Raw genomic sequence first — 72,089 nt, 5'->3', positions numbered from 1 at the left:
TTTAAGCCATTGTGTAGGTAAGGAAACTGTGTATCTCACACAGCAAAAGTATCAGAAAAGAACCAGGAACCAGATGAACTTTTTGTTATCCTGGACTGTGGAATGTGATATTTGTGGAAAAATGCTTACAGATAAACTCGTTTTTTATTTCCTTATTTTCTTTACTTCTTAAAAACCATGGACATTAGAAAAATTATTCCATTGATATTTCAAATGTAAATTGTAGCAGTTTCAAACACGAGGTTATAAAAACTGCTTTTGTCCACTATTGATGATGTAATGTGTTGTAAAACTCCAATCGACACTTTAACATTTATTCTTGCCCCCAGGTCAAATTTGATATATTGTCATTTCAAATTTGTCACAAAATTAATGTTTTTCATTATCAAATTTAATAGAATTTTTTTAGATGAATGTACTATTTATAAATGAGAAATGATTTTAACATTATCTGTTTCGTATGATTTGTACAGAAACAAACTATGATATAATCTTCATAAGTAAGTTTTGAAAGCATTAAGAACATATTTTATAATCAATCGACCAAATAAGATCAATGAAATGCTGAAAAAGCTTAAGTACTGTAGTCATAATACAGTATAAATCATCTGAAATTATTGCTTTTATAAGTCCAAATGGTTGATATCAGCAATTTCATATGGTTCATCTTATTGTCATTAAAGTAATATTTAATATTACACATAAAAATACTATTAAAAGGAGTCTTGAGTCTGGAAAATTTGCAAAATGCTCAAATAGACAAGTCTGTTCTTTGAAAAAGAAGAGGGATGCAAATTCTGATGCTGCTGGAATAAACTTGTATCTTTAAATATTCAACAAAATATGCATAAGGCCTTAATTTATTAGCAGAGAACCCAAGACTTCACGCTCTTAGACTGTGTAATTTTCAGATTTCATTCCCCATCACTTCCCACCCAAACGTCTTATAATAAATCCAAAGCATAGATATTAAGCTCTGGAATCTTTTAAATTCTCCTTACTTAGAGTAATCTCCCTGTCCCTTTACCTACTGAACTCTTACTCATTCTTTAAAAGACATTTCATTTTTTTTTAAAGATTTTATTTATTTATTTGACAGAGAGAGACAGCCAGTGAGAAAGGGAACACAAGCAGGGGGAGCGGGAGAGGAAGAAGCAGGCTCCCAGCAGAGGAGCCCGATGTGGGGCTCGATCCCAGAACGCCGGGATCACGCCCTGAGCCGAAGGCAGACACTTAACGACTGCGCTACCCAGGCGCCCCTAAAAGACATTTCAACTATCACTTCCTCTTTCGAATGTACCCTAGATGATGTAATTACCTTCTCTTCAGTGGTTCAACAACACTTTTTCTCAAGAAAACTGAAATCTCATCTCTTCATCCCCCTTTGTCAGCAGAGTCAAAGATGAATTTAAAAGTCCAGATGTCAAGCAGAGAAGTAGCTTATTGACAATACGGGGAAACATGAGAAGGAAAACCATGGATAACCAATGGAGGCAGTCAATGAGTTTGTTTTAAAATTGTGAAGCTTCAGGCCTCGTGTGTTGTATAGTTATACTTAATCTGTGTACCAAGGCAGGTCAGCGAGTCAACAATTTGCTAAGCACCTTCTCAGTAAAAGTTGTTCAGGTGCAGTTAATGATCTTCTGTGCATTTTTAATTCTCATGAGTCTGAGATTAAATTGATCATTCTCAAATAATTGGCCAATATTTGTGAAACGATTTGCACAAATGGATGGAGAAAATTCAATAAAGAGAAAAAGAAAAGAACTGTGGTTTTGTAACATCGACTATATGCCAGGCATTAGGCTAGGGTGGTTCCATAGATTCGCGGGTTTGGTGCTGTGAGGACTGAGACCACAGATGCTGAATGGTTGGAGCCAGAATATAAACAGAGGACTCTCACTCTGAAGGATTTGCTCTTTCTCCCACATACCCTGCCTTGTAATTCCCACCTGTTAGGCTTTGATAACATACCGTGACATAATAGAAAATATATATTGGTCTCTGTCCCCAGTTCTGGCACAGATTTCCTGAAGCCCTTGTAATTCCCTAAACGATAAGAGCATTAGGAACATTTTTGGTTCTAGTATTTGGTCTTTGACCCTAGTTTCTGATGCAACTCCTGAAATCTTTACAATTTCCTGGGTGAGATGAGAGTTTTTTGTCCTATCGGGGCCAATCCGGGTGAGCTTCTCGGTGGTTCCTGAACGAGGGATGGTTGCCAGAAAGAACAAGGTATGATTAGAAGCCTGGAATTTTTTACCCCACCCCCCATTCTCTTGAGAAGGGAAAAGGGCTGAAAATGGAGTTAATGATCGATCATGCCTGTGTGATAAAGTCTCCATAAAAATTCTAGTAGTGTGAGGTTAAGAGAGGTTCCAGGTTGGTGACGTAGTGGTGGTGTGGGGAGAGTGACACACTCAGAGAGGGCATAGAAGCTTTGCACTCTTCCCCAAATATCTTGCCTCATGTACCTTTTCATCTGCGGGCTCGTCTGTGTCCTTTATCATGTCCTTTAATAAACTAGTCAACCTTAATAAATAATTCCCTTACTTCTTTGAGCCACTCTAGTAAATTAATTGAACCTGAGGAGGGGATCATGGGAACCTCCTATTTGGAGCCAAACTGGACAGAAGTTGTGGGTAACCTGGGGACCTACCACTTGTGACTGGCACTGAAGTGGGGTCAAGGCAGTTTTGTGGGACTGAGCCCCTAAACTAACCCTAACAAGGGTCTGACTCTATCTCCAGGTAGATAGTGTTGAATTGAGTCACATTTTAGGAGAGCCAGCTGGTGTCCAGCTTTCTTTTTCCTTCCTTTTAAATGCCGTTTCTTCTTGTCTCTCTCATGTTTTTAGTTGGGAGCTCAGGGTGGCCTCTGTGCCCTGTTACTGTGAGGCAGAGACGCTGCCTGTGAGGGCCACTTCTCTTTCCTGTAGCTGTTGTCTGGTGGACACATAAGTGGCCACAGGCTCACCGTCCTCCCGTGTGCTTGATCTGCAGTTTAATTTGCTGCCCACCTCTTGTCCTGCTCTCACCTGATGGCCAAGTGGAATTTTAAAGTCTTCACTGGTTGTAATATCTAGGGGCAGAGAGAGAGAGATTTGCTTGGAGGGAGAAAAACCTCCACACATTTGGTGACCAAAAGTAAAGTGTTCTGTGTAAAAGTAAAGGATACACAACTGCTAGAAGACTGAGTTTTTCCTTTTTATATACTTTACTGATTCTCCTCTTTATCAAGGATCAAGCCCCATGTTTTGCATTGCTATAAAATCTAGGAATACCTTTGATTATCTTACACAATAGGGAAACCATTTTTTTACGGTTATGATTTGTTAATTTGACTTTGATTTAGACTTTTGTGTAATGATGTAACAAAATTGCAATATCCAGAATCTGACCTATGTGACAAGTTTACTAGTTTCTCCAGGAAGTAAGGCATTTACAAAAGAATAAGTCTCACTAGTTCCGAAATGGCTTCAGGGTTTGGGTTTATTTAAACAGCCAAATTGGAAGAAACATATCCAAAGTTAATAAAATAAAACATCAATAGGATACCCAGAGACTTTTATCTCTGATATAGAAACAAGTACTGAGTATTTTCTATGTAATATTTTGTTTTATTTCATAATGTCCTAGGTATTTTATTTTATTTTTTTATTTGGCGCCTGGGTGGCACAGTCCTTAAGCGTCTGCCTTCGGCTCAGGGCGTGATCCTGGCGTTCTGGGATCGAGCCCCACATCAGGCTCCTCCTCTGGGAGCCTGCTTCTTCCTCTCCCACTCCTCCTGCTTGTGTTCCCTCTCTCGCTGGCTATCTCCCTCTCTGTCAAATAAATAGATAACATCTTTTTTAAAAAAAGATTTATTTATTTATTTTAAAGAGAGAGAGAGTGAGCTTGGGGAGAGGCAGAGGGAAAGGGAGAGAATCCTCAAGCAGACTCCCCTCTGAGCGTGGAGCCTGACACAGGGCTTGATCCCATGACCCTGAGTTCATGACCTGAGCCCAAACCAAGAGTTGGCCACAGTGTGACTGTTTACCCTTGTTTTGCTGCAGGTCTGAGTTCTGCTTGCCGACAATGACAGGGGCACGTGACACTTAATTCTGCCAGTACTTTTGTCTATTCATACAATTGTGAAATATCTGTTCCAGCAGAACATGGTGATCACATCCAGGTTTTGCTTAGTGTGAAAAAGTCAGATACCTATTAAAATCACCTGCATTCTTATCTTATTTGCTCAGACAGTTACAAACATACTGGGTAATGGGTGATGGCTTGAATATAAAAATAAATGCACAGCTCCTCTTCTTATAGGGGAAGTATAACCAGAGTTTTCCCCTGCCTACATAGAAAGCATCCTCAAGGCTGGGAGGGTGAAGACAGACTTCTCATTAGCCCTGACCTATTGCTCCTGAATATTCTTGCCATGAGCATGGGCAAGAGTGTCAGCTAAAATTCTGAAACTAAATAATGCAAAACTATTCTGTTTAATGGGAATGAGTGACTGATTTTCAATATATAAAACCTCAACCTTTGATATGCTATTTTCAGAAGAATTTAAAAGATAAAAGAATAGCAAAGATGTCATTCGTTGAAGTTTTTTTCCAATGATCCATTCCACTCCAGACATTGGAGGTAAATTATCGTGTGAATCTGTTTTTAAAAACAATTGTTCTTCCCTGCTCCCACCAAACAAATGAACAACAAGTGAAAACAAAACTTGGTAGTTGGTAAAATGTAGTTATGTATTTGTTTGTACCCCTCTTGTTCCAAAAGGAAAAAAAAAAACAAACATTTAAGGCAATTTATAATATACATTCGAGGAACATGAAAAAAAGAGAAAAAAAAAAACGCAGCTAAGACTAGGCAGATAGAGAAAACAGATCAAAAGGAAAACAAAGGTAAGAAGATATGATTAAGCCAGGAATGAGATTATTATAATGCAAGCTGTAAGAATTTAGACGGATTTCAGAGATGGGCCAAAATTTGGCTTCAAGTTTTCTAGCGGCCAATAAGAAGGAAGTTATGTAAGTCTTGACTTAACAGTCTTATTAAAATAAAGATAAATTAATTATTCAGGGAATCCAGAAACAGTCCTAGTAATGAGACAAAGAGAAATTTCTTTTGTTCTATTATAAGGAGAGTACCTGCACTATGAATGAAAGCATTGGATGGGTGTCACTAATCTCAATGACAGATAGTCTGCTGAGGATTGTGATGTAACTGAATTGCCTAAGAAGGTTTATTAGTACACTGCAGGGTTAGCTCATCAACTTCTCTCATTGATTTCATAGGAATAATAGAAACAAAGTTTTCTGTCATCAAACGCGGTTGTGCATAAGCAGGTTCATGTCCTGCAATTCTTCTTAAAACCTTTAAAATTGCCAAAATACATGATAAATCACAAATTTAGGTGATTCCGCTTTAAAAATCCCCAGAAATTTATCAAAGATCTAGTATTCTAATGGAACAAAATTTGGAAAATCCGGTACTGAAAAATCCTAAATATTTTGTTCTTCTCATCGAAATCTTGACATGTCAACTAGTGAACTTACCTTGTTCTGTATCAAAAGGGGTAAAATAAATGAAATACCAGGCGAAGCACTGGGATTTTACAAGTGATTGGTGACTGGTGTGGTAAGTGTTATCCAGGAGACAGGAGTAAAAAGTGGAGCTGGAGTTTTCACTGGAGAAGTAGGAGTCTCTCATGATAGCGGAGAGGGAACTCGAGTTCATTGTGTGCCGTGTCCTTTGCTACAGCACGTAATAAACACAACTTTTTAAGATGCTCCCTTGGGGTGCAAAAAAAAAAAAAAAGTGGATAATCTCCCAAGGCTTTCTTTAATTCTTGAAGATCCAGTTAAAATCCTTCCTTTACTGTGATGCCTTCTCATAGCACCATCTACCCATAGTGAAATGGAAATCCTATGATTTCAGAAAGTCTATTATTTATAAAGCTCATCTGACAAATGTGTGCTTTGTCTCTGCATCTAAAGAGCAGGCGTTATGGGGCACCTAGGCGGCTCAGTTGGTTGGTTGATCATCCGACTTGAGCTGAGGTCCTGATCTCCGGATCCTGGAATGGAGCCCCGCCCCCCACCCCTGCATGCTCAGGGGAGAGTCTACTTGTCCCTCTGCCTCTGCTCTTCCTCCCCCCACCCCTAACCCCCCCTCATGCCTTCTCTCTCAAACGAATAAATAAAACCTTAAAAAAAAAAAAAAAAAAAAAAACAGGCTTTATATCTTCCAGAGAGCACAATAACTTTTCTTACTCATGGCAGACACTATGAAGTTTTGTGCTTTTGATTTAATGATATTACATGATTGATTCGATTATAGAAGGTTTTTTTAATGATACTAAAAGACAAATAAAAATCTATAGACTGAAAATGACTTTGAGGACTGAAATAGGTGTAATATCTCTCTGTGTAAAAATTAGGAATATACTTGTAATTATAATTATTGTCAATCTTTTAAGAACAACAACAAAAAACTTGTGCAAGTCGTTCCTAATTGACAATATGGACTAATTCAGAACAATAATTGCTAACACGCATTGAGTTTACCACATAGCAGACACATTATATCATTTAATTCTTGTGACAACTTTATGAGACATCACTGTACTGATTATACAGACCCTGAAAAGTTACCTTAGAAAATTTGAGTGACCTCTCATGGTTACACAGTCAGAAAATGGTAGAGTCTGCATTCAAATATCAAGCCTGGTTTCAAAAACCGATTCAGTCCACTCAGGCTGCTATAACAAAAATACTATAAATGGGTAGCTTATACACAATAAACATTTATTTCTCGTAAGTCTGGAGCCTAAGAATTCCGAGAGCATTGAGTTGGCAGATAGTGTCTGGTGAGAGCCCGCTTCCTCATTGATCCTCACATGGCAAAAGGGACGTGGGAGCTTTGTTGGATCTCCTTAATAGAGGACTAATCCCATTCTGGAAGCTCTGCCCTTTGACCTGATAGCCTCCTGAAGGCCCAAGTCCTAATATCATCACTTTGGAGGTTAGGATTTCAACATATGAATTTGGGGGAGACACAGTCAATTCCAGACACTATGGCTCTTTCTATTCTGTTATGTTGCCTTCCAATAATAAAGTAACTTTGTCACCTAAATGACTTTGTTATCTTGATATTTATCCAAGTTCATTGACAAAGTATAACCAGCCTAATGAACTATAATAATAACAAGTAGGAGAATCACAAAATATAAGAGGAAGGAATTCTCAAAAACAAACGGAAAAATAATGGCAACTCTAAACTTGTTTTTTTTTTTTTTAAGTAAATTATCGTTCCGACTTGAAAGAATTGTGGCTTATTTCAAGCAAAAGTGTTCAGTCACCACAATCTAAAAAGGCTATCGTAAAAGAGCCATGGGTTCTGAAAACCACAGCTGCTGCTACCAACCAAGGGGCAGATGTTATTATTTTTATAATATTTATTTATTTATTTATTTGAGAGAGAGAGAGCAAGTGAAGGGAGGTGGGGAGAGAAAGAATCTTAAGCAGACTCCATACTAAGCATGGAGCTCGTTGTGGGGCTCAATGCAGGGCTCGATCTCACCACCCTGAGATCATCACCCTGAGATCATGACCTGTGGCAAAACAAAGGTCAGACGCTTAACCGACTGAGCCATCCAGGTGCCCCAGGGGCAGATGTTATTTTACAGAAGAAAAAGAACCATTGTTCTCTTATTGTTTTGGGGGGGGGTGGGCTATTTTGTTGATTATTAAATCCATTTCACACATCTATAGCAATTTCTCCGCAGCTCTGTAAATACACTTGTGCCAATAGATTCCAGTTCCGTTTAGCCACCTGCCTTGGTGTTTAGTTTGAGAAACATGTTGTCCTGGGGAAGGTTGATGTTTGCTTTGTCTACAGTCAACACTTAGAATTGTCATAGTAAAGGAGGGAAAAGTTTTCCTCAACCTTCTTAGGGTCCCTGGCTGGGTCTGAAAATTAAACTGACAGGCAGATTAACGAGAAGAAAGGATATGAATTTTATTGAATTTGTACTTGTAAACAGGAGCCTTCATAAGAGGATGAAGGCCCAAACTGAGCAAAGCAGGAAGCTTTTATACCTTTTAGACATAAAAATAAGTAAATAAGTGAAGCTTGACAAGACAAAGGAGTTTGGACAAAAGGGTATAATGAAATAACTAGAAAGATAGTTTAACAATTTGTTTGCAGATTACTCTGGTGCCTTCTCCAAGGTGATAAGAGTCTATTTTCAGTAAAATGAGAATTTATTTCTTGCCTTTAAGCAGAAAAGGGGGAGCCTTTTCTGCATTTACTGCTTTTTTTTTTTTTTAAGGTTTTATTTATTTATTCGACAGAGATAGAGACAGCCAGCGAGAGAGGGAACACAAGCAGGGGGAGTGGGAGAGGAAGAAGCAGGCTGCCAGCAGAGGAGCCTGATGTGGGGCTCGATCCCAGAACGCCAGGATCATGCCCTGACTGAAGGTAGACGCTTAACGACTGAGCCACCCAGGCGCCCCTGCATTTACTGCTTCTTAATTGCCTTCAACTTAAAATAACTTTTAGTCAAAGAAGTATATTTTGGGGTGACATATTCTGGTTTCCTTCATTAATGACTGCTTGATCACTTTGGTTGTTCTTTGTATTTTTATCTAACTAGGTATTTCACACACACACACACACCCCAATCTTATTCACTTAGCAATTCTTTTGAAAACCCTGTTTTTTCTTCAGGAGAGAGGTTATATCAAATTAAAAGACCTCACAGAGAGAATAGGTCTTTGAATTTTTTTATTCAAACAAAAATATACATATTGTAACAACACATTGATACAAAAATGCACCAAGTCAAAAATGAAAGTCACTGGAGGTCCGCCCCCCAGAAATAACCAATCATTAACTTGAATTGTACACTTCCTTAATTTTCCCCGTCCAGAAAAACAATTGTTTTTATTTACTTTTTTTAAAGATTTTATTTATTTATTTGAGAGAGAGAGAGAGTGAGCATGAGCACGGGGGAAGAGCAGAGGGAGAGGGAGAAGCCGACTCCACTGAGCAGGGAGCCAGTAGAGGGGCTCGATCCCAGGACCTTGGGATCATGACCTGAGCCGAAGGCAGACACTTTGACTGAGCCACCCAGGCTGAACCCCAATTGTTCTTAGTATTATAATTTTAGGCAAAGCTTTCTTTACTTCTGTTGAAAAATAAAAGTATATCTACAAAAATGTCTATTACACAATTCTTCATCCTCAGCCAAGACACGTTCCTATCCTAAGCAAACCGGTATTCCTTGCTTAATGGGTTATTTGCATCCTACTGAAAACCCCTGAAGACACTGATTCCCAAAGAAGATCTCTCCAGTGATGGCTGTTTCTTCTCCCTCCAGTCCTTGTACCATGAGGAGGGACAGAAATTCTACTCACTTGTTTTCAGACTATTCTACTTTTCTCCCTAAAAATTCCATTACTCCTCACTGTCGCTACTACCTGCTGATTCTTGCATCCTCCTCCTTGTTTCTCACTGATTTTACCTACCTGCTTATTGTCGGTCATTCTCTTCAGAAGTTCTCCTTTGTTAGTTCTTGGAATTTTCAATATATATAAAGATGATCCTACCAACAGCCCGGTCATTTAGTTCCCTGAACTCTTTTCCTCCCCTGAGGACCTTGAACTCCAGTGTCTCTCAGCCAGTCACTCCTGCACTGATCACTCAGACCCATACTGCCAGTGCAGGAGCCATCAGACACCTGTGGCCACTGAACCCTTGAAATGTGGTTGGTCCAAACAGAGATGGGAATGCAAAGTGTACATCAGATTGCAAAGACTGAGCACTAAAAGAACGGAAAATGTCTCCTGAATAATTTTTTTTTTTTTTAGATAGAGCAGGGGACAGGGGTGGGGGGGGAAGGGAGAGAGAGAGAGAGAGAGAGAGAGAGCATAAGCAAGGGCAGAGGGAAAGGGAAGCAGACTCACTGTTGAGCAGGGAGCCCAAGGCAGGACTCAATCCCAGGACCCAGAGACCATGACCAAGCCAAAGGCAGATGCTTAACCAACTGAGCCACCCAGGTGCCCCGCCTAATACTTTTTAAGTTGATTACAAGTCAAAATAATACTTTATTTTGTTGAATAAGATCTATTATTAAAATTAATTTCACCTGTTTCTACCTTTTTTACAGCCACAGGAAATTTTGTATTTGCCTGGTACTACTACCACATTACCGGGTTCGCTTTCAATCCTCACCATGAACCTCAAGTGGGCTCTCTTCATTGCCGGAAGTCATAGGATACAATCCCAGACCATTCATTCTATTCATTTTCACACCTTCTCCTCTACCCCCACTCCTATATCTATTCTCAGTTGACGATTCTGATTTCATTTTCAATAAAACGTTGAAATAATCAGAGGACAATTTCCATTTTGACTGTGTCATCACCTCCTAGCATCAACCACCAAATACTCTGTGTTCCAGCCTCTTTACCATAAATGAACTCTCCATACAAAACTCTCTGCTCCTATATTACATTGTGGTCCACCCTGATGCAAGAGCTTTGCTCCAACAATTATGCTCACCTTCTCCCACATATTTGTACTTTCACTCTTAAGTGCATTGTATCTGGGACCCTGGGTGGCTCAGTCAGTTAAGTGACTGCTTTCAGCTCAGGTCATGATCCCAGGATCCTGGAATTGAGTCCTGCATCAGGGGCTCCCTGCTCAGCGGGAAGTCTGGTTCTCCCTCTCCCTTTGCCTGCTGCTCTCCCTGCTTATGCTCTCTCTGTCAAATAAATAAATAAAATCTTTTAAAAAAAAAATAGTGCATCGTATCCATAAGCATGTGAACATACCATTATATTTGAAACTTGTGAAAATTTTTATTGACCACATTTTGCATGTCAGCGCTATTTTATTTTCCCATTTAGTAGTAAAAATCCTCAGGAGAATTGTTTATATGCACTGTCTCGAACTTCTCTTCTTGAATTTTCCTTTCATCCCCTGGAATATTCACCCATCACTTCTCTAACATGGCCACAGTGCCTAGAGCAATGTCAAATTGCAGGCCTCATCTTGCTTGAACAATCAGCAGCATTTAACACCACTGTTTACTCTTCCCCTATGATTCACCTTCTTCATTTGGAGACAAGAATATCTCACTGTCTTCGTTTTTCTCCTGTCTCATTCTCACTGGTCATTTCATATGGTCTTCCCTTTCCCATAGCTTTTAAAATTGGAGATCAGGGGTCAGTCCTTGGTCATCACCTCTTCTCTAGCTATACTTCCTGGCTTGGTGACTCACTCATTCTAATGCCCTTAAATACAATCCATTTGCCACAGTTTCTCAAATGTCTATCTCCAGTCCGACCTCCTTTCTGAACTCCAGACTCATATCTCCAAATGCCTATTGAGCATCTCTACCTGGATGGCTTATAGACATCACAAACTCAACAGGTCTGGAACTGAGCTAATCTTTACCCATCTACAAAATCAGCTCTACAAAGCGTCTTCTTTATCTCATTTGATAGTAATTCTATTCTTCTGATTGCTCAGGTCAAAACTTCTGGAGTCATCCTTAACTCCTGTATCTTTCTCACAACCCACATGTAATCCACAACAAAATCCTCTTGGCTCTACCTTTAAAAATGTAAGAATCCAACAGCTTCCTGCAAACTTCTCCAGCACCCACTTACTCGCCACACCCGCCGACCACACACACGTTATTCCCAATACCTTAAGCAAGAATAAATGTAAATTGGATCGTGTCGTTCTTTAGACAAACCTGCAAAAATTCTGTTTTATTAAAATAAAAGATAAAACCTTCATAGTGGTCTACAAGCCCAGCATTATATGTCCTCCCATTACCCTTCTGACCTTCTCTCCTCTCTTTCTCTTACAATAGTCCACCTACTCTGGCTACTTTGCTCCTCATAAACAAGTAACTTCCAGGACCTTGGCTCTCGCTATGCAGAATGCCTGGAATGTTCTTCTCTTGAGTAATCCCTTTATTGCTTTCAAGTCTCTTCAAATTTGACCTTTCCAAGTATGTCTACCCTGTCTACCCCACTTATTGCAATAATTGACACCATCCCCTCAAACTGAGAACTTTTGATCCCTCCTGCCATGTTTTATTTCTTTTTTTCCATAGCACATTTCATCGTCCATCTCATTAAGTAACTGACTAGTGATTAGGTTTATTGTCATCTCCTGCTAAACCAGAAGATCCACAAAAAGAGGGGTATTTGTTCTGCTCATTGGTGTGTCCTCCACAGTAGGAAGCAGTATCTGGGCCTTACTAGCTATTTTATCTTTGTTGAATGAAGACGACTATCCCTGGGAATTTAATGCTAAACCCAAGTACAGTGTAAAAATATTTTTCATTACTCTTGACTTACTGAAAATGTTACAAAGAATTTGGCCTTATGCTGTGACATAGATGTTCATGAATTTTTTTGCCATTGTAATAACATTTATTTAGAAAAATCTTCTATCTCTATCCTGGCATTCATTCGGGTTTTCACATTTGTTTTGCCATAGAGCTGCACAAGAGTTTCATCCCACATACGAACTCAGCGGTCACCTTTGAAAGATGTAGCTGAACTGGGCTATGTCATCAGGCTTAAAATTCTTTTATTTGCCAAGGAGCCTCACAACTTTTTATATGTCCTCGCTTAAAATTCATCTGATTTCTCTTCAGCCTGTGTACTAGGGCAGCTATGGCAAATTACCACAAATGCGGTGGCTTGAAACAATAGGAATGTATTATCTCCCACTTCTCTAGAAGTTTTAAATTAAAGTGCTGTGAGGACCATACTCCCATCGAAGCCTCCAGGGGAGAATCCTTCCTTGCCTCCTCCAGCTTCTGGTGGCTCCTGGAGTCCCTTGGCTTGTGGCCGTGTCACTCCAGTCTCTGCCTCTGTCTTCACATGCTCTTCCTATGTGTATCTGTGTCCATCTCTTCTTCCCTTTTCTCTATAAGGACAACAAATATCGGCTAAGTGTAGAATGATTTCATCTCGAGATCCTTAACAAATCACATCTACAAAGATTTTATTTCCAAATCAAGGCCCATTGACGTTCCAGGTGGACATGAATTTGGGGGGATACTATCCCACCACAGTGTATAAAATCCACCTGGTGAAATTTTTTAATCATTTATATTATATTATCCATCATGATTCGTGCTTCTTGAATGTTCAATTTTTAAATTTTGCCATCTTTGAGTTGTGTTTTTGCTTTGCTTTGCTTTCTTTTTTGTAAGATACACTAAGCACACAACTCACACCCTTCTTTTAGAATAGTCCTCAAAGGTAGGGAAATAATGACAAATACTTTTGTTCGAAGTAGTTGGAAGGCAAATCATTTCTCTCAAACGTTCCACTGCACAAAAAGATCAGAGATTAGAGTCAAGAAAATAGAAGAAAACATAAAATTGCAGCTAGAATGTTTGTATCTTTGGACCTTCTCCAGGTTACCTTGACCCAGAGTGTCAAGTACAACAGGGACACATAATTTTGCAACTTCCTGGCCCCACAAGTTAAGCATTAGTGAAATCCTTCCCCCTACCTCGACCAATAACAGGAACATTTTCAATACTGTGAAGAAAACCACAGACATGTATAAACAGAGGCTGTTTCACTGATGGCGTGGCTGCCACGGAGTGACAAACAGAAACCTCCCACAGACTGAGCCAATAGCAGCCCATGGCAGAGGAGTGGAGTCAGAAACTCATTAGCAGATTCTCAAAAGCCTTTCATTTTCAGGAAGTTGAGCACACCAGCTGGGGATGGGCTTTTTAAATACACAAATAATGAGACTAGATCCGTGGTACAATTAATATATGTTTGTTAGTGATGATGTCACAGACATGTAACATTTTCTTGTGTATACTACTCCTATCTATAAAGCAGTTGCTTCCTATAGTTAAAGATCTGGGAATGAACATTTCATTCAATCAATACGTGAAAACATACATCAGAAGAATTCTGTTTGGATAACAAGTTCAACATCTTATTAGATACACTCAGGTAACAACAGGAAACAGAATAAAGAGATATATAATATGTTCTTCACTGTTGTTTGGATCCAAGAAGTTTGGTTTCCAGTACATCTGCTAGAAAAGTATAAAATAAATATAGCATAAGCAAATTGTTGAGTTATTTAAAAGGAACATCCAGAAGTGAGCATGTCTATATGTTGCCTTACCCACACTTTTCATAACCACCCAAATAATTGAGAGCTGAGACGACCATGAACCCTATCTCTTCTTCTAAAACTATTTATTTTAGTGCTTTAAATTGATTTATCTGAGCCTAATGCATCACAAGGTTGTCTTCTCAAATTGACAGTGTTTTTCTTCTAAAACATATTTGAGTTACTAGCTTTTAATTGAAAGTTACAGAAAATGAGACAGCAGTAGGCACAGTAAAGCTATTTTAGTTAGTCCTTCCAGAAAAAGTGCCAATTTAAAGAATCCCTTCAATGAGTAACCACAGGACTATGTTTTCATATATAGAACAATAAAATAATTCATTGGTTAAAAAAGAAGCAGAGAAATCAGAAATTAATGTTCTTGTTTCCAGAAGAATACCAACAAAAATACAGAAATAATGATAGAAGAAGAATATCATCATTTTGGAAACATCATAGCAATAATTAATTCAGATGAGATTTGTTGATTTATGTTAAATCTCACTGCACGAAAAGCTGGGAGCAAGACATTCTAATCCCAGAGAATCGCTCCCGGGATTACGTATTAATTACAAAAGGGAACAAGTACATTTACAAAGGACAAATCTGACCAGTACCTTAACCAAGAAATCAACCGTGCTGCCACCAATAATAGGAGAAACTGAGACTGTGTGCTGCTTTTTGTGATGCTTTGTGAAGAACATACATCAACTTTGTGGTTCTCTAGTAACCTTAAATATTTGACTTGAACCTGATCATGAAGAAGAAACTATACAACCAAGAATTGAGAGGCGTTCTGCAAAACATCTGACATCGATTCTTCAAAAACAGCAATGTAACAAGAAGACAAAATAAATTGATGGCTAGGAAACTGTTCTGGATTACAGGCGACTAAATAGACATGACAACTGAAGGCAAACCATGATCCTTGAGAGGATTCTGGATTGGGGGACTAAAACATTATAAATTAAATAGCTTCTGTTTGGGGAAGAAGTTGGAAATTCTGAGAATGGAATGTCTAATGAGTAATGGTGCTGTGTTGGAGTAAAGCTCCCTGAGCGAGATTTTTATATTGTATTTCTGCAGGAGGGTGTCCTTTTTTTTTTTTTTAAGAGATAAGAGGATGATCCATTTAGAAGTGAAGATGAAGCAAATGTGGGAAAATATTAATAATTAGTGAATTATAGTAAAGAGTATTTAGGTATTCATCACACAATTCTTGCAACTTTACTGTAAGTTTGTGCTTCTATTTTTTATTCTTTTAAAGATTTATTTACTTATTTAAGAGAGAGAGAGGAGGAGGAGGGACAGAGGAAGAGCGAGAAAGAATCCAAGGAGACTCTATGCTGAGCGAGGAGTCCAACCGGCGACCTGACATGGGGCTCGATCTCTCGAGCATGGGATCACGACCTGAGCCGAAACTAAGAGTGGGACACTTAACCAACTGACCTACCCAGGCACCCCAGTTTGCATGTTTAAAAATAAAATGTCAGAAAAAATTACACTAATTTTCTCAGGTTAATGTGTGTCACAAGAAAAATACAAGGTTGGGACAAACTTTCTATTCATTCACAATTATTTATTTATTTATTTATTTATTTATTAATAATAATTTTTTATTATGTTATGTTAGTCACCATACAGTACATCTTTAGTTTTTGATGTAAAGTTCCATGATTCATTACTTGCATATAACACCCAGTGCTCCATGCAATACGTGCCCTCCTTAACACCCATCACCAGCCTATCCCATTCCCCCACCCCCTACCCTCCAAAGCCCTCAGCTTGTATTCACGAATATTTACTGACTGCATCCTACCTGCCAGACATTTTTCCAGAGTTGGTTAGATCGCAAACCAAACAGGCAAAGAGCCCTGCTATCGTGGAACTCTTAATCTCCTACCTCATGTCTGAGCTTCCTCCTGTTATATGGGTGAGGATGGAGATGACAATAGGATTAGATTTGGTGATGTCTACCATAAGGTCCCTTTCTACACTAAATGCTGTCATTTTAGATGCATGAATTTATTTGTGTTTAGTAAATGTGATACGGTGGCTAATTTTTTCCACTTAGTGTTTTAGAAAAAGATTATAGTGCGTTGAGTATAAAAACAGTAACCGACAATGCTTACACACAAGGTATAACAGAAAATAGCAGTATCACTTCTGCTCTTTGTATTATTACAAACCAAAGCAAGGCACCATCAAAGTATTTATTGAAAACATGCTAAGTTGTGGGTTCGCTTTGGCTTTTCTTTCCAAAATAATTAAGAAAAAAATATCAATTTTCAATAAAAGAAAAAATATTTTTTACCTTCTCTTCTTTTGCAGATCCCGTACTCTTTTTCAAATTTGTCTAAATATAAAAAGAAAAAAATGCATCACTATTAATGGTTATGCCCTGTCGTAAACAAAATGTAAGATACAGAGTTTTAATTCAAAGCTAAATTTTAAAGTAGTGGCCAAAGATGACCTTTTAAAATACCTTTAGATATTTGCCAGTTCATTAGGATCAACATTTTTATGAAAAACACATGAAAATATTTGAAAAACAGAAAAAATAGGAAATATTTGAAAAAGACACATTTGTGTGTCTATAATAAATATTACTGGGCCAGAATATACTTCTCTAGACACTGCATAAAATTCTCAGTGTGGTTTATGTTCTGGGTTCAGATTTGGAGCCAGATGAGAGGTTTTTCCCCCTCCTCTCCATTCTCTTTTAGTTCACCTTTTGCATTTATCAGTAACGATGAGTGACTTTTCTGCAGTTGACGCTACTTCTGCTATGACAGTTCAGAACTCTCTAGATCCTCACTGCATTTGGTTTGCCATTTAATGACCCACCTTTGTGTATGTGTGCCTGCTGTGGGGGGGGGGGAGGTGGTGTTGGAAGGGATCTGAAACCTATCTTTTACCAAATGCACTTGTTATGAAAATCAACTGCAGGAAGCCCAGAAAGTAGGAGGAAGGAAAGTGGGAGCTTCTGTATTTTTAATGAGATCCCTCAGAGAGTTAAGGAAGTTCAGGTGAGGAAGAAGAAATAAGGAATAACTGTGGAAAGGATCCTCGGCTTCGATTTCAATCAAACAGGGAAGAACAGGGCAAATGAGTGGGAGATTTTCTCACGAGACAGAGACGATGGAATTTGTTTACTGAAAGTTGCTAATAGAGGTGGGGAGACAGTGACATAATTATAAGCTGAAGCGAGAAGGAGAAAAGAAAGCAGCAGTGAAAAGTTCATCTTAAACTGGAGGAGAGATGAGGGTCAGCGCACTGATGATGCGTGCAAGGAGCAAATACTTTCATCATTTTTAAATGTCCCGGAAGAGAGGGACGAGTTTGAGCAAATACAAAAGAAGATGCTTTATTTTCTTTTCTTCTTTTATTAAGTAAAAGATTGGCCAAAAAAAGAAAAAAGGAGGGATCTTGCCTGCTCACCTTCTTTTCTGTTTCTCTCTCTCTAACGCACAAAGGCATTGTGGGGGAAGTTAACTAAAGGTGTGGGCACCAAGAAAGAGGAAATGAAGTGGAAGTTAGAACGTGAAGAAACCTGAAGAAAATTGCTAGTTATTTCCGAGCCTTGGTTAAATCATGAAGCAGATGAAATATAGCTTTGAAAGACTGTCTTCTCTTGATTTTTCTTCCCTCACCACCCCCCCATACCCTCCCACTGGAAGCCCTCTCCCTTCCGTCTTTATTATTGTTCTCCACCTGGCCTCTTCTTTCTGGACTGGCCAGCCTTCCTACCAGTCTGCTCCCTCCTTGAATCAGTTAATGACTCTGCCCTTAGAAATTCAAACAGTGGGTAACTGATAATTAGGGCTACTTAGCAGTCTAATCTGTTACCTGGTTCATCCGAGGGTTCCCCAGCTACTCTGGAAAGATGGTAAGATGAAGAAACGAGGCAGAACGGGAAGGGAAGAAACGGTAAATAGGTAAGTCAGCTGTTATTCCTAAAATACTCTAGCTGAGGTGGTAATGTAACCCCAAAGAAGAGCTCTTCCATGGAGAAATCCATCTATACATCATGAGATTGACCCTCTTCCTGAAATCTTTAATTTGGGGGGAAGTCATCCCAGGACTTTCATTTACATCCCTTGAAATTTCTTAGTTTGCTTCCGTATAACCGTAGTTTTAACTTACAGTACTGAGTTTCCAAGGAAATATATGTAAAATATATCTAACCTTGTGAATGGTTAGTGTTCTAAAACACTGCAATGGCAACTCCGAAAGACTTCAAGGAGAGACACATGCAGTTCCTCAGTTGTGTCAACAGGTGGTGCCATTTATACAGAATCACGCGTATTTTCCAGTTTAATATACTAAATGCGAATAATTTCTCAAAAATGTTAATATGAACAAATAATTGGCCTTTGTGTTTATATTGAATTTGTATGCTTCTGGCAATCATTACTTCTCGAGGAGAGATTTTCTAATGTTTTATTTTGTCATTTTCGTTGATTACTATTTCGTTGATTACTATTTAAAACAGCTTCATTTGTTACTAAAAAAGTCACTTCAACCAGAAAAAGACATCATTAGCCCCCAAATTTCATTGCAACTTCATTTTGATTCACAGCAGTAAAAAGAGAGAGATAGGCATAAAAGTGAAGGTGACTCTCGTCCATGTGCGTCACTAGGCTGCTCCGGGGTAATTCTAAAACCACAGATTTGTGTCGGGACTCTCTCTTTAATTCTGAGAAGAAGATTTCCTAATTATATTTTTTGGTTTCACTCTAAAATGGCTTCTCAACAGCCCATAAATACCCATAGCTGGTTCTGCCAGCATTTTTGGTTTGCAGATTATGGGTTTTATGAGGCAAAACATAGCAACACAAACATTTAAATTGCCCCCATGTTTTACAACCTCAACTGCTGTATTTTATATAAAGGCCACAAAATGACTATGGTTATTGATGAAAATTGAACATACCCCAAGGACTCTGCATGCTGAACTTGAGAATGGAACAGATTGAGAAACCAAAAGCATCCCCTGAGAAAGGTAGGAAAGGAGTCAACTCCTCAGAGCAGTTATGGTGTTCATTCCTACAAGCTAGACATTAGCCAAGGGAAAGGGGGATTATTTTTTTCATTTGGGAAGTCTGATTTCCAATATTACTTGGATATGAGTAATGAAGTTTTTGTAACATAGGAAAGAAGCAATCTGTATGAGGGAGTCAAACAAAAGTAGTTTTAAAATATTACTATATGCTAGAATCTATTTTTTGGTTTTATTTTGTTTGTTTTTTTTTGTTTTTTGGGGGTTTTTTTGCTTTTTTGTGCTTTTGGGTTTTGTTTTGTTTGGTTGGTTTTGGTTTTGGTTCTTATTTATCATGTGCCTACAAGTTTTATTTTTAAAATACAGCAAAACGTGTTTGATGTTCCTCAAAACGTTTCTATAAAGATCAGTGTTCAATGCAAGGGCCACTTGCCATAATTATGTAGTGTTTACCTCAGCCAGGAAAGTAAGACGTTTCCTTGGCTTTGCAGGCAGGCTGGTGTGCCATTTATTAATCCAATTTTAACCTTCTTCATGGTAATATTTCACCTTGTTTCTTCACTATCCTTGTACAATAATAATTATTTACAAAACTTTTTTAAAACCTTAGCATATGATTAAGAATGCTCCAGTAAAACCAAAGCGATTGTCAAGGAGTAGATCTATATTAAACAAGCTGATTTTCAACAGATAAGCCTGAAACATATTTTTCAGGGTAATGCTTGCAAACAGCAATACTTTGGGTGGTCAATTACCGATTACTAGAATACTCTTCCCCTTCTAACAGCACTGGGCTCTATACTAGGAAGGGTGCCAGATGCCCAGAGACTTAGCTGTCCTTCTGTAAGAATCAATTCTTCGTGTTTGTAACTCATGGCTAAGTAATACATGAAAAAACATTGTTAAATTTATTTTGCTAGGGAATAATAATAATAGCTTTTCTTATATTTCTGCTTTTGCCCTGGGACAGTACTAGTTACTTTATATATACGTATTACCTAATTCAATATTAAAAACAATAGTATGTGGGACTATTATTTTTGTTTAAACTTGAGATAATCAGATGAATACAAAATTTCCTGCTTAGTGTATAGTCTGTAAAATAATTATAATTTGTACTTCTGTCCTAACATTGCAAGTGAAAAAGAGTCCCTTAGAAAATGTTTATAGGTACCTTTTATATATCATGACATAAGCTCAGCTAATTGACTGGGACCTCTGAAATATTAAATCACGATTTAATGGTAAGTCACACTTGAAACATTTGTGAAATAAATTAATGCTTCTTGAAGCAAAAAATATAGAAGTCAATTCATTTAATTATGAGCATTTGTGAGACCATTAAGAACTCATTTCTTAAATGAGAATTATAGACAATGTTTAAAAATCCCTGAATATTTTACCACTGGCCATGTCACTACTAAATTAGTAGAATAACAAAAATAGCCAAGATGAATTGAGTACTTACCATGGTTCAGATGACGTGCCAAGCCATCCCGATATTATCCTGTTTAAGACTCACAACAAACTCACGAGGCAAAGGCTGTTCTCCCGTCGGATGGAAAAGGAACCAAGTATTAGAAAGATTAAGGAACTTGGCACAGTCTCTGAACAGTAGTACAGGTTATAAGAGGCAAAGCCTAGACCAGGAACCTGATATTTCTGTTTCAAAGACCATCTCATCCTCTGAGCTGTTTGTAGCCTACCATCAACAAAGAAATTTTCCATGTCTTCTACAGAAAAATAAAAACAAATTAAACCAACAGAAAATTTGGAATATGGTACATATTGCCAGAAAAAAATTTAGGACCAACTTTACCGGTCCTTATCAATCAATAGAAATAACCATGACTTAATTGATTACTGATACTATTGAAAGAATTAATTCACTTTCTTGAGAGGCTGAAGATAGACTACTTAACTGATAATGCAGCTTTAAATATTCCAGACTAAATTAGCCAACCGAAGTAAAATATTTGTGTTTCGAAGCCTCTGGAACTACAGAAGTTCAGCCACACAATACATTACTCTCCGACCAAAATTAATTGAAGATCAGATTGCTTTTTAGCCCCACATCCTACCTTCAGAAGAATCAGCCTGGTTTTGCTCATGACTTCTAAGGGACCTCGTGATGCTTCAGCAAGAACTTGTATTTTATCTAAATATTTATTTTTAAGGTTTTATTTATTTATTTGAGAGAGAGTGCATGCTCATGGGCACAAGTGGGGGAGGGGCAGATAGAGAGGGAGAAGCAGACTCCCCGCTGAGCAGGGAGTCCAACCAGATCCCAGGACCCTGGGATCTTGACCTGAGCTGAAGGCAGGCACTTAACCGACTGAGCCACCCAGGCACCTCTAGAATCGCATTTCAAAAATGAGAGTTAATTTTTTGAAGATTAGGAGTTGCAAGCCATCCATTCGATCGGACCCAGGCCATCAACACTTCTACTTCTTGATTCCTAAAGAAACCATGTAACCCAAGATGGATTTTGAATATCTGTGTATTACACATAAAAAGGGTAACCTGTTTGAACTTCTTTGAGTTGTGTTTCCAACAGATGGCATTAAGGATTTCTGACGCATTACTTTTGTTTGTTTCATTGTTTGGTTAAACGTAAGGACTCTTGGAAAAGCTAAAGCTATGCCTTTCAAAGAAACCGCTGCCATCTCCCACGGATTGGAAGAAGTTTGACCATGACTTTGCCATGTCCACTTCCTTTCATGGCGTGCACAATATTGTTCGCAACCAGAGCAGAATTCGCAAGCTGATCTGGTTGGCGGTGGTCTTGGGCTCAGTGTCGCTCGTCGTGTGGCAGATCTACAGTCGCTTGGTCAACTACTTCACGTGGCCCACCACGACGTCTATAGAGGTTCAGTACGTGGAAAAGATCGACTTCCCGGCTGTGACGTTTTGTAATTTAAACAGGTAAAAGTTCCTCTTCTAGTAGTAATAAGTCTCTATAATTTTGCTTTCTTATATCACTGAAATAGAGTTTTATCATTATGTGGTATTTAATGTATCTAAACCCATCAGGTTCTTAAATTATACTTAAAAGCCCAAATTTAGGAAGGCGAAGAAGCTTATTTGATTTCTTCTTTCTTTTCTTTCTTTTCTTCTTTCTCTCTACAATTATTTACGAGGCATCACACCAAATCCTGTGGTTAGAACAATGTAAAAGTCTGGATCCTTGCGCTTAAAGAGCTTGTTAATTGGCAAAAAAGAAACATAAACAATCCCAGTGCAACATGTATGGCCATTGCACAGTACAATAAAGTATGGGCAAGGGCTTTGAAAGCACAGCAGACGGGTGACTGGCATGTCTAGAGGGTCACGGAAGTCTGATTATCAAGGATGCCCCAGACATCTGCTAAACAGCAGTTTCTAGGTGGAGCCGAAGAGAACCTGAAGAGGGAACCACTGAGCAAAAGGAGTTTAGAGACAGGGAATGTTCCGATGCATTCACGATGAGACCTCTAACGTAACAGAGGCGGGCCAGCTTCATGGACGTGTGACCTGTGCAGTCACCCAAGCCCTGAGCTCAGAAGACTTGGTGTAATGCTCTGCAGTTCTTGAGTCCTTAGCTAGACCTCCCTCCAGAAAACAGCAATTCAACAACTACGCTAAGTCTCCTGTAGGAGGGCAGCTGTCTGTCCCCAATGAGGCCTTCCAGAGAAAGCCCTGTATTTGCCTATGAATGAGCCTGAAATGTCACTTGTAGGATTTATCTGGAAGGTGGGGGGGGGGGTGATTTCCTTAAGAACCACCTCTGATCCACTACTCAATCACGAACAAGTCACTTAATCTTCTGAGCTTCAATTTTTGTATGTATAAATTATAACGATATAATATTATCTACACATGTTTGCTGTTACATTAGATGAGATAACATATACACCATTTTGTCTCATTCCTGGGGTCTTCCTTGGACAGGTGTTCCTTATGTATCAGATAGTACAGCATGTTTGTGTGACTGCTAGATATGTGTCAAGGTGTGTAGCAAGGTCCCAAAGAGTAAATGCAAATTAACCCCACCCCCCAGAGATTTTCAATATATTGCCTGTGTTAAATGGTCTGTGTTCCAATACAAGCAAAGGCTGGTTGAAGAGATCTATTATTAAAATAAAATGTATATACTCTTTTGAGAATGGCAGTATGAGGAACTTCACAGACCTTCTCTTCAGAGAAACAACCATAACTGGTAAAAAATTATTTTTTTAAAAAAAGCAATCACTAAAGGGGAAATCTTCAGAATATAAAGAACCCCTACACCTCAATAACAAATAAACAAAACCCCCCATAAAACTCAATGACCCAATTTAAAAATGTACTAAGGATTTGAATAGACATTTCTTCAAAGAAGACGTACAAATGGCTAGCAGGTATATGAAAACAATGCTCAATGTCCCTAAACATAGAGAAATGCAAATAAACACCACGATCAGATATCACCTCACACCTGTCGGGATGGCTATTATTTAAAAAAAACACAAACAACCAAACAACAACAACAACAACAAAAACAAAGACAGCAAGTGTTAATGAGGATGTGAAGAAATTGTAATCTTTGTACACTGTTGGTGGGAATGCACAGGGGAGCAACCACCATGGAAAACAGCGCAGAGGCATCTCAAAAAAATGAAAATAGATTTGCCATATAATCCAGCAATTTCACTTCTAATTATATGTGCAAAAGAATTTAAAACAAGATCTCAAAGAGATACTAACCCTCCCATGTTGATTGCAACAGTATTCATAATACCTAAACCGTGGAAGTAATCTAAATGCCCATTGGCAGATAAATGGATAAACAAAGCGTGTTATGTGCATACACTGATATGTTATTCAGCCTTAAAAAAGAAGGAGCTTCTGCTGTATGAAACAGCATGGATCAACCTTGAGGACACTATGCTAATGAAATCAGCCAGTCACAGAAAGGCAAATACTGCACGATCTCATTTATGTGATGTATCTGAAATAATCAAATTCATAGAATCTGAGAGTAGAATGGTGGTTGCCAAGGACTGAGGGGAAGGGAACAGAAATGGGGAGTTAGTAATCAATGTACATATAGTTTCAGTTATACAAGGTGAAGAAGCTTTAGAGACATGCTGGGTGGCATTGTAGCTATAATCAACAATACTGTATTGTACACTTAGATTTGTTAAGAGAGTAGATCTCATGTTCAGTGTTCCCATCACTTAAAGTTAAAAAAAATACTAGAAAAAAAAAGAGAAAATCATTGTATCTACTACAATATTTAGAATATAATAAAATGTATTTAAATATATTTTTTAAAAGCAGCCATTAACACGTCTGGAAATTGTCCTCAGGGAATATAGCAAATGAAGAAACACTTATTTTAAAAAAACCCACTAAATCTCAGTAAGAACAGTGAAAGTCTATAGAACTTGTGCCACAAACCACTCCCTTCTCTCTTGACGTGACATGAAGCTACATTCTAGCTGGGTTCGACCGAAAAGACAGGGCTCTGTCTCCTCCCCCTTTCCACCAAGGGCTGCACTATGCCGCAGGAAATGCAGGCTGCCAACACTTCTCATCCAGTTCAACTCCATAATGCAAAGGCTAAATTCCAGATAAGTATAAGTAAGAGATTGGGAGTTCCCTTCCTTGGGATCCCCACTTACAGGGTAGAAGCTCTACCCCAGGCATGGTGGACTGGAACACTAAACCACTTTTACCTCAGCCTGCTCAAGGGGGGAGGTTCCGCAGCAAGAGAGGCATGGTCAGAAGACTATAAACCACTGCCCTGTCCAGAATGCTGCTTGTAAATATTTTGCCCAGTGGGAGAAGCAGGCCATAAGAACAAAGAACTCTGATGCTCTCCCTGATGTAACTCTTCTTGTGACAGAGTGTGGTGACATTCAACTTTGCTTATAACAGAGTATATGGTTCAAGCGAAGGATGCCCTCAAAACAACATAGGTTTTGGTGGTAAACAATTAAGAGGAGGTTAGTAGGTTTATGAGAACAACAAGCTAAACCATACGCCGGCTAGTTTTTTAGTAAGAGTACAGAGAAGAGACACACAAGAAGACTTCTCCGGGGGTTAGAAGAACTCTCAAAGACTGGCCTCAAAATCTACTCCTTTAAGGGGCCCACACTTAATTAGATTAGACTGTAGGGCAATCTATGCCCCGGAGAGATTAAGATAATGAAAAGACAAGCCACAAAATGAGAGAGATATTTGCCAAAGACATCTGATGAAAGACTGTTATCCAAAACATACAAAGAACTATTAAAAATAAGAAAACAACTTGATTAAAAAATAAGTCCAAGACATTAACAAATACCTCACCAAAGAAAATGTAGGTGACAATTAAGTACATAGAAAGATGCTCCGCATCATATGTCATCAGGGAAATGCAAATTAATAACAATGAGATATGACTACACACGTATTAGGACGGCAAAAATCTAAGAGAGACCTCACATCTGGATGAGAATGTGGAGCAACGGGGACTCCCATTCGTTGTTCTCATTATTGAATTTAAAACAAAGTGTGTTACTGGAGATAAAGAGGGTCAGTTGATAATGATAAAAGGGTGATCTATCAGGAAGATAAAATTCAGCATATCCAGTTGCATACTTCAGTACCACTTTCAGTAATCGGTAGAACAGCAGAGCAGAGGGTCAACAAAGAAACAGAAGACTGAGCAGATTTGAACATCCATATAAACCAGAAGCTAACTAGACCTAAAAGACATCTATGGACCATTCTCTGCCAAAGCAGCAGAATACACACTCCTCTCAAGTACACGTGAAGCATTTTCTAGGATAGGTCATATGCAAGGCCATAAAATAAGCTTCAATAAATTCAAAAGATTTGAAATCATTCAGAGTATGTCCATCAACAGCAATAGAATGATATTAGAAATCATTAATAGAAAGAAATTCAGGATAGTCACAAATATGTGGATATTAAACACTTAAATAGCCAACAAGTCAAAGAAGAAATAATAGGATATGAGACAATACTCCGAGGTGAATGAAAAATGAGGATACAGCATAGCAAAACTTATGGGACACCAGGGTGCTTGGATGGCTTAGTCAGTTGAGGATCGGACTCTTGATTTCGGCTTGGGTCAGGATCTTGGGGTCATGGGATCAAGTCCCACGTCGGGCTCCAAGCTCAGGGCAGAGTCTGCTTGTCCCTCTCCCTCTACTCCTCTCCCCTCCCCCCCACCGCTTGTGCACTCTCTCTCAAACAAACAAATAAAATCTTTAAAAAAAAATTATGGGATACCACTGAAGCCATGCTACCAGGGAAATTTACAGCTGCAAGCACCCATTTTAGAAATAAAGAAAGATCTCAAAGAAAATATTTAATACTCTATACTATAAGTATTTTCATAATTTTTTAGTATAAAAATTTAATTCGGGGGCGCCTGGGTGGCACAGTGGTTAAGCGTATGCCTTCGGCTCAGGGCGTGATCCTGGCGTTATGGGATCGAGCCCCACGTCAGGCTCCTCCGCTAGGAGCCTGCTTCTTCCTCTCCCACTCCCCCTGCTTGTGTTCCCTCTCTCGCTGGCTGTCTCTATCTCTGTCGAATAAATAAATAAAATCTTTAAAAAAAAATTTAATTCGTTTTGCACAGCTCAAATCACAAATCAACAATTTAGGCTCTTGTGTTAGATGGTATATCTTAAAAAAAAACAAAAAACTGGTAGTGTATTCTAGCTCAGTTGGATACAGTAAATACCCAGACAAAAAAAAATTTAATATTTTAGAAACTATAATTACAGATAGGGAAATTCTTAATTATAAAGGAATTATTCTTTCTTAGGTGACAAAGAACTTAGGTGGCATCCATACTATAGGGGTTAGAGACATTTTCATCTCCTAGAGTCTAATTTTATAGGTAGATACTTTGAATCTCAGTACACGAGCATCTTACCCATTACAGTTCAACAAATTACTGGCAGATGAGGGAAAGAACTCAAGCTGTCTATTGTCTGGTTCTCAAAGCCAGTGGTCTTCAAACGTTTTAGTTCTTAGGCCATGTAATGGAACCCTGAAAAACTATTTATTCTGTTTGCATATTTTAAATTGATATATAAATTTTAGACCATAACTTTAAATAAGTTTATTTCTTATTTTAGAAGATCAAAAGTATTATAAATTTTATGAGATGGAGTAGGATAAGGATCAGTGGTCATACTAATAAATATTTTATGTGATTCCATGAAGCTTTAATGATTTTATTGCATAAAGCAGAGTGATATAAATCCCATAAATTATCTGTGGACTTTATTTGATTTCCTCAATAATCAAAAAGTCACACAGAATAACCCAGTTACATTTAAAATAACAAATTGTACTACTCTGTACTACCATAGCTCTTCTCAATTCAGAAGATCCCAGTAAAGGGTTCAAATACCTTGCGTCTAATGCCAAGCTTCACCCTAATCAGAAATATTAGGACTCTCAGATGTTCCTGTGTCAAACATGTTTACATGCTAACCTATCTTCAGCACAAAATTAATCACAGATTTCCATTATATCGTATTTGGTAAAAACCTCTGAAGTTTGTTTTCTTCTACTAAACACAGAAATAAAATAAATAAAGAATAAAAATGCCAGTAACGACTGCATATAATGAACACGGATGTGATTTGGGCTATTGTATTAGAATGAGTAACTCGAGTTCAGTTTATCTTCACAGTAGTCCCTATGCTTCTTTGTTTGTTCCAAATACACTGCTTAAATATGAGGTAAGGGATTTTAAATAAGACAAAAGCATGACTCTTAATACAAATATACAATGAACACGTGTCAAAGATTTTATTTTCACAGAGAACTGTAAGATACTAAAATTGGCTCATAGGAGAATCCAAACAGCAGACCTTCTTCTCTATTTTTCCTCGCCCTAAAATGATCTGCAAAATATACATTCTTGTTAATACGTGGTAGACTTAGATTGGTTTTGGTGGGATTCGATGAAGGGCTGCGTCAGGCATCAACTTGGACATAGGATGAAACATGCGCATTTGGGTCACGAAATCTGGGCATTGGTGCGTAGAGGCATTTGCACGTGCACTCATTACCTGGCTGTCACTTACTCACTTGTCGAAATAAAGCAACGCATTTTTATTACTGTTTTTCTTTTGCCAGCCTCTTACCAGTGTATGTTAAGTAAAAGAGTAAGGAAAACTCTAACTAAGCAAGAGTTCTGAAAGAACAGACTTGGGCAAGTTTAGAAACCTGACTGAAAGTCAAAAATACACTCAGAGCAACACACTTTGGTGTTACGCTGAACAATATGTCTCATACATTTTTTTTCTTCCTTTGTTTCAAATGTTGTTAACTTTTTTGATTAAGTCTAGTTCATCTGCCTAAATCACCTTCCTGGTCTCAACTATTATGATGTAATAAAAAAAATTTTAGAAGAATATTTTAAAATGCCCTCCCTTTTACCCTTTTTATCTATGGTATTTATACCTCCTACACGTGTGAGAGTTCCTTCATTTCTCTGCATAATCATTTTGAAAAGAATCCAATGAACGTTGGGAAAAGTAGTATTGACTCTCAGTCTGGGGAGAAACCCCAAAGCTGCAGGGCTTTGGAGCAGATCCCTGGTATGGTGTCATCATTCAGAGAGACAGAAAGCTGAAGGAAGTTCAAGGTCCCCCAGGGTCCTGGGATCAGCCTGTATCCGGCTCCCTGCTGGGAGCCTGCTTCTTCCTTTCCCACTCCCCCTGCTTGTTTTCCCTCTCTCTCTGGCTGTCCCTCTCTCTGTCAAATAAATAAATAAAATCTTTAAAAAAGGAAAAAAAAAAGAAAAGAAAAGAAAAGAAAAGCAAGATTGTTGGATATACTTATGTTAGGTAGAATGTCACCATGAATTAGTAGTGTCTCTAAGGAAAGGGGAAGTCAAAGAAGGATATGTATAGGATTCTAGAGACCCGGGCTGGTGGATTTAAGACAGGCCTTCAAGGTTCAACGCTGGTTAAGTAAGATATTCTCTTCGGACCTGACCATGAAAACAGTTTCTGACCTCTAAAAGGATGTATGATGCTGGTTTGGGTGTGTTTTTTTATTTTCCGTGTTTTGTTTTATGTATGTTCTACCATGACTGAGAAAGAGTTTCATGTGGCTTGTAGAAGAAAGCAAAAATTATATGAAAGATAATAGAAAGTGAAGATAAAATATAAAATCTGGTACAGAAAGGAAGTCCAGGAGTGAGGTCACATACACACAAACCAAGCACCGCATGGCTCTGTGTACTTAGCAAGAGTGGATTCACTCTTCGTTCCATGCTTTCTACTAGTAAATTTGAATGGAGAGTCTTTGTTCAGTTTCAAGATTCATATATATACAAAATATGATAATATCAATCAAACTCAGAAAAGGATATAAGGTACACAAATAAACAACCATACACAAGGCAAAGAGGAAATTGCTCAACAGAGGAAGGGAATTACAGCATATTTATTTTGTTAGGGCAAATAGATTCCTTCTGCTTTAATTGCCAGGAAAATATTTGGACAATAAAGAGGGCGTTAATTTCATGAATATTTACCTAACTATCACTATATTCCAGGCACGCTTCTAAATGTTTTAGGAAAAATAACCTAATCGTCAAAATAATATTTTGAAGTAGGTTTTTAACATACCTTGATTTTACAAGTGAGGAAACCAAGTCACAATGAGATGAAATTTGCCAAGTCATAACACTGAGTGGCTATACCGATCAGGGCTTGCTCAGAGAAAAAGAGCCCTGTGAATGACACAGAACAAGGGATTTATTTTAAGGATTAAGTCCGCTACACGTCGGGACTGGTTGAGCAGTCTTTCTAAGTCTCTTGCCTCTGTTTCTGGTGCTGGGCTTGATGTTACAAGATCAGCAGTCAGAAAGGAAGACAGATCTGAAGCAAAGGGAAGATATATGAACTAGAAAGGTGTGTCTGTCTTTTTCACCACCCCTGATCTCGGGAGGGCAGGCCACCTGCAGGATGAGCTCGGACCTTCTCCAGGTTGCACTCTCATTTGACCTGGGATTTGAAGAAGCTGAAGGAGGCAGGAGGAGCTCCAGTCCCGGCTGTCGCCCCATACCAACGAGTTGAGTCACAAGATGTACCACAAAGTGCGTCTGAGACTGAAGTTCCTACTCTGCGATTGTAGCCAGATACATACAAGGAAGATGTTGGAAAATAGTTCCAACGTAACCACACAGGCACAGTACAAAGCCACAATGACAGAGCTGGGATTTGAACCCAGGAAATCTGGCCCCTGAGTCTATATTCTTAGCAACTTCACATTCCCACCTCTCTCTTCATGTTGGGTCTTGAAGCTCCATTAAGATGTTATCCAGATCAAGGTCTGCAAAGTGTTCTAGGTCAATGAAAGGACAGTAAATACAAGGTGAATTGCAGGATGTGGCAAAGACCTCTTAGGAATTCAGTTTTGCTTGTATCTCTTAGGAATGAAGGAGAATGTAGCAGATAAGCTGGAGAAGCTGATGGGGTCCAGATGTTTGATGTCTGTCCTCTAGGTCATAGAAAGTTTTTGCAATTCTAAATATTGCCTTTATTTCTATCAATAGGTTCCAAACAGAAGCTGCGGCCAAATTTGGTATTATTTTTTTCTTATGGAATATTGTATACAAAGTCCTCCATCTTCAGGAAATCAGGTCCAATTACACTGGCTTTAAAGAAGCTGTTGATTTTCTTGCAAGTCACCAAAACTTCAGCATTACAGAGTTTGTAAAAAATAACGGTTTTTATCTCAACGATAGCACTCTGTTGGAATGTGACTTTTTTGGAAAGCCGTGTGGTCCACAGGTAACAATCTGACATTTCTTCAAATATCATCAACACGATAAATTACTGCACTACACTGTTTCACACTGAGATAAGGTTTACTTTCACAGGGAATCGATCTAAATTTGCTCAAAGAGTATATTTCATTAGCTCCGCCTTATGACATCAAGGGGTGTGAAATACACATGAGACGTATTTCTTTTTCCAAGTGGTTAGGTAAGAGAAGATAGAGAACAGAGATCTTTAATTACCTTAATTGCAGGATAATCTCAAAAAAAAATTTAACTCAAGGGAATATTTTAATTTTCCCATTCTTCAATAACATATTCTAAGGTAGCATTTTTATTATCATTAAGGAGCCAACATGCAGATTTTTTTTTTTTTTTTTTTTTGCTTGGAGGCTGTAGAAAATGGGCAGGCACCAGGATTTGACTACAAAGATTACATATATTTCTCTAATCACTCAAAACATCCTGTTTTTATCCTTTATATAATTAATCTGCATTTAAGATAAAGTGTTGGATATCCCTGGAAACTACTAGCAAAGGGATCTGTAGGCACTTTGACACCCTGTTTCTAGTATCAGCAATTCTGTAGCAGGTGTTTCCAGTTAGTTAGGTGATTCCAAGTAAACTTCCCAAATTCATGATTCTGGGACACAATTCCTCATCCTTCTGGTAGCCTTCCTTAGCACACAGAAAACGGAAAGAAAAAAAAAGGCCTGACAGACATGTGACTGAGATGAAGTCCTGTTCTAAACTCTTAATTTAGAGAAGTTCTTCTATGTTGCTTGTTATTTGCCAACCAACATGTTTAAACTTGTCACCAAGAAATTTTGTGTTAGACATGTATCAGACAGGAATTTTTCAGTTGCAACTTACAGACACCCACCTCTGGGAGCTAATGAGTAGAAAGAATGCATTGGTTTAATTAACAGGAACTCTTACAAGTAGGACTGGCTTCAGAAAAGGCTCAACCAAGACACTTTGACAACATCATTAACCTTCTCTCTCTCTTTTTATCTCATGACTCACGTTGGTTTTTTCCTGTGTGAATTCTCCTCATAGAGCCATGATGACTGCTGACAACACTTGCCTCTCATTATCATACTTTAACATTCCAGTATCCTCTTAATAATTCCATGCAAGACTGATTAGCTTTACATAGGACACATGTCAACTTCTAAACCAATCACTGAAGTGAGGCAGTGGGGTATTCATGTCGGTCCAGTGTTTATCATATGGGCACTTCTGCGGTATCAGCTTTTGGAGGAAGAGGAACCGAGCAATGTGATTGGCTGCCCCAACATGGGGGAGGGGGGAGCTCCTCAAAGAGAGGATGTGAAAGCCTTCTCCATAGGTAAGAATACATGTTTCCATGAATCCTTACTAAACATACAACAAATAAATTTCTTTTAATATTTTTTTTTTTTTTTAGATTTTATTTATTTATTTGACAGAGATAGAGACAGCCAGCGAGAGAGGGAACACAAGCAGGGGGAGTGGAAGAGGAAGAAGCAGGCTCCTAGTGGAGGAGCCTGATGTGGGGCTCGATCCCATAGCACTGGGATCACGCCCTGAGCCAAAGGCAGATGCTTAACCGCTGTGCCACCCAGGCGCCCCAACAAATAAATTTTTAAAACATGTTTATTTACACTAAAAAAAAATCTCAATTAGATAATCACATACAGATTGACAAGTGCGTATTTTTAAAAAATTGTAACTATTAATGAACACAAACTAGAATTACCACGTTACCTATTCTTTCTGATATTTCTGCATTCTCATTTAGACATCTGATTTTTTTTTTAAGTTAGAGTAACTTCAACCTCAAAAGTGGCCAAAATACCTAACTAATTATATTTCATTTGGTTCATTTTCATATTGAGGACTTTGCACATGTCTTCACTGAATATGGAAATTGTTTTACTTTTAATCATGGTGAAAATATTCAAGCAAAGGAAAAAGTGAGTGTCTCCGGAAGAGGCTTAAGCTTGCTCTTCAATGTCAATCAGGTACTGAATTTTCTTAAACCTCACCAGGGGTCAAGACAAACAAGAATGTGAGGGGTTTTCGAAAGATTTTGATCAAAATATTTTACCCTGTCATACTGTTCCCACAATTGGTATTATTTCAGTTTTTGTTAACCTAGTCTGGAGTCCCATGGATGCAATTATTGACTTTGAGATTTAAAAAATCCAAATTTAGAGGCATAACCTGGACATATTTAACTATACTACTGTCATTTTTGTGACCCCGGAAATGTTCATGCCACAAAATAAGGAAGCCAGAAGTTTCTAAATCACAATGTATATAGTTAATTTTAAATGATTTTATGTATTTTAAGAATATTTTTAGAGAGACTTTTATGTAAAAAAGGCAGTATGTTTTGAAAGAAGTCATGCATGCACATTTGACAAACCATGGAATCTATAGTTTGAAGGATGACTCAAAAAATACTCGTTATATAAAGAATGTTGTATAAATTAACTTTGCCTAAGCCTAGCTTCTGCGAATTTGTAATTGGTACAAGAAGTCTAAGCGTTTAGGCCTGAAAGGCAGATGTCCAAACACCTAAGGAATACAGTAGGTGTCCGCTTCAAGGGCACTTGCTATAGCTTCCTTCTGAAGGTTAATTCTACGTTTTATCTTACACAACTGTTTCCAGTATTACACATTTAGAGATACTCTGCTTCATTATTGTGGTTTTATAAATGAAGATTCTGAGATGCTGGTAAACTAAACATCCAAAATCATACGATTAATGCAAAGTTGAGAAATAAACCCCATTGAACTGTCCTATCTCCCAATCCAAGTCAATGGGACCAGTGGCTACTTTCAAAGAATTTTTCTTTAAGGTATGTTTCATAACTTCCTCTTGTATCCTGCTCAAGATATTTTTGTTCCAACACAGGACTGCACAGTATAATGCATGTACATATATTTGATTTTATATATAAATATACATATATAGTTACTTGTACGTGTATTTGATATCTATTTCTAGGTCACTTAAATACTAGCCATATAGTCTGTTCAAATATTACATTATGAATTTTACAAGCTTGAATTTCCCAAGTATTTTTAGACTGCAATTAAAATCTGCAAATGCAAAGTAAAATTCCGTAAGTAAATGGCTCTTAAATACTTGTCTAGACTAGCCAGTTGAGTGTTTCTTAGAGTCATAGCAGACCCAGGAGAAATAGACCTCTTACAAATAGAATATTAAGCATGTTTATTAAATGTAATTACATATGCAGTTGACCCATTCGCAGGAAAAAAATCATCATATTCCCAAGCTCTTTCTTTCTCCTTATAATCTGAAATTACAACTGCAGACGGTCCCTGACTTAACAATGTCCCCACTTACAATTTTTCAACTTTATAATGGTGCAAAAGTGATACCCATGCAGTCAAAGTCATACTTCGAATTTTGAATTTGGATCTTTTCATGGGCTAGTGATATGTGGTACGACACTCTCTCGTGATATTCGGCAGCGGCAGCTCCCAGCTAGCCACGCCATCACCAGCATAAATCACTGACACACTTGCAATCATCCTGCACCCACATAACCATTCTGGTTCTCACTTTCGGTTCCATATGTGATAAATTACATGAGATATTCCACATTCTATTACAAAATAGGCTTTGTGATAGATGATTTTGCCCAGCTGTGGGCTGAAGTGAGTGGAAAAGCATGTTTAAAGTAGGTTAGGCTAAGCTATGATGATAGGTGTATTAAATGCATTTTTGATTTATGATATTTTCACCTTACAATGGGTTTATCAGCCTGTAACCTCATTGTAAGTCAAGGAAGATCTTTAAGAACAGAATCACCAGAAGTTTAGGGCTCATTTTTTTCATCTGGCATGGGACTTATAGAAGAGCAGTGGTGTTAAAGACATAGTGTAAGTCTTCACGCTCAGGGGGAAATGAATTTCAATTTTAAATAAGGCCAGAGATTTTAATTGCAAGGAGAAGAAAGGAGCCAAATGATATTCTAAAACAAACGAAGCAAAGAGAGTAGATGAGAGAGAAGCAACTAAAAGGTCACTAGGTGAAGAGAGGGCCCCTAGGAAATCAGACGATCGACAGTCATGATATGTACTATGGTATTCATCTAAGGCGAAAGTAAGCTGTGGAAACTGTTGACACCTTGACATGTGATTCAACCATGAAAAGTGCATCTTAGGGCTTTACTTTTCAGTTTGTATATAATATGGAATTGGATAGTGAGAGGAAACACTTGATTTTAAGCAAGTCAGATCCTCTCACAAGAGGATAAAATGAAATCTTGAACTTGTGTAGAATTGACACCAATTTGTAATTGGGGAAAATTTTTGGTGGTTTGTTTCAGGAGGAATTCACTGACGACCCAGCCCTCGGTTTTGTTGATGCTGGAATCATCTTTGTTATCCATTCGCCAAAGAAGGTGCCACAGATTGATGGTTTAGGCTTGTCGTCACCTGTGGGAATGCATGCCCGGGTAACAATCCGCCAAGTCAAGGTAAATCACACATACAAGGTGTAAAATCTGAGGGAGTCAGGTAGGGTAGTAAACGGATATACACATAAATCATACTTCCACTAGAAACCTCTCTCTACCGTGCCTTCAGAAGACCTCTGGAAATTCCATAGTTCGTTTCATTTCAGGTTCTTTCCCATTACTAGGAGGTACACATGTAGTAAAATCAGTGAATTCACATGTACAATATAAGTGAAAGCTGGGAAGCCTGGCGAATACAAGGTAACTTCAAATGTCATTAGAACTGGAAAGGATCAGTAAATGTGAAGAGAGCCCCAAGTGATTGAACTGTGCGTTTTCTCAATGGGGTATTCTGGGAAGAAGAAAAGTAAGTGGGAAGAGTGGGAATCCCGGAGTCAAGCATGTCTGGCAGATGTCCATTTGCTAGTTGCTTGCTCTGCAATTTCCTTAATTACCTTCCTGAAATTCCATCTCTTCTCTCTGATAAAGATTATATCTCTTTTTCATAGTTATAGTAACTATGAAGTTTAAATGAAATAACCCAAAGAAAGCATTTACCAGGGCGCCTAAGTGGTTCAGTCGATTAAGCATCTGACTTTTGATTTCGGCTCAGGTCGTGATCTCAGGGTCGTGAGATCAAGCCCTGTGTTGGGCTCTGCGCTCAGTGGGGAGTCTGCTTGACGTTCTCTCTCCCCCTCTCCCTCTGCTCTTTCCCCTGTGCTCTCTTTTTCTCAAATGGATAAATAAAATCTTTAAAAAAAATTTTTTTAAAAAGCACTTACCATATTGCCTGGCATATAGTAAGTGCTCAATAATAGATTTTTGTGTGTAATTTTGGTTGCTGTTTTAGGTGGGTAGACTTATGAATCTGCTAACATATTCTTTCCATAAAGGATACTATTTTTTCTTACATGAGTTAATTTTTAGAGCAGTCTGTGACTTTATTCATTCACTTTAGGTACAGAGCATTTGGGATATGCGTTAAAGGCCCACTGTTGCATTTCCCTTCAGGATATTCAGGTAAATTGAGTAAGCAACATAGGCAAATGTAGTCAGTTAAAAAAAAAAGGAATCAAAGAGCTCTGATAGAAAAGTAAAAAATATATATTAGCTTCTCTTGTTGGAATGGAAATATGTGGATTGACTCAGATACACCTCGTGAGCCAGGTGTCTATTTTCTCTTAAGACAGTTCATCAAGAGTACCCATGGGGAGAATGCAATCCAAACATCAAGCTACAGAATTTTAGTACCTACAGCACTTCTGGTTGCTTGAAGGAATGTAAAGCTCAGCACATACAAGAACAATGTGGCTGTTTACCTTTTCTGCTTCCTGGTAAATAAGAATGACAAATTTCCTCTTACGTAATTATTTTTATTTAACTTGAATCATGGGAAATAATAGATCATAAAATCGTTTTCCATTCTTATGAAATCTATGCCAGAAAGTTATCTACTTGACAAATACAACCTCACCCAACAGATTTTAAATCGTGCAATCAGAGCAGAGATTTCCGGAAAAAGAAAGAAAATGGAGCCAGTCTCCAATTCTTATTTTCAGGATGTAAAATTGGGTGCTCTTAGGTATTTAAGACGGATCGTCACCATTTTCTCAATTTGAAAGAAAAATGAGACCATCTCTATCCATCTGAATGCACCCTGAAGATGTCATTATTGGTACATTCTTGTCTTTGTGATCAGAAAAACAGCTCCAGACTCCCTTTGCCTCCAATTTGGAGCATTTCTGGAGCCAGGGAGGTTAGCAGCGAACACTGAAAGAGGCAGTAGAGCTGGGTGGGTGGATCAGAGCTGGACTCTGATCCCGGAGGCTCATCTCAGTTACACCATTTCTCCTCTCCGTGACCTTAGACCAAACCTCTCGGTACTTCCGGTAAGGTGGGGAGAGTACGAACAGTGCTACCTTAGAGGATGGTCCTCAGATGAAAGAAGCATGTTAAGTAGTTTGAAACACGCCTGACACAGAATACATTCTACATAAGTCTTGGTTAATTTTGGTCAGATTTGCCTCATCCCCCTTGGCCAGAAAATTTATAAAAAAAAAAAAAATGTAGAGTGTATTAAAGACAACACCAGTTTGGCTCCTTAAATTGGCTGCTGTGGCCCATCTCACACACATATACACACACTGCCTCTCACACACAGGTAGACCAATGCCACCTCTGCTCTTACGAACAATGGTTTCTAGTTGACAAACTGCTTCTGAGGAATTTGGAGAATCACCACTTCCTTCTTTCGAGAATTCTGATTACTGGTTTCCGGCCAATAATCCCAAACTGGCATTCTATAAAACTGCTCTTGCTGGATCTGATTTGTCATGCCTAATTATCTTTCCAAGGTTTCTGGGGGAGAAAATCTGAATTGGTGGGTGGACTCTAATGTTTATAATATTAAAAATGTATTACTTCTTACAAATCGAACTGGATAACGAATATGGACCAGAAAGTAGACAAGATGAACTATAAATTACAAAGTAGGGCATTTTTATAAACTTTAGCATATACCAAGGGCTTTCAGAATGATGTCTTACTCGGTTCGATCCTCACATATCCCTCTAAGTCTACTTATAGATGAGGAAATTGAGATCTATAGACATTAATTGAAGCAGCGAAAGTACCTCTACTGAAAATTTGCAGACGCGATCCCGAAAATCAGCTTTTCAGATACGGATTGTTTCCAAAATGTCTTTGTTCTTTGCAATGGGACAAATATCATTGGAAGAAGCCAGGCATACTTTGGAAAAGAGAGGGTTTTTTAATTAATTTAATGCTGAAAGTAGGTTTTTTTCTCTTTTTTCTTTTTCTTTTTTCTCTTTCTTTTTTCTTTTTTTTTTTTCTTCTTTCATTTCTCTTACAAAGAACACTTCCTCATAGTTAGCCAAATTTATCTACAACTTGTCAATAGACAATCTCTTTGGTTATTTGCAAGAGCATTGAGTAAACACTGAGGCTAACCCAGGGGACCACAAGGGTTATAGCAGTAGACAAGTATCTGTGTTAAGGTGCAACGACTAAAGCTTTAGAATCAGCCTGGGATTAAACTCAGCTCTGCTACATATTGATTTTACAATTTCTCTCAAGGTCCACAGCCAGTGATTAATAATATTGGTACTTACCTGCCCCATCTGACCGCTAGAAAGGCAGCCCACCAGGTGTGTGAGTTTGTGTATGTATGTATTTAAATCAATGGATTTAGGTGTTGAATCACTAAATTGTGCACCTGACACTAATATTAACACTGCATGGTAACTAACTGAAATTTAAAAACAAATTTAAAAAAAAGTACATGGTATGTTGTACGTCCTTCAACTAATACCATAAAAAATAAAGATCAATCAATCCATAGATAGAGGGAGCAGGACAGAAGGTGAACCAAGCCCTACTCCCCGCAGCTGCTTGGACAAGCCACTTTTTGAAACTTAGTTTCTTTATTTGGAAAATGATGACTCCCACATCGCAGGATTGGTGTAGGAACAAATGAGATGATACATGTGAGAACATTTTTAAATTTCAAAGCTACATTTTTCAATTAGTATCTCCACTTAAAGGATTTTAGCATGATATAGACAGAGGAAAAGAAACATGGAAATAAACAAACCCACATTACTATTTTTCCTCCCAATGTATATTTTCTTTAGATATTAGCATGTTTTCATAGTTTTTGTTTTGTTTTGTTTTGCAAAAGAATGGATGGATGTGTGGATGGATGGATGGATGAAAGGTATTTTTGTCATTATATCACTAATTTCATAAAATGTAAAGTCTCTACGTTTACACTTATTATTTTTAAGGAAATGGGGTAGAATGTGACATACAGAAGTTTTACGACTGTGTTTCTCCTACACTTGGTAAGTGGTTTAATTTACTTCTTCATTCTCAGGACTTACATGAAAGTAACTCAGAGTTATACAAGACATTAAATCATCCTATGGCTAATCCAGAAATGAAACAGAATAGAGACTGTAAAAAAGGAGTTTTTCAATGTTCTTAAAATTAAGCACAGTAGCTTTTACAGACCTAAACAGTAAAACAAAACAAACCCCTCTGATTTCAAGATAAATCTGAATTAAAGATTTTCAGTGACAAAGTAACAGCAAGAGAGGTTTGATTTTTATTTCTGTTTTAGGTTTTTTTTAATTTGATACTTTTGTATAATCAAAACAGCTTTGTTGTTTTTTTCTTATTACATAAAGCATGCAAGTTATGACTAGTTCAAACATTGCAGAACAGAGAAGAATCTTGTGGAAATAGAAGTTGCAACACTCTGAGAATTACTGTCATTATTTAGGTGACCATCTTTCATTTATTCATTTCATTATACATATATTATAAATAAATACATATGTTATATATAAATGCATATATAAATTTTTTATGCAAATGAGATCAAAATCATACATGCCGCCTTTACTGGGGACAATTTCTTCTTAAGCAACATTTTTTTTTTTTTGCTTTCATATTGTTTATCTTAACCCCTAACCAATGTTAACACTCTAGTATATTCTACCTTTATTTTTTCCCCATATGTAGCTTCCTGTTTATGATGTTAAATCATTAGGGTTTTCTAATTAAAATAGAATAATATTATATGCCCTCTTAAAAAACTTGCTATTCTATCCCCTTGTGCAACTATCTCCAGGAAACCAGAAATAGAATTCAGTTTCTTTTCCATTGTTGTAAAATATTGCATGGAATGGATATGGGTAGAAGGAATCTCACATATTTTTTAATAGCTTCCAAGCCAAATACGCAAAAGTCAGACTAGTGATCAGAGAGTTAAGAGGTACGTTGGCAAATGTCTTATAATTTCTTATCCTTGATGGGGGCTGGAGAGAAAGTTTGGGGAAACAAATCATGCATGCAGTTCTTCAGAGGGTGTTGTAGGAAAATGGGGCGCACAGACAAGTGTGTGTTTGTGAGAGTATATGTGTGTGAGTGGATGTGTCTGTGTGACTAGAGGGAAAGAGTGATGGTTTTAACCAGTGTAAAGAACTAGAGGATGTTGCAAAAGGCATGCCCTGAACGAGTATCAAAGTTAGATTCTGGGGGAAAAAAAAGTCCAAAGTTTATCATTAATCAGGGGGTCTTGGTGAACAAAGGGTTCACAAGAACAAAGAATTTCAGTAACAAGGCCACAGGAAAACAAGAACTGGAATATCTACCAAGACAGGGGAGCAGTGAGGGGCGCCTGGGTGGCACAGCGGTTAAGCTTCTGCCTTCGACTCAGGGCGTGATCCCGGTGTTATGGGATCAAGCCCCACATCAGGCTCCTCTGCTATGAGCCTACTTCTTCCTCTCCCAACCCCTGCTTGTGTTCCCTCTCTCACTGGCTGTCTCTATCTCTGTCAAATAAATAAATAAAATCTTAAAAAAAAAAAAAAGAGAGGAGCAGTGAGACTGGACACTGGGATGTGGTCCAAAGGAATGCAGGAGACAAATATCACCTCCTGTAGGGGGTTTTTTTCAGGATGCATTTGCATAGATAGCCTGATTGTTCAATAGAAGTCTAGAGAAAACATAGGGCGGAGAACCTCTGGCCAATTTAGAAGTCACTGGGTCCACAATCTCATCACCCAGCCACATATTTCACAGTTAGAACTTGCGATAAACCCAAGGGTAAGTTTACTTTAAACCTGAGTCTTTGGCTTTAAGGAGTATGTCTGAGTATGCTTCTCAGAGCAACCCAATGTCACACAAACAACTTTCCATCTTTCTCCTGTCCAAATGGATACTACTTTATGGAAATAAACCCAGAGAATTTTCTGGAAAGAATTTCTGATCTCTAACAAAGATCAAAATCCAAGGACTCCATGAATTTTAAAGATAACAGCTCCTATGCTTATATTCTCTCTCCTTTGCTATATTTGTACTAAAATATAAATTAAATGTAAACACCATTTGTTAAGAAAGTAATGATAGAATTTGGTAGCCACTTTTTTGCATTGAAAATGAAATGATAAAATTTTTAAAAGCTCTGTCCTCCCAACTGTAAAATAGTCCTCTTCTCTGACTATCCTGTCCTGATTTTCATTTCAGACCTCATTGATGTTAAGGGACTATGTACAATGGGAACACATAATTCTAGCTGCCCTGTTCCTTGTGAAGAAACAGAGTACCCTGCTACTATTTCTTATTCTACTTTTCCAAGTCAAAAAGCTTTGAAATACCTTTCGAAGAAATTAAATCAAAGTCAGGAATATATCAGGTAATCTTTTTAGTCTTGTAAACGATTTGTAATTAACAGGAATATTTTATTTACTCAAAACAAAATTTTGATCAATCAAAGGAGGCAATGGCTTACATCACTAAATTAACCATGAAAATCGAGAATTTTAAAAGTGGATAAGGTCATGTCTTTCAGTCCTTCAGTTTTAATTGTGTGAAAAGTAACATGAGGCCTGCCTGAGTGATTTGCTCAAGATCTTACCTTTGTAGACTGACAGGGGAGAATAACACTGCTGACTAATACGAGTTGATGCTTTAAAATAGGAAAACTCCTTCATTGCATGTCACAGAGTTTGAGTGTTTTAATAACTATAAGGTTGATGGGGCACAAATTATTATTCTCATTTTACAGGTGAGGACACTGACACACACTGTCTCGAGTAACTGTCCTAGGAAGGTAGTCAGTGGCCCAGAAAGAACTTAGGCCCAAGACCTATGACTCCAGTCTCCCTATATTTTTCCACAAAGATATATCCTTCCAAATTTGATTAAGTGAAGATTAATTTAGGTCTCTTTCTGCTACACCATGCTGCCTCTTCAAAATTACAAGTCAAACTTCATAGAGAACTCTTTGTTTTCAAATGAGGGAGCAACCTTAACATTTATCTTTGGTTTTGTTTATATTTGTAAGCCGAGCACCTGAAACAACAATATAGAACATGAGTGTTTGTACTTTAATATAATGAATAGATATTAACCCATTAAAAGCTGATTTCCTGCTGCACAGCCAGATATCTAACGTTGAAAGCACAGTTGGATTCCACTTTTAGCCTGGTGTTCATTTTCACAAAATAAATAAAATACTCTTCCCATGGAAATGCCCGGACAATAAAGTGATCTTTACAAGTCAGAGAGAAAAAGTACTTTCATCAGGACAGGGTTGATAGGTATGATCTCAAACACTTAGAAGATACAAAGATGAAAGGCAAGAAAATTTGCAATTATCTCTTTGTTGACACTCTCGTGTCCAGAACAGATGTCCCTTTATATTCCATTTTCATATGGAAAAGTGATTTACTTATGGTATTATTTCTGTTATACTTAAATATGCCCGAGAAGTGTAGTTTGTGTGCCTTTTGGCTGATGGAGATCTCCTGAGTTTCATCATGATTTAATATATAGAGGATGTAGGCATGATTTTGGAGACCTACTGGTGACTCAGAAAAGAACCCATGTATAACGAAGACAATCCTAGAGAACACTGAGGTTTTTCTTCCCCTGCAACTTAGATTATTATAAACATTTCTCCAGTTAATCCTATCACGTCATTGGCATGTGGGGACCGTATGTAGTTGTGAATTGTAGAGGCTGTAACTACGAGGAACCAGGCAAGTAGCTGATTTGACGCGGCGGGAAGCAGGGGTGTCACAATTGTAGCTGGAGCCGGTGGTTAGAAGTCACACGTATAATTAATAAAGTGGTTTGGGGACAGGCACCAGAAATCAAAGAATAGTAAATCAGAAAACACAAATGCAGTTTGTCAGGAGAACACATGTGAAGTCTCAGCAGTGGTAAGATATGAAGCAAAGCAACCCCTAACTTAATCAGGAAGACTGCATGTGTTTCTTCCTGGAGCGCAAACCAACCTCAGACTCTGACCATTCGGGGCCTCACATGGCCATTGCTGAACCTCATTATAAAGATGATGGGAAGCTTCGCTTAACTAAGGCGGGCAGTACGGGGATGAATATAAGGGTAACTTCTGGCTGCATCTTGGCCAATTTCATTAGTAGAACAAACGAACTTTTTAAATTGTTCTGTTTGAATTTAACAAATTTTCAAGCAAAAATTGTATGAAATTGTTTTATGCAAAACAAATTCATTCCCCTTAATATAACACTCATACCAAGTAACTGGGAGTATTTGTGTAATGTTTTGTAAATGCAATAAACACTCAATTTTTCCTTGATGGCCTTACCATTATTAAAATCCAGATATTTTATAATTGTGCCTCTCCTGCGCCAAACAGATATTCTCGGACTTAAATCCTGAACAATTTCACTACATCATGAGGCACAGATTCAATGAGACCCAAATTACTGGGCAAGTCACCTGACTGAGAGAAGTTGAGTAAATATCACAATATTTTTGTAAGGGATGAATTTATCTTCTCTCAAAAACACAGATGGGTAATTATTGGAAATGGTTATGTGGTTTGTGCTTGGGAAATTAAACAGTATTATCAGTGCACATGCAAATTAGGAGCATGATGGGAGACAAAAAGATTACAATATTACTAAAATTACTGGACTTCCAAGACAACTTTATTATTTCCTTCACCTTGGCAACTGTTTTATTATTTGTAAATATGACAGTACCCCCTGATTATCTACTTAAACATAGTACATTCTCCTGTTACCCCTGGTTAAACCAATGGAAATTAAGTAAACATATTAATGACATATTTTGAATTAAGTGTATTTGGGAATATTGATTTCTAAAACTCTGAACAATTAGGAGAGTGATTTACAGCCATGTTCCTAAGATATATTAGAAGATACCATATAATTCTAGGAAACATTGTTAATAGGATTCATTCTTAATGACAATTATTGTTGCCATCTGAAAATCATCGGGTGGTTGGTTTCCACCTCAGCTTATAAAACACGTTAATATTTACCCCTTTGTTCATTGGTTTCATCTTCAATTTGTTCCCTTATTTGTTCATTTTACAAATATGCCATGAGCACCTATTATATGTCAGGATTTAGGGTGTTCTAGGCTTTAAGCTTTCCTCAGTGAACAAAAGACAAAAACCCTGACTTGTTACACTTATTTTCATTGGGGTGAAGATGAACAATAAATATATATATAGTCATGTCAGATGGTGCTAAATGCTGTGGAGAGAAAGGAAGCAGAAAAGGGGTCTGAGGAAGCCAAAGTCAGGGAGGGTCTTCTCAGTGTTGGGGACTGTGATCTACCCTGGAAGCTGACAGTTGAGTAAAGACCTAAAGCAGTTGTCCCCAAACTTTTTGATCTCAAGGTCCCTTTGCATTCTTAAAAGTTACCGAAGAGTCTAACAAGCTTTTCTTTGTGTGACTTGTATCAATATTTGTCACATTGAAAATTTAAACTATGAAAATGTTATATATTAATTCATTTACGATGACAATAATAAATGTACTATATGGCAATATAGATAAAAGCTTCTTACAAACTATTTCCTGAAACAAAAAATAATTTAGGAAGAGGAGCGAGAATATTATAAATTTCTTCAGTATCTGGCTTAATAGAAGACAGATGGATTCGCACCTTAGTAATTAATCTGTTGATTTATGTAATTTTGGTTGAAGAATGTAAAGAAAATCTCGGGTCAAACAGATATATGTGGTTGGGAAAGAGAGACATATTTTAATAGCCTTTGTAGATATGTGACACTTTTCTTTGATAACACATCAAAACTCAACAAGTGTAGTTTCTTCAATGTTAATTGCAAGTTGTATCTTGTGGTTGCCCCACAGGGAGTGGGATTGTCTCTCCGTTCAAAATTTGATTTGGATGTTGGGACCTATGAGGCCACAGATGCATCAAGAGGGCATGAAAAAAATTCATTGGTCATGTAATGAGACTTTCTGGGAAGTTTCTGAGCTCTCCCAAGCAGATCCTCTGTTGGCTTGGAAGAACAAGGAGAGGCAACTGGCTTTGCCTTTCATTGTGGACGTAAAGGAGGACTTAGATGAGAGATCTCAAGGGTTTGAGCTTTCCCAGGTGCCAAAGAAAAAAGTACATGGGCTTTCTTATCAGCTTAATCTCTTACAGGACAAGAAGAGGGAAGGGTGTCATTTGAAAGCTGCCATTTGAAAGTAGTGAAATATCAAAACATATCAATGAAGTTTTCATATTTATATATATTAATATCTATTGATATTATACTTTCAATGGATCTTTCATCCATGAATGATTTTGAACATAATTTGTTGTCATTAGAAAAATTCTCTGAGTTGTGCAGATCTTCCAGATATTGATCCATTTAATTATATAATATACATTTCATTTTAATATCATTATTTATCAGAAAAGTCTTTAAAAATTAGGGAGTTATCAAGCTTATCATAACAGACACAAATTTTCCAAAATTATAACTATAGCATAAAAGCTAAGCTTTAAATTTATTATTAACTGCAAATCTTATCAGTTATTTCTCTTGAAGTGATGTCATTTTCTTCATTTTTGTGACAATGTCTGCTAAATATCATAGTCTGAATAACCATAGTTTGCCAATCATCCTTTCAAGTAAAAATGATGTTCCATGTAAATGTGGCTACTGTAGCTTTCTTGAAATAACAACCACAGTGAAAATGTCAAATAATATGTTCATATATTACGAAAATAATTTTGACTTTGTGAACCTTCCAAAAAGATATTGGGGACCCCCAAGCATCTGTAACCGCACTTTGAAAACTGCTGATCTGAAAGAGATATAAGAACTAGCCTCAATAATAAATGGTGGAAGAACATTCCAGAAGGAGGGGAACTCGAATGCAGAGGGAGATCCTAAGGCAACAGCATGTGTCATGTATGGGTAGAATAGAATAGAAGTTGCTGTGGCAGGAAGCTGTGTAACCAATGGCTAAGGATGGTAGGGAATGAGTTGAGAAAGTTCAAAGTGAGGAGGCAGGTGGCAGAGCTAGGGTCGTGGAATTTTACTCAGAGTATACTAGGATGTATCTGTGGAGTTTTGAGCAAAAGAGTGATATGATTTGCGAGTCGCAGAAATATTATTTTGGTTATTGTGTGATGAAAAGAGGTTATGTGTATATTGCAATGAAATACATTAAAACTGAAAGTGGAAAGACCAATCAGAAAGCTACTGGAAAAATCCAGGTGAAATGAGAGCTTTGGCAAAGGTGGTGGTAGTGAATGTGGTGAGAGGTGGTTGGATTCTGTATATATTCTGAAGGTAAAACAAATATTTACGCATGGATTTGGCTGGGCAGTATATTGTATTATTACAATATAAATGAAGAAATATCAAGAGCTTGTCTTGGAATATGTTCAATTTGAAATACCTATTGAATATTCAAATAAAAATACCATAAGACAGTTGGATTTTTTTTTAAGATTTTACTTATTTATTTGACAGTGAGAGAGACAGCCAGGGAGAGAGGAAACACAAGCAGGGGGAGTGGGAGAGGAAGAAGCAGGCTCCCAGCGGAGAAGCCTGATGTGGGGCTCGATCCCAGATCACCAGGATTGCACCCTGAGCCGAAGGCAGACTCTCAATGACTGAGCCACCCAAGCGCCCCAAGACAGTTGGATTTTTATTAAAGTTCAAAGTAAGATCTGAGCTGGAGAGTGTGAGGGTATCCAAGACTATATGAAGAGTTATGTTAAAATAGTTTTTATTCACTCCGGTCTCATATAAAGCTTCCTAGAAGAAACTAAGAAAGCAGAGTTTCTGCCTTAATATTATAAATGATATAAAGTAAATGACTGCCATTTATTGTGACCACATTAGCTTTATTGTGTCAACATTAAATGAGATCTGAATTTAAAATGAATATTACTTTCATCAAAGAAGAGTTAAAAGTAGTGCTGACAATCTTGAGCTAGAGTAACTTTGTTTTTATCCCCAGGGAGAATCTCGTGAACATTGAAATAAATTATAGTGACTTAAACTATAAGATAACTCAGCAGCAAAAAGCAGTGAGTGTGTCTGAATTACTTGGTAAGTGCTCTTTAGATGTTCCTCAATTTTTAAGACGTTTTCTATCAGTTTTTTTTTTCCTTTTGTACTTAAGGTTTTAGCTTATCAATGGAGGGGAAGAGATAGTGGTTGTTTTTCATCTGTCATTTAAATCTGACACTTTCCCACTCCCTAGACACAGCTCCAGCAAATTTCACACCAGCTTTCACAAAGAAAAGGCTGACATTCATATTTACACACAGTATTTTACTTTCCCTTTAGACACTACTCCCTTCCCCAGCAAATGACTACTGTAGAGTGTTCCAGCAATCCTACCTCTGAGTAGTCTGTCAGGTATCTCAGACCTCCACGCAGAACTCCACCCAGACTGGATTGAAAAGAAGAGACCGAGCAAGCAAAATTCAGCCTTTAAGTTACAACCATTGTCTGTTCACGTCCTTAACAAATTAAATTGCTGATTTCCTAGATCTCATTGAGTACTTAGAGGAAGTCATGTCGGAGACAGTAGAGAGTGTTAGATTAAGGCAAAATGACAGTGGTCACACACTGACAGCTGCACCCTGAACGGGGAGGAAATATACAAATTCCTCAAAGCTCTAGGGGCAACCTTTACTTCACTACTCCACTTTACAAAAGTAGCATGATCCTACGAATGGCCAAGGGCAATGAGAAAAAGATTAATGATTTAAGAAGTTAGTGCTTGAGTAGTCAGTCATATTCATAGAGACAAAAACTTGGATGGTGGTTGCAAGGGGCTAGGGAGAATGAGGGATTGGGGAGATTTTTTTAATGGGTGCGGAGTTTCAGTTTGGGAAAATGAAAATTTTCTGGAGATGGATGGTGGTGAGGGTTGCACAACAGTGTGAATGGACTTAATGCCACAGAGCCATACGTTTAAAATCTATTAAAATGGTAAATTTTATATTACTTTTACCACAAAAGAAGCACAAACAATAAAGACAAATACAGATTTTAAAAATTTCTTATACACAGGGCAATATTGTGTGAACATATTTTTGTTGGATGAAATATTACAAATGCTTAAAAAGGTAGTTTTCCAAAAAAAAAAAAAAAAGATAGTTTTCCAAATTGCTTGGAAATTTGTTTCTGGAAAACATCATCACTCAATAAAGCCATCTAAATGTTACATTTCTGTTCTTCATTCAATACAGGGAAATGAGTTTATAATTGTCTAGGATATTCAATTAATTTGCCTAGATTTAATATCTTCCTAAATGTTTGAGTTATACTTTTGGAAAAAGATTTTATAATTGTTTTCTCTCTCTCTCCCCCCCCCAAGGCATCAGTTGGTTCTTCCTCTGTAACTTTCTCCTTTTTGAGATGATTTACATAAATATTATTTTATGATATTTATTGCCATTACTTAATTTATACCAAACTTAAAATGATACAATTCACTTATCTTCATATAATATCGGTTATGATTAACTTCTTAGGTTCCAATAATTTAAATTCTACTAATGCTTAGTTTTCTTTTTATTAGAAAAACATGATTTATTCAATTTCGTTATTGGTTTTATTACAGCAGATGTTGGCGGTCAACTGGGCCTATTTTGTGGGGCCAGTATGATTACAATTATAGAAATTATTGAATATGTATTCACCAATTTCTACTGGATATGCATTTTGTTCTTGCTGAAGATACCCGAAATGACACAGGGGGTTCCTCCACCTCAGCATCATCTGGGGAAGAGAAATCGCATAGAAGAATGCTAATGTTCATGCAGGACAAGCTTTTGCTCTTCTCTTCATAATACATTCAAATTTATTCATGGCTAATTCATTGTTATGTAACTTTATCTTATAGTTTGGGGATTCAATAAAAGTCATTGTAGGTATCTATCTCTTGATACATATCTTTATCTTTTTCTGTATTTATGTATAAATGTTAATTTGTATATATATAAAAAACAAGTGCTGTTTTATTTTTTTCACCATAGAATTCCCAGCACCTACAACAGTAGAGATTGTGTATAGGGTCATAAATATATTTTTTTAATGAATGAGTGTTTGTGGAATGCAAAGACGTTCTTTATGAATGGATATGCAAAGTGAACCTGGTAAATGAACTGTAGATGAGGAGACAAGATACTTTTTTATTGAGAAAATAGTATGTGTAATTTGTGCTTTACAAAATTTCAGAGATTTTTTATTTTCACTAAAATTCAACATAATTTTATTTTTTCTGGAGAGTTCTACTGTATAACTTTTTGAGGGGCAACAATCTCTATTTCCTATTCAGGTGAATACCTAAAATAAATCTATTTAAAAATAACGTTAAAGTTATGGTCTACTGGGAGTACGGAGTGTTTTGTTAGTTTCTCCAAGTAGCTCCATGTACTTATATGTAAGTGCCCTGGAAAAGAGGCCAGTGCGATCAGAAGGACTCAAGCAAATGAGAAATATGTATATCTCATGACCTGGAAATCCCAATCATGATAAATACTTCAGAGGAATTCTCCCGCAGGCATGTGACAGGCTAGGAGTTTCCTCATCTACATAGCTGTTAGCGGAGAGACCTATGTCAGTGGTGTGGGGACACGCTCTGAGAGACAAAGGAGCAGAGCGAGACTGTGGATTAAATGTAATCACCCCCAAATATTGATACAGTGATAAATCTTAAAAATAAAGTGTTAGGTAGAAAAAAGCTTCAAGGACTCCTGGGTGGCTCAGTCAGTTAAATGTCTGCCTTCAGCTCAGGTCATGATCTCGGGGTCCTGATGGAGCCCCATGTTGGGCTCCCTGCTCAGCGGGGACTCTGCTTCTCCCTCTGCCTGCTGCGCCTTCCTGTTGCCTGTGTTCTCGCCCATGCACTCTCTCAAATGAATAAATAAAAAATCTTACAAAAAGAAAGAATGAAATCCCTTAAAAAAAAAGAAAAAAATCTTTATTAAAAACACAAAACATTCCCAAAGGCTATCATGCATGAGTTTATGTAAATTGAATAGGCATGCACACAGAACAAGTATATATGTCTTAAGAGAACCACGTATTTAAAAAGTAAACAAAAATATAATATTAAATATTTACATAAAAAACACATTAGAAAGATTGCCTGTAGTGGAAAGGGGAACGAGAAGTGGGGAAACAGAACAAAATGAAATAAACAAGGTGAATAAATAAACAGGAAATACAAGAATGATGACAGTGCAATGTGAAAAATCCACTCATTTCTCTGTCCCATGGACCAAAAAAAGGAATAAAATATTTGGCTGCAAATATTTCCTGGGAGGGAGAAGCAGACTCCCCACTGAGCAGGGAGCCCTATGTGGGACTCGATCCCAGGACCCCAGGATCATGACCCAAGCTGAAGACAGATGCTTAACTGACTGAGCCACCCAGGCACCCCTGAAAGTATAAATATTCCTAAGGGGACAAATGGACTGATTCCACATTATGGGCTCACCTGGGACTAGAGGTGCTGGTCCACTGCCTGTAGTAGCAATATAGTCTCATGATATCTACCTTTCTAATGGCACATTTTCTTGGAAATGGACAAATGGGAACATTCTAGCAAGGCTATTTCTGCTATTCACCTGTGAGGGGATGGTAGGGCTGAATCTGAAACTCTCACCTAGAGATGCCAAGTCTGGATTAAGACAGGTAAATAAATGGATAGGCAGAAACCATAGAAGACGGAAAGGCAGCACAGAAATGACAAATGGCATTGGGAAAGAATACTGTCATTCTGTTCCTGAGAAGGCACCTCAGAACAAGAGTCCCGATGCTCTTCATTCACTCCGACATGGTGGTAGGTCATGATCCAGGCTCATTTGCTTTTCCTCTGAGACAGAAAAGGCCAAACTATAAAGTTTACCCAAGAATACCATTTGAGGTATTTGAAGAAAAGATATCAATTGCCATCCCTTGGTGACCTGCCTGAAAAATGAGTAGGTTGGAATCATCTCTTGGGTTTTGTTTTTCAAGTTATGTTTATCCTATTCATATTTTTGTAAAACCATAAATCACTAAAGATTCACCCATAGACTCTTCAGGAAGGACTATACCTAGAAGCTGAATATTTTGAGTTCCCATTTTCCAGGGGGCACTGTTCACAGAGGTGCAGAAAGTACAAGTAGAAAGTGGCAACAGCACTTATGGGGCTTAGCCAATATTGTCTCACCATCCTAAGGGGGACTAGGTGCCTGAGAAACACGATGTGGTGTGTTGAGCCAAGTGGTTTAGGCATTACTAGAGGCTGCCTGGCCTGGAAAGGCAATGTATAGATATGATAGACTACAGATATTTCTAAACTGATGGAGCATAATACTTGCTAACCGTTCTGAGAAAGTACTTGTATCCTTAATCAGGAAGGATTTGCTAATATCCTGCCTATAATGAGAACTGGTGTATTAAAAATTCAGTGGCATAAAAAGAAATGAGCTATCAAGCCATGAACAAACATGGCAGAACCTCAAATGCATGTTGTTAAGTGAAAGAAGCCATTCTGAAAAAACAACATACTGTATGAATCCAACCATACGACATTCTGAAAAAGGCAAAACTCTGAAAACAGTAAAAAGAGGAATCAGTGATTGACAGGGGCTCAGGGGAAGGAGAGAGGGATAAGTAGGTGATACACAAGAGATCAATGATTCCAGGATGAGGCTGTATTTTCAGAAGTTAACCGAAAATTCCCCATCGATGTCATACTCATGGGGATTGAGCATTAAATGATGTTTAAAATTTTCTTATGTTAACAAATCAAGGTATACCATTCAATTAAATATGAATTCTGCCAGTGACCATCTGGATGTCCTGAATAATTTGCACACTTTTCTAAGGCACTGGCAAAGTTTCTGTCTCTATTAGAAGTAAATTAAAATCATCTTCAGGCTATTCCTTTTGTCCTCCTGAAAACAAAGGGAGCTTTCCTACAACAATATGCACTAAATCATTCTTGTTTTGAGAGAGAAAGAGAAACAAAAGCTAATACACGATTGTGTGTGTATATATATATCTGTATATATACACACACATACATATATACTAATAATATGATTATATACACATATATACTAATACATGGTTAAGCTTCAGAATGCTACTGAAAAAAACTTTCAGAGAAGGTGAAGACAAATAACTATTTGCATTGTTGGAGATACCAAAACAGAGTTGAATCCTGTGGATCAGATTGGTAGAAGCTCGATAAACGGAGAGAAGGCTAGACCTTTGGCACAAAAGCTTGGAACAAAATCTTACAGCTACAGATTTGTACAGTGCATTTGTTAAACATCAAGGAGATTAGTTTAGAGAGCGTGGAAAGGGAAGCATGTTGAACTGGGCATCCTTTTGAACAAAAAGAGTGAGCAGATTATAGGAATCCTTGAATTCTTATCTAAGGTCATTGATCTTCATCCTGTAGCAAATTGAGAAAGAGCCACTCTAATTTCTCGAATGAAGTGGTTAGATTGTAGTTGGAGACAGAAAGGAAAAATAGGCTGTATGATACAACTATGAGCACAGAATGTGGGAATCTCCATGCACAGCCAATAGTAACGTTGACAGAAACAACTCTGAAGATTAATATGCAAGTACTTAGGCAGATTAAATATACACATAATTAGGACCCAGCAATTTTACTCTTGGAGACATAAATACATATTACATATAATATATATTTGATACTAAGTAGTATATTATGCATTTATTTTATGCATATATATATATCATAAATACCATAAATAAAATATATATAGGTCTTTCAAAAGCTGTATGTTGGGTCTTGTCCCTTTGGAACACTGAGAGTCCAGCTGTCATGTATAGGCCACATGGAGAGAAAAAAGTCTTAGAGGAGTACTGAGGTACCTAACAAGTGGATAAACTCTTCTTAGACCGTGGCCAGCCAAACAGAACTGAGTGAGTGATCCTAGCTAAAGCCACAAGGAGCAGAAGAAGCACAAGGATGACTATGTTGTTTTAAGCCTTAAAGTTTAAATAAAGAGGATTAAATTAATGTAGATATATATGAATTATCAGAACACAAGGGAGAAGTAAGAGAAAGAAAGAAAGACACAAAGGAAGGGAGGAAGGAGGGAAGGAAGGAGGGAAAAATAGGTAGCTATTTCTACTACGTGGGAACTGCATAACTGGTCTCTCATGCAGGATTCTTTACAAGCTGTCTACAGCAGGGACACCTGGGTAGCTCAGTTGGTTAAGTGTCTACCTGTGGCTCAGGTCATGATCCCAGGGTCCTGGGATCGAGTCCTGCATCGGGCTCCAGCTCAGCTCTCTCTCTGACAAATAAGTAAGTAAAATCTTAAAAAAAAAGAAAGAAGAAAGTTGTCTAGGGCACTCATTTTTTTCACATGAGAAGGAAAGGACACCCAGTTGATGTTGTGCAGCGGGACACATGGTCCCTTAAACGTGATGCAGACAACTGTAGAAGACATCCATCTCTGTGGTCTGCGCGCGCTGGAGACAAAGAACTGAACAGAAAATAGTGCTACACAGAACAGGACTCTCCACATGCTTAGAGGCTGTCAGACGATCTACATGACGAGGAAGAAAAAAAGATTAGAAAAATAAATAAATAGAAGACAAGGAAGAGATATCCAACACAGGATACTATGCTAATAGTAAATGCTCAACCACAAATAAACATTTTGAAAGAAATAGAAATAAAAATTAGGGGGAAAATGTGTATATTATCAGAGTATTACTATCTCTATTACATAGTATGTTCTAAAGAGTTTGCAAAAACCAACATCTCTCCCATGAAGAGGCTGAAGAATACAAATATGTCATATCCCCAGGAAGGAATAAGAACGATCCAGAAATACATGCAAATGTACTCAACCTCACTAATCATCACAGAAACACAGACAATTAAGAAGGGCCTCAGAGATTTAATAAATATAAAACACTAACAACACTACCTGCCGTTGCCAACAGTACAGGAAAATGGACCTATTCTTAAACTACTAATTTGTCTCATTCTGAAGGTAATTTGGAAATACATTGAAAGGCATTAAACATTATCAAGAAATTTCTCTACTTAAAATTTATTCTCTGAAGCTAAGAAGAAATGGGCACACAAATTTATGATTAATGAGGTTCATGGTAGCATTATTTGTAATGGTTAAAAAATGGAAACAAATGTAATTTTAAAAATGTGTTAAATTAAATTAATGATTATCCAGAGATATTTTGATTGATATAGGAAAATTCTCATGAGTTATAAATGGTATATGTAGTATTATTCAAATCTTACAAAAGAATATATGAAATTCGATTATATATGAGGCTTAATTAGAAGACAAATTTAAGTATTTGTCAAAGCATATAGAATATGGAGAATAGAAAACAGGGACTGAATGATAATTTAGGCATTAAGCTAGAGAAAACTCCAGAACAAATGTACAGTATGCTATATATTGATTAAATATAAGAAAAATGATTTTCAAATTAATCAGCATATCGAAAGTATTATCACATTAATTATTTAATTAAAAGATTAATCAACTATGGCCGAGTAGATTTTTATCTCAGGAAGGCAAAGATAGTTTAATATTTGGTAATTCATTGATATGATATAGATTTCAAAGCATATATAATACCTGATTATTCTAATCAATGGTAAACAAGTTATTTGATAAATTTCAACGTCTATGCCGGGAAATAAGAAAGGCTTAAAAAAACTAAAAAAGAAACTTTCTTAACATGGTAGAGAAAAACCAAACTTGAGCTGCTGGTCAATATTACACTTAGTGCTGAAAGACCAGAAGTTTTATCCTTAAACTTGGTAAAGTCCAGAAGTTTTATCCTTAAATTTGGTACATAACAGAGAAACACATTAATGTTTCACCAAGTGTGGGAAGTCCTGACTAACTCAATGAGTCACTGAAAGAATAATTATTAGATATAGCAATTGAAAACAGGAAAGAAACAATATTACTGGTAAAGACAATGATTATCCACCTAGAAAAAACAGAAGAATCTAGTGAAAATTATGAACATTAAGAATACAGAACGTATAGAAACTAACTTAAAAAATATTCAGGATTTTTAGGATAAAAGTATAAAACTGTATTGAAAGATGTAAAATAAATACATGTTGAATGAAACAAAGGATTTGAAAATTGTCTTTTGCTAAATTGTTAGTTTCCTAAACTATTAAATAGGCTTATTATTCTAATGAATATCCTATTGGGCTCAAGGTTTTTTTTTTTTTTTTTTAAAGATTTTATTTATTTATTTGACAGAGACAGCCAGCGAGAGAGGGAACACAAGCAGGGGGAGCGGAAGAGGGAGAAGCAGGCTCCTAGAGGAGGAGCCTGATGTGGGGCTCCATCCCAAAACGCTGGGATGACGTCCTGAGCCGAAGGCAGACGCTTAACGACTGTGCCACCCAGGCGCCCCTCAAGGTTGTTTTGTTTTGTTTAGAAATTAATAATACTAAGATTTACCATCATTTAATAATATGCATTTAGTTATATTTCGGAGAAAAAAGCAGTAATTTTTGAGGTAAGAGGCAGGGAATCTTTCTTACCAAATGTTTAAAAGTATTATCAAGAATTTACAGTAAGAACACTATAGTACAGGTTGGAGAGATGACCGATAGGCACATGACACAACCAGATGACCCTAAAACAGACCCCAGTATATAAAAGTTCAGTACCTAATAAATCAACATTACAAAGCATTAGGGAAAAGAAGTGTATTTGAATTTGCAGTCAGCCATTTGGATTTTACAAGTTCAATTCTTATTTCTTATCATATACCGTCGTAAACTCAATATCAATTAAGATGAATACAAGAGGAAGAACTACAAAATGTAAAAGACAATATAAGGAAATATCTGTATAGTCTTCCGATGGTTAAAAGCTTCCTACATGTAGAGGCAAAGAAATATCATAGAGGTCAAAATGGTATATTTAGCAACATAAAAATCCTGTAGGTGAAAAATATGATAAAGTGTATTCAATAACAACCAAGCAACTGAGAAAAATACTTACCACAAATATGACAGAGAAGCCAATGATCGATAAGCAAGGACATCGTTGTTGCATTGTTCATGATAACGTAGAGGTTGGAATTCGAATATCCAGCAAGCGAAGACCTAGGAATAAACTGTGGATCAGCTATACAATGAAATGATAACTAGTCATTAAAAACCATGACCAGGAGCTGGGGAACAGGCAGTTGCCAAAAGCATACAAAGTTTTCATGCTTGAGGGTAGCAATGCATGCTGGATATTTTAATATCTGTTACACTGGGTCAAGGGATAATTATGAACTGTCTCAGATGCCATTATAGACATTTTCTTTCTCATACTTAAACTAGACAGACCTAAGGTCTGGTTGCACCGGGTATACTATCCCTCTGGTTTCTAGAATGCATGTCACTTGAACCTGCCACAGGTCAAGCCCTGGGCTGTTCTTTCAAAAATCTGCAATCATTACCTCATATCATCAAGTATTTCCTCACTTGCCTCTCATTGAGGCCAACCTCAACTGCCATTTTCAGATTGCAAGCAGCCTCAGCCCCATTCCCGTACTCCTGATCCACTTTAGTCGTTATTTATTTCTTCCCCATAGAACACATCACCTTCTACCCGTTAGTATACTTTTATAGTAGTAAATGGTCTACTCTTGTCTGTGTCCCTCTCCCAGAATGTAGTCTTCCCGGGGACAAGGAACGTCAGCCATTTTCCATTGATCTATCCCTTGCTCTTAGACTAGAGTCTGGCTCATTGTGGGAGCTCAGTGAATATGTGCTGAATGCACGAGAAGGTCCCACTTCACTGCACTAGGGCTGTCCTAGGAAGGGAACCAAACGCCCCAGAAAGATGGGCTGGATCTCACTGCTCCATACGTCTCCAGCTTCTGAGTGCTGACGCCTGGCTGTGCTAATCCGAGCGTGCTGGCCGTGCTATGGGAGGGGTGCACACTTGTGATAACTGTGTACTTCTGGGGACTGTACGGTTTGAAATACTGTTTCTTTTTTATCAAGTTTTATAAAAATGTAGAATTCTGTTTTACTTTTTTTTTTTTTTTTTTTTTGAGCTATGTTAGCACACAGAGCATTTCATTATTGTTTTGGGGGAAAGGCATATGTCACTAATAGGACATCCCTGAAGCTAGACTGATACAGGAGGGAAACACCTTTCCCTTCCAGTTTTGAGAAACTTCCCCTTGGTTCCCGGCAGAAGGGATGCCTTGATGTTAACACACATTAGCCACGTTGGCATAAATGCTTTGTAGTGTGAAAAAAACCAAAATTTATTATCTATGATCTCTTCTCCTTCTCTGCCTTCACTGCAGACTTGACTCCCTTAACCCCAGAGACCTGCTGGAACCTGACCCCAAGACATGGTTCCCAGGATGTCCTGCAATCTGCACTTCGCGCTGTCACCACGGAGACGGCGTCCCTCCAAAGAGTTCCTTTTTTTTAGTTTGTGGATCTTCAGATTGGCGATTCTCCCCTTTTCATCTCATTTCCTGCAAGTCAGGGCCGGCTTGCGGAAAGTTGTTAAACAGCATGCTAACTGTGAACTGTGAACACTCACTCTGACGTTCGTCACAGGAAGACTTCACTGGGGTTATAGCGGCCTGCTGGCTTCTGTAGTCCACCGATGAAGGGAGTTGGGAAGCTGTTGGATACGCCCCATGTCCTGCCTGAAATACCATGATTGTTTACGAAAAGTATCTTTAATAAAGCTGGATACAGTTTGAAGAAAATAAAATACGTTGGAGGTGATTGACCAATGGACTGCTGTTAGGATTGAACAAATGTTTAATGCAAATGCAAAATGTTCCAAACTGTGTTGGGCTCATGGGGGTACCCAGGGACGGTAATATTGCTCCCTCCCTGTCATCGGTACGGGAGGTTTTATTGTGAGCTTGAAGGGCAGCAGGGATTCCGATTACCTCTTATCGCATCTTTTTCCGGCCAAGTTCAAATAACTGTTAAACAAATGTAAAGAAATGTAGGGGAGCCTGGGAAGCTCAGTTGGTTAAGTGGCTGCCTTCTGCTCAGGCCATGATCCCGGGGTCCTGGGATCGAGCCCAGCATGGAGCCTGATGCCTGGCTCCCTGCTCAGCCGGGAGTCTGCTTCTCCCTCTCCCTCTGCCCCTCCCCCCCAACTCGCCCTCTCTCAAATAAATTTTTAAAAAAAATCTTTTAAATTAAAAAAATTTAAAAATAAAGAAATGTATACTGAAAGAGGTTTGTAACATTATAGTTTTAACACTATTTTTAAAAGGACTTTTAAAGGGGATTTACATGTTAACAATGCAATGGGCTCTATATAAAGTTTTGAATCTCAAAAAATGTATCAATCAGAAACAATGTTTTAGCATGAGAGAGAAGAGCATGTGGTCAGTATGATAAGCACCTTTTCTCCCACTAACATCTGAAGAGCCCCTACATTTTAGGGACATTTTCTTGATTACAAGGGAAGTAAAAATTGCTCATGTGTCCACAAGTGTGCAAAACGGCTAGTAGTCAGCTTTTGCATAATTCATTTTCAGTCAGTACTTTGGTAATATTCTTGTCAAGTGTAAAAATAGGCTCCGTTGACAGGGAAAGAGCAACATTTAACAGGAATACAAATGAAAAGGAGAAACGGAATGTGGGCGGGAACTGAATGAGAAACTAGATCTTTAGGGTCTTAGCTTTGTCAGAAAACAATAGGTGCTGCTTAGTGCTTTATAACTGCTTCTTGCAAAACTTGCAAGAGAATTGTCAAGTGAAATGTAAGGTTCTTTATAATCTTTATAATATTAGAACATTAAGTTGCTACTCTTAGCAACTTATAAAAAGGTCCAATTTCTCTTTCCTTAAATATTTGTCTAAGAATCTCTCAGCTAGAACTCATTTTCCTTTATTACTCTTCTTATCACCCTTTAGATTATGTTGTAATACATAGAGTGTTTAAGCCCAAAAGAAAGGCTCTACTTGGGGCACCTGGGTGGCTAAGTTGGTTACGTGTCTGCCTTCGGCTCAGGTCATGATCCCAGGGTCCTGGGATCGAGTCCTGCATCAGGCTTCCTGCTCAGCAGAGAGTCTGCTTTTCCCACTGTCCCTCCCCCCTGCTCGTGATTTTTCTCTCTCTCGCTCGATTTCTCTCAAATAAATAAATTAAATATTTTTAAAAAATAAGGCTCTGTTCAAAACTGCCTATTATAAATTAAATTAAAAAGTATGAGCATATATATATACTTTTTTCTTTATCCCATGACCACTTTTACTTTCAACTATTCAGCTATTTTTCTTGTTTTGTTTTTATAAATAACAAGGTATGATTCAATGTGCTGGCAAGGAAGAAACAAAACAATCAAATATTTCAGATGACTATTCACCTTTTAGAGAAGATCCAGTCAGCATCCTGTGTGGTTAGACCTGAACTGTCTGACAATCACCGTCTGCTTCCAGTACCACCGAGCACTTGAGAAGTGGCTGGTGTTAAATTAATTAAATGAGGCCATTAGACTGATGTGGCTGGAATGCCATGGAAGCTAACATGAGCAACCCAAGATCTAAGCCTGTAAATGCCTCAAGCTTATGAAATTGAAACCCAAAGACAACCAATCACAAACAGCTACGTAGGCTTTAAACTACAGACAATCGATAATTTCCTTACTTTGCCTCCACCTTTTCTCTAGAAAAGTCTCCTGTCAGGGGAGTGCTCCTAACCACTCCCAGTATGGTGTTTCCCACTAGGAATGGATTTTTGTTCAAATGAACTCTTAAAATATTTAATATACTTCAGTTTATCTTTTAACACGAGTCTGTGTTGAGATGTATTGCAAGTATAAAAGACACACTGGATTTCAAAGTTTTAGGATGAAATAAGGAATGTAAAATGCTTTGTTAAGAATATAGTATTTGGATTACATGTTGAAATGATAATATTTTGTACATATTGGGTTAAATAAAACATATTATTAAAATCAGTTGTACCTGTTTCTTTTTACTTTTTAACGTGTGGCTACCAGACATTTTCTAGTTTAAAATTTCACATATCTGATGTGACTCAAATTTATATCTGATATTGTATTTCTTTTTGACTCTGCTGATAGAGACCACCCTGGCAATTTCTAAGCAAACTTAAAAATATGGAGGAAAAAATAGTTATACTAATGCATCAAGGAATTACAGCCAACTTATTATTTTATATCCTGCTGTATATTTAAAATTGAGGATATAAAATCATTAAACATATGTGTTCCATAAACATCATGGCACATACACCCTCGCACCATACTTTTATTTATTTATTTTTCATACATTTTCATTTATTTTCAAATTTGGGAGGTATATTCATTTCTCTTATTAAACTTTACATTCATCAAACAGATTTTCAGAGTTACTTTCTCTGGTTCATTGAAACTTAGAATTCTCAGGTGAAAATGAGATAACACAGAAGGAGATTCTTGAAAAAAAATTTTTATTATGTTCAGTTAGCCGCTGTATAGTACATCATTAGTTTTTGATGTAGTGTTCAATGATTCATTAGTTACGTATAACACCCAGTGCTCATCACCACACGTGCCCTCCTTACTACCCATCACTCTACCAAACTGTGGAAGGAGCTGAGATGCCCCTCAAGAGGCGAATGGATAAAGAAGATGTGGTCCGTATATACAATGGAATATTACTCAGCCATCAGAAAGAACGATTACCCAACATTTGCATCGACATGGACGGGACTGGAGGGGATTATGCTAAGTGAAATAAGTCAAGCAGAGAAAGACAATTATCATATAGTTTCACTCCTATGTGTAACAGAAGGAATAGCATGGAGAACATTAGGAGGAGGAAGGGAAAACTGAAGCGAGAGACATCAGAGATGTAGACAAACCATGAGAGACTATTGACTCCAGGAAACAAACAGGGTTTCAGAGGGGAGGGGATGGGGGGACGGGTAACACCGTGTTGGGCACGGAACTTTTAAAAGGCTTTCGACTCCAGACACTTAACTACCAAATCTTTATTGCTTTGAACTCTCTTGGTTACTGGCTTCTATCTCTATGACACTAGGCTTTCTTGTCAGATACTAAATTTGATTTCTACATGCTTCCAGAGACTGATATTTGCTTCAGGCCCTGCCTTCATCTTGTCCCAGATTCCAGGTTACAAACTCTTGACTCCTCGAGCAGCCCCAGAGCTACTCTCCAGAGTACCAATTGCCCGGAGCTGGCTTAGCCTGTGCCTCTTACTGTAATGATTTTTACACTAAAATAACCCAAATCTCTTTGGTTATGTTATTTGGGACTAGTGCATTTGAACTACCATGCCAGATTTTGGCGCTGTATTGTAATATAGAAATTATATTGAAGTTTATTCATGGATGCAGGAAACCACATGCATATTTATGAGTTTTTTAATTTAATTTTTTAAGTTGAAGAAACCATTTTTCCCCAGCTTTATTGAGGTATAAATGATAAATTAAAATTGCATACATTTAAGGTGTGCAATATGATGTTTTGATGCATGTATGTATATCTTATGAAGTGATTAGCACAATCAAGCCAATTAACATACTTATCACTTCTAATATTTACCTCGTGTGTGTGTGTGCACACGTGTGTGCATGCATGTGCACAACCCTTTAATCTTGGCAAATTTCAAGTATACAATACATCATTATTACTAACTGTAGTCATTATGCTGTGCATTAGGTCTCCAGAACTTATTCATCCTAAGTTTGTACCTTTGTTTTTTGTTTTGTTTTTATTTTAGAGAGAGAAAGAGAGCGAGCTGGGAGGGGGAGAAGCAGAGAGAGTGAGAGAGAGTCTCAGGCAGACTCCTGCTGAGCGCAGGGCCCGACACAGGCTGGATCTCAAGATCCTGAGATCATGACCTGAGCCGAAATTGAGTGGGATGCTTAACCGACTAAGCCACCCAGTTGCCCCAAGTTTGTACCTATAAACATCTCCCCATTTCCTCCAATCCCTATTCCTTGGTAACCATCTTTCTACTCCCCGTTGCTAGGAGTTCACCTTCCTTAGATTCTATACATAAGTTGGATCATGCATTATTTGCCTTTCTGTGTCTGGCTTATTTCTTGTAATGACCTTGCCTTCAAAGTCTATCCATGTTATCACAATGGTAGGATTTCTCTTTTTTAAAGGCTGAACAGTATTCCATTTATGTGTATATATCACATTTTCTTTTTCCATTCATCCATTGATGGACACAGATTGTTTCCATGTTTCAGTTGTAAAGTTCTTTTTTTTTAAAGGGAAATGTTGCATAAGTTAATAGAAAAATGGTCAATAAATTTTATTAGTAGTAATTTTAAAAATCATACATGTGACACTGATATTTCCTGTCTTTAAGATGTAATTTTCTATTCAAAGGATGACTGCTTGAAATAGAGGTACATTTTTCGCTTATTTTTAGAGAATCAAAAGCACAACTCTTTATTAAAGAATTTGAACTAATGTAACATAAGCAGGTAAATAATATAAGACCAATCTTTAACAGAAACACATACATTAATACTTTCATACACTAATCAGGATCTAGTCATTCTGATTTTGCAACCAAAAGTCCACACCAGGTCTTTGCCTTGGGCCTTTTTATTTCTTAGAAGTTACCTTTAAAATCCCTCAATTGATCTACTCAATGTTCCTTAACCATTAAAGTGAGTACAATTAAGTACAGATTGTCTAAGTATTTCCAAAAGGGCCAGGCCAAAGTCACAGCATCACTGCACTGGAATTTTTACTGAAGAAATAGTGTAGTTTTAGAGTAAGAATTAACTTTTAGATATCATCTTGTCCAACTCCTTTTTTAGAGATTAGGAAACTGAATCCTAAGAAGTTAAATGATTTGTCAAGACCACAGGGCTAAACTTGCAAGAACTAGACTCAGATTCTCCACTTTCTGTCCAATGTTTTTTGTTTTGGTTTGGTTTTTTAAAATCCACCCTACGTTATTTCCTTTCTCCATATGGTAGAAGTAGCAAGGAGGAATCATTTAAATACACTTTTAATTAATACAAAAGAAGTTTTCTAATTTTCTCCCTGGAAATAAATAGTACTTTCTTATTTGCATTTGATAGCTTTTAACATGAGACAAATACAACTTAGTTTGTCTATAATAATTCCACACAAAATTATAGCTTCTGTCACAATTTCTCGTTTTAATAAATTTGGACAGCTTCCCGCAGAATTAGCAGGAAGTATTTGGGTGAAATTTTGGAACAAGATATGTGTGAATAGGTTTCATGCTACACAAATGGTTAAAATGAGATAGAAATCATGATTTTTATGACATTCCTTTAAACCCAGGGGAGGGCGTATGGGCAGAAGGCGTGGATTCAAGGCTGCACACAGGAAGTGACAGGTGGAAGCCAAGGTGGTGAACTGCCCTCCTGAGAGATACCCTGTGTCCCTTCCAGGTTTTCCCAACTTACATTCTAAATAGCATGCTCTGCTGCCCTCTAAGCGTCATTAGTGAGGACAGCAAAAGGAGAGCAAACCTACTTAGGGGTAAGTAGATGACTTTTCCCCTTTAAGAATTCTGCCCTCACTTACAATGTGGGTTTTGGGTTTTGTTTTTGTTTCTTTGCCATACCACCATGCTTGGGAATTCTCAGGAAGTCAAATGGGTGTCTTACAATTCAACTCCGCTCTGACACTATCTGCTCAGAGACAGCATCAGAATCCACAGGACAAGGGCTCAGTCCTACAAGGCTGTTCCCACTTCAGAGGACAATTGCAAGTCTAGGTTGTCACCTGTGTTTCTGATCCAAGAGTCTCACAATCCCCTATTTGGGTTTATTAATTTACTAGAGTGGCATGCAAACTCAGAGAAATATTTACTTCCTAGATCATCAGTTTACTATAAAAGGCTGTAACTCGGGAACAGTCAAATGGAAGAGATGAACAGGGCAAGGTGGGGGGGGGAGGGTGTGTGTGGAGAGCTTCCATGCCCTCTCCCAGGGTGCCACTCCCCCTTTATTTCCACGTGTTCACCAATCCAGGGGCTCTCTGAACCCTGTCCTTTTGGGTTTTTATGGAGGCTTCATTACATAGGCATGATTGATTAAATCATTGGCCGTTTGACAATTGGATTCAACCTTCAGCCCTTCTGTCCTCCCTGGAGTTCAGAGCTCAGGGGTGGTACTGAAAGCAGAAAGCTTTAATGAGTGGTTGGCTCCACTGGCAACCGGCCTCCATCTGTAGGTGTGACATAAAAGTCACCTCACTGATGTAAAAAAGACACCTTCCTCACTCTCATCACTTAGGAAATTCAGAGACGAAGTATATATTCTTATTATCGATTACAATATCACACAGTTCAATGACAAAGAAAACAGAACATGGCATTTAGTGAATCATTCATGTACTTAAACCAAATAAAATAATGAATTAGTTCTGAAAGATATTTTTGTATGTGTATATAAATTGGTATTCTACTGTGAAAGTTTTATAAAACATGTACTTATAACTTCAATTCAAACCATCATAACATTTTCATAACGTCTGGCTCTAATTTTTTTGGTGGTTTTCACTATGTTTGTTTCACTGAACTTTGATCTGTCTTCAATAAATGTTCCGTCCTGTCACCACGTTAAAACAGGCCCAAAAACAAAGTACGAGAGGCTCCCCAGCACCCTCAATCCTGATTCTTCTCTCTCTAAATCGGCCCCTACACCAATGACAGTATGGTTTCCTCCAAGTACAAACTGAATAATGCCATTTTTTGAAGTCTTTTTTGGCTTCCTTTTTTGTCCAGTCCCCATTCCTCATTCCCTTCGACTCTGATTTTCGGCCCCACCACTCCAAGAGACTGCTCTCTCCCTTCCTTCACTCAACAAATTTTAAGTGCTTATTTTGTGGTGGGCTCAAGGGATAAATCTAGGAAAGGAGGAACTATTTTAGCCTTAAAAAGCTTAAAGCTGAATATAGAAACAGACAAATAAACAAATGCGCCAACCGTGGTTAAGTACTGTGAAACAATGAGGTAAGGAAGAACTAAATTTGCCTAGGCAATCTCCAGTGAAAGAACACTGAACTGAGTGCCAAAGAGAATTGGGAATTTGCCAGCAGAATACGGGTATAGGGCATTCCAGGAAGAGCAAAGTGGAAAATTACAAAGAGAGCGAGCGATTAACAGATAAGGCTGGTGAAGGTGGTATTGCATATGCTCTCCTAGGGTGTCTAGACAATGAATAGCAATTAAGTGATCTTAGGCAAAGAGGAATTTTGATTTGAGAAAGACCACTCTGGCAGCACTTTGGGAGTGGGGAATGGAAAGGGGAAAGACAGGAAGTGGAAAAACTTAGAAAGATCTCGTAATTGTTTAGGTTAGAGATGATGAATGCTTGAAGTAAGAAGGTAGGCAGAATAAAGTAGACTTTAAAAAATACTCAAGATGCAAAAACTGGAATTTAAATGCTTCAAACGCAGGGATGTTTGTTCACCGATGCATTCCCAACACCTAGAACGGTGCCTGCCACAAGTAAACACTCGATAAATGTATGTTGGATTCTGGGAAGGTGGCAGTTCACTGTAGTTTTTGACTCCTTTGAATGTCCCTTAAAAACAGGCATAACAATTGAAATTGCAAAGTCAAAAACCCACAGATTACTAAAGCAGAACAAAATGTACCCCAAACTTATGGATTGGGAACCAGTGATAGCTAAAATCATCAGATGGTGTTATTACCTATGAGGGAGGAAATAGGAGGAAGGACCTGGTGCTCCAAATCAGAACCCGATATCACAAATGCATACTTGCTAGAAAGCTCAGTCGACCAATCTGAGACTACAGCAACCAACAGTGGAACAGCAATCTACAGAAACCAGTTATTGAGTGAGTATAAGGAGACTGTCGTTGGGGGAGGTCTGATGATGATGGGATGGGATCCATGATAACTGAAAATAGCCCACAAATTCTCCTTTGCAGGACAAATACAGCACAGAAAAGAGGGCGATAGGGATAGAATCCATACTGATCAGGACAGAACAGTTGGGACAAAGAAAAGAGAAGGTACAGAAAAAGAGTGAAAATTAAAAACGTATGATTACACAAGTCCTGGAACAAAAGGAAAATTCCAAGTAAAATTGGAGAATTAAAAAATAATAATTATTATTAAATAAATAACTATAAAATAAATAAATTATTGGTATGTACCACATACCTAGTATAATAAATTCATTACAAATAATGAAGTTGTAAATAAATAATTATTAAATAAATAAATAAATATTAAGAATAATAATGAATTAATAAATAATGAAAAATCATGATAGCTAAAACATGATATACCAGAATATTTGGTCCAAATGCTTTAATCAGAGGACATTTTATAGCATTCAATTTTTAAGACAAACATGTAACTCAAAAAAGTGGGACAAAGAAAACCTGAATTAAATAAAACAGAAAGAAGAAATTAATGATTAAAACAGAAATTTAAAAGTTGGAAAATAGTAAAATTAACCAATCCAAAACCCAGTGCTATGAAAACAGAAAGTCACTAATTAACAGGACTAAGGGACAAATGAAGAAAACAAGCCCTATTTAAGGCAAAAAAAATCCTCAAAAGTGAGAAAAAATTAAAATATCATAAAGGTTTACTTTGTATGCCTATTAAGGTACTTTGTATACCTATTAAAGTACAAATTTGAATGAAATGGATTTTTTTAAAAAAAATTTTTAATAAGAAACTAATATTAAGTCTAATAAGTTAAAAAGCTAGAGATCGGTTCCCAGAGAAGCGACAGAGGAAACGAGAGAGCTACTCCACCAACAAAAACAAAAGAAAATAAAGGCACTAAATCTGAAGGTCTTCATAGGAAATCGTTTCCAACCTTTAAAGGATCAGGTAATGAAAATGTTAGTCAAACCGTCCCCGAAAAAACCTGGGCCAACTTTCACATTTGTTATGTGAGGAAATACATGCTCAGTTCTCCAAACCTGACGAAGAAGGCGTCAAAACGGACAAAACCGCAGATGATTCTTCCTTCTAAAAATGGCCGTAACAATCAAAGTGAAACGTTAGCAAACCAAATACGGTGGCCTGTTAAAAATAAAACACATTCGTTTAGGTTGTGGAGATGTTGATGAAACAAGCCATATAAAGTGGCACGAATAAAACCTGTCAGAGTAAAGGTGCAACTACTGTTCGTCATGATTATTAGTCCTCACAGATCGGACAAGTGAGATTATTAAAGGACACGAGGAAGAGATCAAGGAACATCAATGCTTAACTGTTAGAGAACAAAGCTAGAAAATTTTTATTTCCCAATCTCAAAACTCACTGCAGAGCTTCAGTAAACATGACTGTGTGGTACTGGCATAAGGAGAGACATAAATCAATGGGAGAGAGTTGAGAGTCTGAAAATAAACCCTTACATTTTCGGTCAATTTATTTTCCAGAAGGGTGCCAAAACAATTCAATGAGGAGAGAATGGTCTTTTCAACAAATGATGCTGGGACAAGTGGACTTCCACAAGCAGAAGAATGAATGAAGTGGGACCCCTAGGGCCACCATATATAAAAACTCACTCAAGATGTACCACAGACGTAAGTGTAAGCGCTAAAACTGTAAAGCTCTTGGTAGAAAACACAGTTGTAAATTTTGTGACCTTGGCTCAGGCAATGGTTTCTTAAAAGATGTCTAAAGCAAAAGCAACCAAAGAAAAACAGAGAAACCGAACTACATCAAAATTTAAAAATTTGAGCTTAAAGTGCACGATCAAGAAAGTGAAAAATCACCACGTATTAGGTGAAAATACATGCAAATCATGACCTGATAAGTCTAGTGTACAGAATCTAAAAACTCCTACAATTCCACAATTAAAAAACAAACAACTCAATTTATAAAGGGGCAAATAATGTGGGTTTTTTTTTCAACTTTTCAATAGCCAAGTTATCTTTTATTGATGTTATTAAGCTTATATTTTGCAGAACAGACACAAGAAGAGGAAAAATGTCCACAAAACGGTGAGAGAAAACAAAATGCCAGGACCTTCTCACCCATTCGTTCCCTCTGGAAAAATCCACGGGAGAAAATGATCATTCCTGTATTGCAGATGATGATATTGTGGTTCAGAGAGGTTCACAAGTCTTCTGACTTTGAGCACTGCCAAGTTCCTCGCCCATGTGGAGCCCCAGGATGGAGTGAGGTGGAGTGCGGATCCTGGGCACCCCAGCAGACACTGCCCCTCCAGCCCTGGATCAGCACCTCCACTCAACGCCTTCAAGGCAGAGGGCGGCGGTCAGGCAGTCAATGGGCACCCCATGGGTGGCCTGGCAGCTCCACCCACCCACCCAAGGGGACAATAATTTGAATAGGAATTTCTCCAAATAAGATATACAAATGACTACTTGGCATATGAAAAGATGTTCAGCATGATTAGTCATTAGGGAAATACCAATCAAACCACAATGGATGGCCCTGAACACCCACCAGAATGGCTTAGAGCAGGAAGACAGACAATATAGCTAGTGCTGTGGAAGATGGAGAGAAATTGCAAGCTTCATACACTGCTGGTGGGAAAGAAAACTGGTGCAGGCACCTTGAAAAACCATCTAACAGTTCCTCACAAATTTAAACCCAAAGTTCCAAATGACCCAGAAATTGAACTCTTAGACACACAAAAGAACTGAAAACACATATGCACACAAAAGCTAGTACACAGATGGTCACAAGAGTATTATTCATATTAACCAAAGGTGGAAACAACTCAAATGTTCATCAGTTTATGAATGGATAAACAAAACGTGGTATATCCATACAATGGAATATTATTCAACCATAACAAGTAAGGAAATACTGATTATGGTACGACATAGACCTTCAAAACATTACAGTAAGTGAGAGAAGCCAGATACAAAAGGCCACATATGTATGATTCCGCTTACGTGAAGTGCTCAGAATGGGTCAATCCTTAGAGACAGAAAGTAGATTAGCGTTGCCTAAGGGTTAGGGGAAGCGGTTAACTGGGATCCACTGCTAAAGGTTACAGGACATTGGGGGTAATGAAAGTATTCTGGCATTTGATGGTCGTGCAACTTTGTGAACATACCAAAACCACTGCATTGTATGCTTTTAAAAAGTGAATTTTATAGAACGTGAGTTATAGCTCAACAAAATAAAATCTAGCAGACTACAAAAAGCTAGAAGATGGATTAAAAGGGAATTGTTAAAAATTTAGTAAAATTTTGGGGCGCCTGGGTGGCACAGCGGTTGAGCGTCTGCCTTCGGCTCAGGGCATGATCCCGGTGTTATGGGATTAAGCCCCACATCAGGCTCCTCTGCTGGGAGCCTGCTTCTTCCTCTCCCACTCCCCCTGCTTGTGTTCCCTCTCTCGCTGGCTGTCTCTCTCTGTCGAATAAATAAATAAAATCTTTAAAAAAAAAATTTTAGTAAAATTTTAATAACTCTAGAATCCAGGTGGCAGGTGAACAGTTGTACCCTATACAAGTCCTTTGGCCTTTTCTTTATGTTTAAAATTCTTACCAAAAAATGTTTGCGAAGTAATTCACCAGAAACAATAAAAAAAAGTGAAAACAAATAAACAAATACGAGGTGGTCATCATCAGGGTCAGCGTACAGAGAGACTTCAAGGAATTTAGAAATTAGGAAGAGAACTTTATGCAAAGCAAGCTGAATGCGCAGAATGTGTGCTGCCCATGAGGATTAGGCAGGGGAGAAGCTGGCGACACTGAGCGTAGGCTGCTGGACTTGGCCTGGAGCCTTGCTTCCGTGGCATTAATTCACCTTGAAGTGAGACCCTCATAAAACCCTCCCCCGTCTCCCTGCCGCCTCCTGTTCCCAAACTACCCTTATCCTCTCCTTTCTCATTCTCTGAATATTCGTTCAGTATCTTATCACTGCCGATGTCACATATTTTAATTATTTGTATATGTGTCTTTGACTCCTAAGAGCCTGAGATCCTCAAGGGTTGCTGTTATTCCAGGTCTAGTCTTGCTTCTGCCACTTTGTTGGTACTAAAGAAAAACAGCGTTTGAGGATAAGGCTATCTAAGAGGAGCCATTCAACTGTATAACAACAGTGAACCGAAATTCATTTAAAGTGAAGAATTGGGAAAATTATAAAATGTACTGATAAACATGGCAGTAATAATATGGCCAATAATAACATAATATCATTTTTGTTGAAATACACACTGTCTAGAGACAAGTGGAAAAAATAATTTATTGCACATTCTCTTACACATGAACATGGAACATTTATACATATATAGATGTGCTGATATGAAATGCTAAATTTAAAGACAAACATTTTTACACAAAAGTAGTTGCACTATATTTTATAAAGGTAGGTATTAATAAATTATCAGAGATATTTAAAAACAATAGGCCAATTATTCCAATCAGGAATGCATTCTATGTCAAAATTAAAGTAACTTTTCTGAACATGATGGCCTGGATATAATCACATTCTTCCAAGCTAAGACAAAGAAGCTCATTTCTGGAAATGAAAGGCCAGAATGGCTCTTTCAGGAGTATCCCAGCAGTGTCTTCAATTTTATTCTTGGATGTGGTTAGAGAGCCTAACATTTAACCCAAGCTAATACAATAGCTCAGTGTGAAACAGTACAGCTTTTTATAACAGCTGTGTGTGGTTAATGAGATTTAATACAAGGGATATAGTATAAATGATAGAATTTTAGAGGAATTATAATGCCACATGATTTGAGTGAACAACCAAATATTTTGGTAACAGAAATGTGCATCCTCTATTTTTGAAGGAAAATGAGCATAATTCAAAATAGTCACTATTTTCTTAGCATGGTATATTAATTCTTATTTTGGGGCTCTGAAAATAAATGGCATTTTTTCCCCTAAAACTTAGAATTCACTCCTTTAGAAAATGATTTAATGATAGATACCAACACGATATAAACTTTGTTATATGTTAATATAGTCATTAAAATATACAAAGACATATACATGGAACACTAAACAGATTTGGTAAGCCATGATATGATATATACACATGACCAAATACTGTTCAGTGTCACTTCATTAAATTCAACAAGTATTTATTGGGTGCCTACCACTTGCAAATTACCATGCTCGGCAATGCTTGTGGTAGATCTTAAGACACAGAAAGCTCACATCATTCACATCTAAAGCCAAACTTCGGGTAATATACTAAACCTTGAAAATAATCAAAAGCAGAGCTAAGATTGAGTAATGAATCATGAAAGCTATACTGAGGAGAAAGGCTTGGGATAACTGCAAAGGACAAAGAGACATCTGTATCCACAGGGAATAATGGCTCCTAGGCTTGGCGTGTGACAGGGGACAACGGGAGCCCATTCTGCGGTCCTCTTCATCCCACCGTCTAACATTCAGTCGTCATCCTGGGTTGTCTCCTTTAAAGAGTGGAATAAACAGGGATTCATTTTCAGGGGTAATAAAGCTGGTAGTATCCCCCAAAATATTTTCTTTCTTTCTTTTTTTTTTTTTTTCTTTGGACGAAAGTGTGATCTGCATTCAGATCTGTTTTTCTGTCCTCCCACCCTAACTCTGCGTGAAACAGGGCCATCCACCTAAAATGAGCAACACTTGAGGTGGAGTTTAATTTATCAGAAGAACATCCGTAAGCATGCCAACACCACAAGTAAACTATTTAAAGTAAAAAGAGCAGAAAGAAGATAAAGATAAATATTTTAAAATTTGGCATTCCATTCCTTTTAGGACTTCTGCTCTACCAGCATTTTTAGGGGATGTATGCATATGGAAAACAGAGACATAAGCAGTGAGTCTCAGCACCCCCACCTCTAAAGAACCAGTCCATCAA

At 37.7% G+C, this 72,089-nt stretch overlaps 2 protein-coding genes across 5 annotated transcripts in view; one reads left to right on the top strand and one right to left on the bottom strand.

Annotated features, from left to right (window-relative positions):
* Positions 1–19,139: 19,139 nt before the first annotated feature.
* On the top strand, positions 19,140–49,115 carry ASIC5 (acid sensing ion channel subunit family member 5). Its single transcript, XM_008685584.2, has 10 exons — positions 19,140–19,179; positions 21,795–22,101; positions 30,740–30,977; positions 32,845–32,970; positions 35,314–35,463; positions 36,629–36,776; positions 39,249–39,305; positions 41,494–41,662; positions 47,259–47,350; positions 48,876–49,115. The coding sequence occupies exons 1-10, from the start codon at positions 19,140–19,142 to the stop codon at positions 49,064–49,066; spliced, it is 1,518 nt and encodes a 505-aa protein (XP_008683806.1). The 3' UTR covers positions 49,067–49,115.
* A 21,346-nt stretch (positions 49,116–70,461) lies between these two features.
* The window catches only part of GUCY1B1 (guanylate cyclase 1 soluble subunit beta 1), a 47,670-nt gene continuing 46,042 nt past the window's right edge, over positions 70,462–72,089 (bottom strand). For all 4 annotated transcript variants that reach the window (XM_040626389.1, XM_040626391.1, XM_040626390.1 and 1 more), the window contains one exon: positions 70,462–71,661. In XM_040626389.1, coding sequence (XP_040482323.1) covers positions 71,638–71,661 — 24 coding nt within the window. In that variant the 3' untranslated portion in view covers positions 70,462–71,637. The remainder of the gene's footprint in view (positions 71,662–72,089) is intronic.

The sequence above is a fragment of the Ursus maritimus genome, unplaced genomic scaffold (genome assembly GCF_017311325.1).
Source record: "Ursus maritimus isolate PB19 unplaced genomic scaffold, ASM1731132v1 scaffold_11, whole genome shotgun sequence".
In the NCBI taxonomy this organism is placed as follows: Eukaryota; Metazoa; Chordata; class Mammalia; order Carnivora; family Ursidae; genus Ursus; species Ursus maritimus.
The sequence above is the reverse complement of the archived record's forward strand: the minus strand, read 5'-3'. Positions and strand labels throughout refer to the sequence as shown.

What these genes read in the sequence shown, in the direction of transcription:
- ASIC5 (XM_008685584.2), top strand. Translation starts at nt 19,140, where the DNA reads ATGGAACAGATTGAGAAACCAAAAGCATCCCCTGAGAAAG. An exon ending in ACGTTTTGTAATTTAAACAG is followed by an intron (nt 22,102 to 30,739) that starts GTAAAAGTTCCT and finishes TTCTATCAATAG; the next exon opens with GTTCCAAACAGAAGCTGCGG. An exon ending in TAACAATCCGCCAAGTCAAG is followed by an intron (nt 35,464 to 36,628) that starts GTAAATCACACA and finishes TTTTCTCTTAAG; the next exon opens with ACAGTTCATCAAGAGTACCC.